Source organism: Gossypium arboreum, chromosome 11 (genome assembly GCF_025698485.1).
Source record: "Gossypium arboreum isolate Shixiya-1 chromosome 11, ASM2569848v2, whole genome shotgun sequence".
Lineage (NCBI taxonomy): Eukaryota > Viridiplantae > Streptophyta > Magnoliopsida > Malvales > Malvaceae > Gossypium > Gossypium arboreum.
This window is the reverse complement of record NC_069080.1, coordinates 13,994,762-14,055,709: the sequence shown is the minus strand read 5'-3', so window position 1 is coordinate 14,055,709 and position 60,948 is coordinate 13,994,762. Positions and strand designations below refer to the sequence as shown.

Below are 60,948 nucleotides of genomic sequence, written 5' to 3'. Positions count from 1 at the left end.
TTCCCAATTGATGATTACTTTATTTTACAAATTAAATATTAAGTAATTGTTGTGTTTATATATGGGTTTATGCATTCCATTTTTTATATATCTCACATCTTACCTTTTTAATCATGTTTGTGAACATATTTTTAAAATAAAAATTCCAAATTGATTATGAGTAGAAAAATAATATTTTTAATGAATATAAGTGAAACACGCACAAAAACAAAATACTATATTTACTTTGACAATAATCGAAATATGAAGATATAAGTAAAGATAAGAAATAAAATCTGAGAAGGAAAAAGTGCTGAAATGATTTTATATAGATGTGATAATCATTAATGTGGTAGTGATGAAATATTTGGGTAATAATAAGGATATACATTTTGTAACATTTGATAGGATTTGACATAGTGATCATAATCTTGGATATAATTTGACAACTTTGATGTAATTTTGTTAATATAACGTAATTTTTCATTCATGCACGTATTCAGATAAATAAACACGTACACAAATCTAGAAACAATTGTATACGTAATTGTTTTAATTTTATGGATTGATTTAGAGTTAAATGTTATTAATTATGGTGAAAAGGATAGTTGGACCCATTCATACATACCCCATCTGCTCATCATTTTTTCCATGACTCCCCTAATTTGAAACCCATTAAGAAATTCGGCCCACGGTTCAAATCAGCCCTCGTAAGCTAGGTCCCACTTCTCATAAAATATTTGATGCATAATTATTTACATTTTAGCATGATTTATTGATGATATGATGATAGGGTTACATTCAAACGGGGCTAATGGACCCAATCAGACAAAAAATTAAACATAATTGGTGGGTCCCTGTTAATTTGTTTGATGCTGAATTGTTGATCGGTAAAACTGCGGGCCTAGGTGTGTTCTTAGGTTAAGGACCAGCCTTTACACTTGCCATTTGTCGTTTCTCAACATTAACCATTGTTGCTTCTTGTTCAAGAGTAAAACCTGTGCTCCTAGGTTACGTCCTTTGGATATTTATTATACAGTATCTTCTTCTAATTCACTTTTTACTCTATAAATCGATTATCCTATTCTTATCCTAGAGTTATTGAAACATTTATTAAGCTATGGTTTTTGATTTCTATATAAATAACTTATCATCATTTGTCTGGATTCCTAGCTTAGGATTAGGAGGATCAATCTTATATGGGGATCGAGAATTAATTGCAATTGAATGGCAATCTTCCCTGCCCCAATTATTGGGGTTTTGATTCAAGGATGGTCTCATTCCTTGCCGCGTGCAGAACCAGGAACCCTACATCTCCGGGCCTATGCTTATTTGCAAACAGGGGTAATCAACATGAAGATTAAATTTAATAACATTATTATAGGCAAGATCGAGTAAACTAAGGTACTTGGATTGGAGTTGGACCCACCAATGAATGCATTAGATTAGAGGACAATGACACATGGACCTTTTGATTACATGGTTAAGCAAAGTGCCGTTTCAAGTCCCATTTCTTGCCCTCCCACACCAACACTGCTCTGCTTTAATTTGCGTCAGAGTTTAGACAAAGTGATCAGTGTAGAGTAAATACGCCAGAGAAAGTCGAGAACGAATGCGACAAAACTACGTATGATATTAAAGGGTTAGAGTCGATAAATACCCTTTCAAGTTTAGACACCAATTGGAACAGTGAATTAACTGCTGCTATCCATAACATTTGAAAAAGTCAAAATTTTATAAATCTAACCTAAATTTGGGTAACTTGAACTGTGAAAGTGGTTTGGGTCTTTTATCAGAACTTCAAAAACCCAAGTGATATTTACAAAATAAAAAAAGGGAGGGGGGGGGGCATTGAAGAGAAAACAGTCTGATTTTGGTGCTAGATAACCAAAACTATAAATCCCATGGTTCATCACGTTTTAATCTATCTAATTAAATAAAAGCTTAACGATTGAAGGTGTGAGCCACATTTTCATCCTTGAAAATTGTCGTTGTTTTTCTTTTACTAGGTTACATCTTCATGCATGAAAATGACCTTTTGGCATGGCAACTGTAGGCTTGAATTTGATGCAAGGTAAAAAAAAGGTACTGTAAATACTGAAAAGCGGTACAAGGTAAAGTTATTTTGTGCTCAGCCGTGAAATAATGATTATTCCTTTGAGAGTGCATACGTTCATTTCTCAATTCGAAAACCTGCTGCAGAGAACTGTGAAAGATTGACAACAGACCAAGAAAGTCAGGACAAATTACCATTGAAATCTGGACCTCGAAATTCTATCCACCAACGGACAAAACTCACTTCAGTTTTTTTGCAACATAAAATTAAAAAAAAAAAGGAGAAATTATTGCTGGACGTTTGTCATACTTTTACTGTAAGAAGTAAGAACCCACTATTTCGCATGCATACGCCTCTCTTCTATCATTCTCTTTAAAACGCACACCCAACAACGAAACTCTTACCTGCTTAAGCTTCACTTTTCTTTAGTTTGCTCGTCTTTTTGGGTTCTACCTTTTCTCTCTTTTGCAAAGTTTTGCAGGGCTGAAAAAAACTGAATGGAAAATAGATTGGCACAGTTAAATCGATCTAAATAACGAGAGCCCACTAACAGAAAAGTATTAAGTCCCAAACATCAGAGTGAGAGAGAGAGAGAGAGAGTAGTGAAAGCTTTATCTTTTTAATATTTGATTTTACTTGAGAGTGATGATGGTTTTGGAAGTAGCAAACATTTATACCATATTTGCCTGAAACTCTCAGACTTTAGATAGGTACTACTTCTTTTGCAGTAAAAGAAGGGGGAAAAAACAAATGGCGGAGCAGTTGTTCGTGCCTGCTCTTGATCATGTGCTTTGCATGCGAGTTATTATGATGGGTATCGAGTCTTGTCCTTGTTGAGGCAGTTGATCGAAGGAAAAAAAACAAGAGAAATAGGGAAACCGGATTTTTATTTATTTGTTTCTTTTTTAATGTTCTGCCATGGAGGCTACAGAGATTTAGAAAGCATTTCAATTTCCCAGAGTATGCGTTTCTGAATCTTGAAATAATAAAAAACTATAATTAAAAAAAAGAAAAAATGCTTTGGTGTTTTTCTTTTTCTTTTTCGTGATTAGCTCAAGCAGGCCAGCAATTCATGGTGGTGTGAGTGATATTAATCATTTCCAGGTGAGTTGCTGCCTTTTTTCTGACTTTCCCCTCTCTTTCCTTTCAATTTCTTGTTCCTTATTCTTAATTAATCTGATTCTTTCCTTGTTTTTGCAGTTATTAGAAATTTGGCGGGGTCTGATCCTGATATCCATCTAATAAAAAGAGGATAGGTAGGTATGCTGAGGAATAGGTCCAGAGCAGTGACCAGCAAGCAAACTTTAATGGCTGATCACAGCTCTCAAGCATCCCCTGCCCAGAATTGCACTAAACCAAACCCATCTTTCTTCGATTCTCCACGATTTAAAGCTTTCACTTCAAAAGCCTTTCCCGACACTGAATCTCTCAAGAGCCCTACTTCGATCCTTGACAACAAACCCTTCTTTCCTTTTGGTAACCCCTTTGCCTTGGACAGAAACCATCCCAAATCCTCAAAACCCTTCTCGCCTAATAACACACACACCTCACCTGCAAACTCAGAACCAAAAGGTATTGCTCTTGCTATAGTTGATACATTCCTTAACAATAACCAAACTGAAGATAAGAGTTGCTGCGAGGCAAGTAATAAGAAAAAGGTCTTGTTTGGGACCGAGCTCAGAGTTCAGATTCCACCAATACTCCCACCTTCCTTAGTCTCTCCAACTACTTCTCCCACTGATTTTGGAATCAAGACCAGGAATTCACATTTGACACCTGCATTTGCCTCTCCCAATTACGGTATCCATATGAAGGATTCTCCTCGGGTCTTCAATGGATGCCTGCCCGTTAGGGAAATGGAGATGTCTGAGGATTATACATGCGTCATATCTCACGGTCCTAATCCCAGAACCACCCATATATTTGACAACTGCGTTGTGGAGAACTACTGCAGTGTATTGGATAAGAAGCCCAAACCAGAACCAGAGAATTTCCTCAGCTTTTGTCACACATGCAAGAAGAATCTTCAACAGAAAATTGACATTTACATTTACAGGTTCAGTTTATTTTTTGCCTGATAAAAATTTTGATTCTATTAGGTTGGAAGTCACTTAAAATGCATAATTTGATTTATATGCAGAGGTGAGAAAGCTTTTTGCAGTCAAGAGTGCCGACAGCAAGAAATGCTCCTGGATGGAGACGAGAATTGAGAATTTCATTACTGGCTGAATAAATTATTTTGGATTTGCAAATCATTGATTCCATAAAACCAAAAATATTCCCAGTTCTTTATTATTATTTTTTTATCGTTTTTCTTTTTTTCCCTCTCCACTGCAGATAAGAGATAAGAGAGGATGAGATAATGTAGAGTTAATTAGATTAATTTTGTTTTTGAGTAAATTATTCATAATGATTGGCAATGGGATTTTTAACCTACATTTTTCCCTTGGCTTCTCAATATGTAATGATGCATGATTGAATAATAACTTGCCTTATCTTTCTTTATTATTAATTATTATTATATTCTTTCAATCACATCAATCATCAATCCTAAGAGGCAATTACTTGACTGATACAACAAGTGTTTTTCTTTGTTCTCTCTCCGATGTTCATAATCCCTACCCTTATTTTGGTTGAGAAATAGAGAAACAAAAAATCTCAGAATTCTCAATTCCAACATTAACTGACTTTTTCAGATTACTATTTATTTCTATAAATTAAGTATTGATATTCAATGAAGTAGATCCAAACTCTAGTCTCTTTCTAGATCAATACGGAGCTAAAGGATTAAATATTAGTAGTAGTCGAGAAATTTGATACTTGATGCACACATAAGTCCAAATATTATATTTTTTTTAAATGTAACAAGGAGAGCTCTTTTTTCAACCCACATCATTGCTTGCTCCTTTTCACGAAATAATGATGATGAGGATGAGCACTTGTATAAAGCAAATTAAGAAACAGCGACCTTCATTATTTATAGCAAAAGACCGGTTCATTCAAACCAAAATTTATTATGGAGGTAAATAGGGATATTCTGAAACATGTGAAATTGTAATCAAGTATGAGTTGAAATCTGGGTTTTGATCCTTTGCTTCTCTTGTAGATTGATTTTGGGGAGTCAAAGTAAACATTAATTCTAGAAAATAACTACCGCATGGCCCAAGTGCTTCCACACATGCTTTTGCTTTCTCACATATTAACATAGGCACCACAATTATTAAATTGACACGTATGGACTGTGGTCCAAAACTCATTCAACCCTTTCCAATTCACGATTGGACCTCACTTTCCTTTTTTCAATTTCTTTCTTTTGAGTTGCGTGTGATTAATGTAACGATTATTTGAAAGGAAATTTAACATTTCAATGGATTCACAAGGTTTGGCACTCCTAGTCTGTTCAAATATGACTTCATTTTCCGAGTGCACCACCGTACTTCGTGACCAGCTGGGACAAAACCAATTACGTTCCTCTCTACTCCGATCGAAACATTGTATTTCAAGCTAATACGATATAAGCAGTTCTTTTTCCATTTTTCTCTCAAATTATAACTTCTGACCCAACATTATGATATCCTGTTTACGAGCATTTGAAGTCCTGATCAAGTTACAGCTCAAAGGCCAAACTACTGTAACAGAAGAGCATATGGTGCCAATCACCAATATGGTTCTTACAAGGACAACATCCTACGCATCTACTTTAGCAAAAGCCTCTTCAAATACTCATCCCACTAACTCCTACAAGAAATATATATATTTTTGTATAGTAAATCATTAGAAATAGTTAACAAAGGTTTCATGGAAAAGAGTATCTTGTAGTAGCTTGGCAACATCCACAAATCTCCAAGCAAGAAACACATGCTCTATGAATACAACAGTGGCGCCGAAGCTGATTAACCTAACAAGCTTCAGAAGCCGATGTGTGTGACACATATAACCACTTACCCTTCCCGCTTTTTCCTTCTAAAAACCAGGAAAAGATGGTGAGATTGCGGGGTGTCGAGGACAGAAATCTTTACTAAAAGAAACAAGAGTATGTTGAGGATATTTGGGAATTAAGCAGCCAATGATGTGCAATTGAAAATAATAATTGCAGGAATAAAGAAAATCATTTAGGTAAGGCTAGTTTAGAAAAATAGAAAGGGCAAAACCAAATTTCAATAGAAACAAAGGGCAGTTAGGGGAAAACAATATAATGTAGATTCTACAGGGTCAAGAGATATATAGGCAGCCATCTATGCAATTTCATGCGAGAGAAGAGAGAAAACAATCAGCATCCAAGCTAACAAAACCAATACATCACATGCCTTGCGCATCTTGTCCATCATAATGTTCATAACCAGCTTTAAAATTCTCACTAGCCATCAATTCATAAATCAAAATAAGGAGACTGTCCACCTAATATTGCTACAACTTTTTACATACCACCTCCCCACATAACCATTCATGCTACCAACTCTCTTTTGAATCTTATATACAATCTACAACTCCAAATCAGCACACTAAACTTATTTACAGGAGGTAGAAAGGTCCTTAATTTCCTCTATTTAGTTCTCAGTGTTGTCAAGATTAAGAATACGGCGTAAAGTCTTGGTGGCAGAGTCATCACAACCAAAGAGTTCGGCTACAGAAGGGTGAAGCTCCCCGGTAGGAGAAGCAGGCGCAGAGTTGCCAGTTGGATGAACATCAACAATAGGGTCAGCAGCAGGCAAATCGAGTGACACCGTCCTCTTCACACGAAGAGAGAATTTGGGTATTGGCAAAGAGCTAGGTGGTGGTGAATTGGAATAAGCGGGCCCAGCCCATAGCTCACAGTAGGGAAAACCTTCCCCAGAGATTTCCTCACTAGAAAACTTAACATTTTTAGTGGTCCTGTTGTTGTTTATTAGAGTAGTAGAGCTTTTCCTGGTAGTTTTTGAGTGCGGACATGGTGTATTTGGGGAAGATGATGATGATGATGAAGGGGGAAGGGAAGAGGGCCATCTGTCTGTAGGAGTAGCACTATACTCGAACGGGGAAGGGAGTAATCCCGCTCCGAAATGGAAAGTCCTACAATTAATCCCTCTGAAATTCCTAGACGGTGATGACCCAAACCGTGCTGGCCCATCTGGGTTCACCTTGCTACAGTAGCGATTCCTATGCTGCGCCATCACAACCAAAGTCTCCATACTTTCGTTAATTTGGATAATCAAAACCCACTGAACCAACTATTCAGATCGTGCTATAATAAATCCCCCAACAAATAAAAAAACGAAATTGTTGTAAATCCATAAATTCTCGTTACAGCCCACTGAAATATGATAAATGAGAGACCTCAGAGGCCAAAATCGTATGCTAAAGAACAACTTGAGCTGCTAGATCTTCATCGTTGCAGATCCAACAAGACGATACTATAATCAATGTTATTTACTCCCCTCTCCCGCTCTTTTGTGCCAAATTTATTGGGTCAGAAACTCCGACTATTCAAAGCAAAATCATGGTAATAAAAAAAAAAGGACAACTCTGTTGCCTGGAATCAGACGAGATCCTCCTATATTACAACGATCAATCATCGAACTGTACAAAGGAAAGGAAAGGAAAAAAGGCAAAAATTAAGGAATGGCAACGGAAAAAGACCCTGAATTCTAAAATAGGAGTAGACAAATTTGACAGACATTTTTTTTGGGGAGAAACTTCTGTGTGAGTGAGAACTTACCGGAAAAAGTTAGCCTTGAGATATGTTAAAGGTGAAGTTGTTGGATATGGCTAGGTGTGAAGAGACAGAGTATGTTCCTCCAGCTCAGCTAGAGAACAATAATTCCATGTAAATTGTTAATGGGAATTTGTTTTCTGCCATAAAAATCCAAACAGATGTCATGAAAATGAGCGACAGGAAGAGAGGATAAGAGGGAGAGGAAATAGAATCACTCACACGGATCTGAAATGTCACTGTCTTCACAGTGATATTTAAATATGGAACATGAGCTGGGTATGGGTGCTCCTCCTTTTACTGTTCTTCTTTCTTTGGTAAAGTGGACCTCATTTTTTTTACCAGATTTACGATTTTGACATACATTTAGGATTTTTAACCAGCAGTTGAAAAGTCATAAGTTGAGTTTCTAATTTAGGTTGAAAATTATTTGAAGAATGCAGTACGTAATAATCTTTTGGAATACTTTCAAGCATTCAGTATTGGTATTGAATGTGTCAGTGTCAATTATAATGATAATAATGGAATTTCAGATTTATAAGTAGCTTATAAAATATTTTAAAAAAAAGATATATATTAGTCTTTTAAAATTACTTGTAAAATAAAAGAAAGTGTCCTAAATATTAACTTTTATATATAAGTATATAGATAAGGTAATTATTTTGTAGACAGGCTATGAAATAATTTTAACACAACAAGTGTGTCTAAGTCTCAACCTCATTTGTAGAGTTAAAATTTTTACTGTACCAAATAATTATCCAAATATAGATTAAATAAAAATATTTAGTACATGATAGTATAATTTTAAAGTCCACGAATAAGATATAAGTGATGATAAATATTTTTAAAACACAGCCTAAATTTTTAAAAATACATTATCAGTAACATAATTAAATTGAGATTGCAACATAAGACTAATATAAGAATGAAAACATATAAAATAAGTCATTTAGGGTTAATTTAGTATTACTTCTCAAAAATAAAAATTTACTTTTGAGATAAAAATATTGTTAAATAAAATATTTTTATCCAAAAATTAAAAGCAAAAAAATTAAATTTTAATTAAAAATATTTTTTAACCTAAAATACTTTTAAAAAGTATTGGTAAACTATAGATAAAAGCAAAATTGATGATTTTTATAGAAAGGAAGCCCAAATCAGACCATAAGATAAAAGCCCAAAGGCATGACTGAAGATGCCCTGAGCCTTGGATTAGACTTAATTTTAGAAGTAAATTGATACACACTTTTTATTGTTTTCTATAAAAGATTTTCTGGATATCTATTAAAAATTTAGCATTTTTCTGACTTCATTACGTAATCAATGCGAATATAGAACAACTTAAAAACGTAATTAATCTATATATAACTTGATAATAAACTGAATAATTAAGCTAATCAAACATATTCTTTCTTTGTATCATTAAACGATAGCCTCAGACACAAAACTACCACCACAGTCCAGCTTGGGGACAGAAATTTATCATCTACTATATGGTTTAATAAATTCCTTGCAGTTTAATTTAGTATTTGGGCGACGATAAACTCATATTGGTGACCCCACAAAACGTTCATGTGCTGTGCTGTCCGTTTCTGACGATTGGATTTGTTTTCTCCATTATCTTTGTCGCTCTTTTTGACTCGGATCCTGACAAGTGTAGCAACAAAGTGCAAACCAAGCTTCAACTTAAACCTAATCCTTATCCTCTGCCATATGTCGCAGATGTTCGTATTTGGAGGCTAGATGTGACGCCCCGTACACTGCCACCTATTTACCTAATGGCCAAATGTCTCCTTGCCTACTCGAAACGTGCAAACTTTAGCTATACATCTGGCTTACGCATTTATATGCTCTGATCCATCTCCTTAACCCTCCACACCTTTTCACACCACTTCCAAGTACCCTTTCTTTGATTTACATCTACAGGGAAAATTATGAACCAGAGACAAGCAATAAGGCCTCAAGCAGCCGACCAGGCTGTCGACTACGGCGATGTTTTCGGTGTCACCGGTGCTACGCCTTCATTTCCAACTCCAACGGGTGCGGTTGATGAAAGTGGCATCACCATTGGAGAAGCTTTGGAGGCAACAGCTATCTCTGTTGGCGACAAACCGGTTGACCAAGGTGATGCAGCTGCAATACGAGCAGCTGAGGCCAGAGCTGCTGGTGGTAACGTCACCCAACGTAGCGGCCTTGGCGCCAAAGCTCAAGCTGCTGTCAATTTCAATGACCGTGTGGCTTATGATTACAATAAAATCACTATATCAGATGTTTTGTCGGTAATAAAGACTTGATAAATTAAGCCCAACACTTGTTAACCCTTCACTTTACCAGTTACATTACACAGCAGACAAGAAGTAAATCCCTCATTCGTCTAATTTTCTTATTTTTTGTTTGGGACCGACAGGATGCTAGTGGGAAGCTGCCTCACGATAAAGCCGTGACAAGCGAAGATGCTGATGGCGTGAGAGGTGCGGAGCTGAGTAACAGTACCGAAGCAATGCCCACACCAGGAGGAGTGGCGGATACCATGGCCACAGCTGCTAGGGTAAATCGGGATGATAAGCCATGAACAACTTCATTTCTGTAGCCAATGTTATGGTTCTAGTAAAGCAGTTTTATGGTAGAAATTAAATCTTCATGCTTTGTTGCATATATAATGGATGATTCGTGGCTGGCCATTTACGAGAAAAAAAATGTAGTAAATAAATTACGGTTACTAACAGCAGTAAATTAGTATGTTGACTATGGGAGCAAAACAATACAATTAGTTTTGTTGTAGTAGCTTGAATTGAAAATCCATGTATAGTTTCCAACTTTCCATACTACATGCCCCACCTTTCTCGGTTGCTAGCACTTTGGCCTGATTAAGTTAGGCAAGACGGTGGATTGCTTGAAATTTATTTTACTCTATATATTCGGATCTCTAAATTAATAAACTGAGATTTACATAGTTGTACAATATGTTATTTCATCCCTAATTAAGGTTTAAAGCCATCTCAGTGACACTGTCCTCTTTTATTTTGCTTCTTAATTTGCACTCATGGCGTCAATTTTTACAAGGATAAGGAGCATCAAGTATATCTAATTAATTTGTCGCCAAAGAAAAATCGTTTACTCTACTACTAGCCAAAGATCCTCCAGATACTGGAGTGAAACAAGTTTTATCATCTTTCGCTTTTTTTAAAACTATTATGCCAGACCTCAGTCACAAGCCATGCTCTGTACTTCCAACCTTTTTTCTTTTTTGGAAAACTGGAAAGAGATTGAAGAGTATTAATTTTCATTACTTATTTTAATTGATTTCGATACGAGTGATTTGCTTAAACTCAAGTGCAGTGGTTGGGTAAGATACAAAATATCAAGCACAAGTCGACAAAAATAAAGTGTTTTTATCTATCATTTTATGAAATGGTAAATTGATGAGAATGTTGAAAAGAAACTTAATACAATAAATTTTGGGCTGAAATTTAAAATGTAATTTTATTGTTTTAATAAATTATATTTATATAATTTTAAATAATTAAATTAAATTTTTATTATTTTAAGACCAAAACAGGCTTTATTATTATTATTAATTTAAAATTTTTATAACTTATTACAAATTTAAATGAAAATTTTTCACATTTTATAAAAAAACAATTACATATTAAAAGGATAAACCCAAAGAAAACCGACAATTACATATTAAAAGGATAAACCCAAAGAAAAAAAAACAGTTTGAAGTGCAATTATTAGTTTGCATGTGGAAAGAGATATGAACCATCAAAGCACCTCCCGCGTTGATCGAAGCCTTCCAAAAATGCAGCCAAAAAGAACCACGAAAAGAGTTTGCAATTTCCAACCGTCTCTTTCGCAGGCTGAAACGTGAAAAATCCACACGACAAACATCAAAGCACAATTGTAACTCCGTCCCGGTGCATATATTTATAGAAACCACTAATTAGGAGATCCCTCGTTTTAACTTTCACCGTCATCTCATTCTCTAAAATTTTCGGTATCAATCAATCAAAATAATAATGAGCCAGGGACAGCCACTCAAGCCTCATATCGACAAATACTTCGACCTGGAACCCATCACTATCGGAGAAGTTCTAGAGACAGCAGCCGTATCGGTCGGCGATAGACCCATTGAATCAAGCGATGCAGATGCAATACCAGCCGCAGAAAAGAGAGCCTCGTGCGGTGACGAAGGGGAAAGCGGTGGGTTAGGAGACACTGCACAAGCTGCGGCCAGTTTCAATGCCACTGCTGCCCAAAACGTCCATAAGATTAACATTTCTGATGTATTAAAGGTAAGTATATTTTTAAGACCCCACGTATCAATTCATTTAAGATTTGCATGTTCAGATGAATTATTTTTCATTGCAATAGAATGCTGCTTCCAAGTTGCCTCATGATAAAGCTGTGACATGTGAAGATGCTGAAGCCGTGAAAGGTGCAGAGCTGAGAGGCAGACTAGAAACCGTTGTCAGGCCCGGTGGAGTAGCGGATACGATGTCAAAAGCCGCTAGGGTGAACCTGCAGGATTAGGATGACACCGCATGAAGCCTGCATATAAGTGTGCTTTTATTGTAGCTTTGTTACAGGTTTTGTCTTGCAACAAGTGAAGGAGTCGGTTATGGAGATGTAGTACCTTAGCGGGGTTCCAAAGTGGTAACTAATTTCCTTGGAACGTTAAGATATTTCAAGTTTCAAGTTCTGTTATTGGTGTGGATTACTTCAATGTTATGGTTTGAGCATTGTTTAATTTCTTTCTATTTTCATGTGTTTGAATAAAATTTTAATAAATCTTGTTAATAGTATTATAAATCAATGTAAAGGCCCAAAGGGCTTTCCTCTTTAAGCCCACTAGCTTTTTTCTTTTTTCTTCATTTTAAGTAAAAGAACCGGTGGATGTGTGCTACATGTCTTAAAAGGAAAAAAAGTTTTTTTGAATTTTTTTAATATATGGTATGGATTTTTATTTATTATGTTTTAATTTTTAAAGTAATTTAGTTTTTACATTTTATAATTTTATTAATTAATTAAAATAGTTAATATTATTAGTTTTTCAATTAAAATATTATGTTATTATATATAATATAAAATTAGAATTTTAAATCCATAATGTTAAGAGATTAAATTTTGAAAATAAAATTTGGAGGACTAAGTTCCAAATCTACGAAATGTAGAGATTTAGAGTTATAGTTATTTGAATCAATCGAACCAGTTAGAGGTACCAATCCGAAGGGAGGCATTAAACTAGTTGACACGTGAACTAGTACGAGTAGTTAAAACTAGGTTAAAAAATTGATTTTTTATTTTTTTAAATATTTTTATTTTTATGAATGATTCATTTAATTGATCTATACGAACCAATTGTCTAATCAATTCTGTAATATTTTTAACCCACATCCGTAGCCAAAATAGAGTTTCGAAGCATTACTGATCAAACAGACATAATTTCAAAACATTTCATATTATGTAATATTCAAGTCAAAACCAATCAGCTACATTCAAAACATGTCAAAACAATCATCCTAGGTGCCTAACCAATGTACCATCATTGGTACTACAATTATATCATCAAAGTCTCTTTCAAGTCCAAATTATAAACATGTCAAATTCAATCTATTTTACCTATTTCATGTTCATTTAAACATTAACTTAAACATGCCATAATATAACCTCAGACATAAACACGTATTTATATTTATATTTATATAACTAACCAATATTAGCTTATAATCTTATTTACAATCAATCCACAAAATGATTAATATTTAGACACCCTAGGTACCTACCGACACAAAACGATAAAACATCACGACGTTTGAGTTCGGGACCGTTGTTGGATGCTGAATCGAATATCAAAATTAGGTACCTAACCTGTGTACGGAAAACAAAACAGTACGCTAAGTAAAACTCAATAGTATTTCTATAATCTGAATATAAAAAAATATTAAATCACAAATATAAAATCTAAATATTTCAATAACCATAGCACATTTCATTTGTTTCACAATATCTCAATTCTCATATTTGCTATATAAATAGCTTTTCACAATATAATATTCATATCATTTAAACAATAATTTTGTTCATTCCATATCCAATTCATGAATACACAATTCATGTGTCTCAATCCATATTTCAATTCATTGTCACATTTTCATTTCACATACAATATCATCTAACATCAATCATAATGCAATTTCAATTAATTACCCTTATTAACACAACTCAGACTCGGACGGATACGCGGATCCAACCAAACACACTAGTTTGGCACCCAATGCTTCATCGAATAATTCGAAGTAATAACTTGACACCCAGTGTCTCATCGGCTAAACCGAAGTAAATTAGCATCTAGTGCCTCATCGAATATATTCGAAGTAATAAATTGACACGTAGTGTCTCATTGACTCGAAGTCAAAGAAATCCCTAAACTCTTCCAATCCTATGGCATGCTATATATATCCGACTCAGCCCGATATGGTTAATAGGGTTTAATTTTACTTTTCAAATACAACCATATTCAATTCAACTAAAATAATCAATATATATTCAATGTATATATACCAATTCAATCAATATAAATTTAATAAATTCATCACATACTAAATCAATCCATTTCAATTGTAAAACACAATAATTCTCACCTCAACACTTACCATATACATTAAATTGAATTATAACAATTAACAACTAAATTCTAATTATAGAAATACAAACCAGAAATTCCAAGCTATTCCTTGTCGACTTTATCTTTTCTCTTTTTAGTCGAGGGTTCCGGTATGACGTTAGCTACAGAACTAAAACAATTAAAATTCATCAATACAACAAAATTCAAACTCATATTTAATATTTAAAATTTTACTCAATATTTATGTAAATTCTAATTTTGTCCCTAAACCTAGACTAACTTTATTTCTTTACAATTAATCCTATATTTTCATACAAATTTCACTTTAAACTAAATTTAACTCCCTAATTTCACTTAAATCCCTAAATTTCAAATTTTCACAATTTAGTCTCTATTACTCAAAATTTATAATTTATTCTACAATTCAGTCCTTTTTCATTTCTAACTTAAAATCTTTCAATTTAATCCTTAATATTAAAATTATTCAACATAGACAACACTTAAAAACTCAATAATTTCTAAAATTTTGATATGATTTAGGTAGTATTTAATACCGAATTCCAAAAACATAAAATTGCAAGAAAAAAGGATTAAATTGACTAACCAATTGAATTTTGAACAATTAAAACCTTAGCTTGACTTTCTCCTTCTTTCTTTCCTTTTCTTTTTTTTTTTCCCTTAATTTGTTTCGTTTTCTTTCTTTCTTTTCTATTTCTTTTCTTTTATTTCTTTGTTTTATATTATAATATAATATATAATATATATACTTAAACATTAAACATTAAGTTTTAATATTATACAATATTATAATATATATTTTTACTTTAAATTTTATAATAATATATTTATGCAGCCGCATTTACGAGGAATGACATAATTATTTCTTTAGTCTCTTTAATTTTTCTCTAATCTATAATTCAACTTTCACCCTTTATGCAATTTAGTCCTTTTATCAAATTACTCTTAATTCATGTAAATTCACCTAACCAAAACCTAATTAACCACACAACTAACTTAGAAATATTTACAAGTCTAATTTATGAAAACGAAGCCTCGAAAATGCATTTTCTGACACCCGTGACTATCGGGTTGTTACAAATTCAACCATCATTTTGCTTAGAGTATATTTAATCTTCAAAATTTTATTCTATAATTTGACACAAATAAATAAACAACCCAACACGAAGCGTGGATGAACCATTTTATGATTATTATAATAATGCAACTTTAATTTGTAAATTCTTTTATTATTTTAATTAATTGGTAAAGAAGTCAAATTTTACTTTCTAAAATTTATAAAATTATTATAGTAACTGAAGCCGTAATTAGGTAAATATCATGAAAATAAGTAAAAAAAAGGATAAAAATATGGAATGAATCTAAGGCTTAGTTTGGATAGGCGGTGTGTTTAACTCCGGTGAGGTTAAAAATAGCGGTGACGGTAAGATTAGTTACTGTAGCGGTGAGATTAGATAATGTAGCAGTGAGATTAGAAACAATGGTGGAGTGTGTGTTTGGATTCAAACGTAGCTGTAGCGGTGATGTGAGAATAAAAAATGACTATTAAGGACATCAAATTATAATTGATATATAATAGAAGTTTTAAAATTATTTAACAATTACAAAATTAATAAATGATTAAAAATTATTTCAATTATATTTATTTTAATAATAATTTTAATAATAAATAATTAAAACTCCAGAAAAATTCAAATATTTATTTTATTTAATATTTCAAAATTAATCATATATTTAATTATAGGGCTTAATTCATTATTGAAAGATTATTCAAATTATTGAGCCTTTAGAAAATAAAACATTATTGATAAAATAATGAAGCAACTCTAGAATAAGAAACAAAAAAAGAAATAATATATTGGTAAAGAGGAAAAGAAAAAACAATTGAAGTTGTTAAATTTTTACTGGACCAAAAGGTTCTAGTCTGGATTTAAGCCTTCAGTGCATTCTCAACGTACTGAAGAATGCTTTCCAAATAGCCTTGCGTTTACTAATATTTCAGTTGTAATTTTTTTTAGCCTAAAAATTCTAACGCACTGAGACCCGATTGGATCCAAAGGAAGCTTAAATAATTAACGAGGTTAAATAAAAGGTCAAAGTATGTACTCAATCTTAAGCATTTTCATTTTCAGATCTAGGATTGTGATATTAATTTCATAATTAATAAATTGTATAATTTTATTTTCAAATACATATATCTGTTTATCAGGTGGTTCAAAAGCTAATTCTAGCAAATGGAAGGTAGAGATGCTTTCGTGCAATTTATGCATTTAATATTGAGAGATTCTAGTAAATTGTAAGAATACGATTACATGTTAGAAATTGTTGTATAGTGTTACCTTTTGTATTTCACACAATAAAAATTAATTTTTTTAGCATAAAAAGTAATGAAAGCAAGATACTAATAAAGGTGAAAATTAAAAAATAAAACATATTGGGAAAATAAAATAGGAAATTTCATTTATAAAATGCATGTCTATGGCTATAAAAGAAATTTTAAGTTGTGGTCCACTTAGTTTTGGATATTATATATAAAATGTGGTTAAATAAATTTAAAATAGAGGGACGAAATCACAACTAATGTAGAACATATTTCAAAAACAATCCATTCAATCGAAATTAATTATTATATTTAAACTTAAGCAATTAAATAACTAATATATTTTTCCCTATAATACCATACCAACTTAACCTAAAAGTATTTATGTAAACCAGTGAAGATGGATTATATTAATTTAATGTGTCGTGTATAATTAGGAAAATGTAGACTTGTAGTCTTATTACACTGCTTTTTACTGCCGATGGCAATCCGAAAAGGACGTAGAGATTATAGCGGGTTGCCAAGTGTAAGTTACCTCTTCTTGCCTGGGATCATATGACCAAGCCAGCTACTACTATGCGATCTGCCATTGCCGCTCCATATGTCTCTTCACGACGCCAACACCTAGAATTTCAAGCCACGTCGCTGCCAAAAGCAGGATTATACGTGGCTGGCTCTACGGCGCACCGAACTGCAGCCTACGTACTTAAAAAACACGCCGCGCACCTTCCTCAACGCCCACAATACATTTCAGTTCATCCAATAGAATTACACAAATTGAACTTCCGATCAACGGAACTATGAGCCAGGAACAACCACAAAGGCCTGGGGCTAGTCAGGAACCCATCAAGTATGGTGATGTCTTTAACGTCACCGGTGAACTGGCTTCAAAACCTATTGGACCAAAAGATGCCGCCGCCATGCAGTCAGCTGAGAACAAGATCCTTGGAGAAACACCAAAAGGTGGTGCAGCAGCTGCCATGCAATCTGCAGCCATCGCCAATGAAAGAGCAGGCGTCGTTAGTCACAACCAAGCTGACGTTGCTGGAGACCAAGGCGTCGCCGTCATTAAGTCTGACGCAGATGGCGATGTTATGATCACAGAAGCCGTTGCTGGACAGGTAAAAAGTATTGGAAAATGGTTGCATTTCAGTATAAAAATCATAAAGTGACATTGTAATAATCTTGGTTTATTTATATGCGTCTAATTAACAAGTTTAAATATTGAGATACAGATTGTGGGGCAATACAGGCAACCAGATGTTTCAGCGGTGACTACTCCAGCAATGTTGGTTGATCCAGGATCAATTACGATTGGAGAGGCTTTAGAGGCGGCGGCCATCTCTGCTGCTGATAAACCGATTGATCAGAGCGATGCGGCTGCAATTCAAGCTGCTGAAATGAGAGCCACTGGCAGCAGCGAGATAACTCCGGGCGGTATTGCATCCGAAGCTCAGTCTGCAGCCACTCGGAATGCTCGAACCCAGCGGTTTGAAGATCAAGCCACTCTCTCGGACGTTTTATCGGTAATACGTTATTATTATTATTATGAACCCCATTTACTAGTGGAATATTTCTAAAGATCTCAATATGTTTTGGGGGCTGCAGGATGCCACTGCGATGCTGCCTAAGGATAAAGCAGTGACTCGTGAAGATGCTGAAAGGGTTGTAGCAGCTGAGGTGAGAAATAATCCTGGCATGAGTACTACGCCTGGGGGAGTGGGTGCTGCCATGGCTGCAGCTGCTAAGCGTAATCAAAATTCAACAATCTAGATCTTATCACTATGCTATTTAATAAATCACCATGTGTTCTGCTTTTTTGGAAAGAAAGTAATCCTTTACAGGCTTAATTTATGTTTCCGCTATAACTATATCAATTGATTAAACTCAACTAAGTTCACGTGAAGATTTTCAACTCTACTCAAAACTAATTTCTCAACTTTGGGCTTGGGTGCTGCGCTTAAGGTGCCTTTTGTTAAATCATAATTAATTTATTAGTTTAACACGTACAATTTTTGCAATATCACTTGTTTATAAATATGCTTTAATTAATGCCACTTTTTAGCTAAATAACACACTTCAAATTGTAATTTGCCTAAACATCTTTGCTAAAGATGCACTTCAATCACATTCCAAGCCTGCAATATCTTAGTTACTCCAAAGTACAATCGTTAGTCACAGTGACCAACACAAACAATTCAAATACCATAAAATAATAATAATAATAATAATAAATGGTTTCGTTGCTCGTGGTTTGTTTTTAATTCCAATTTAATGATATATTTGTATTCACAGAAAATAATTAATTATATATTTTTATAATGTGAAGAATGGAAAGAAAACTAATATATTTATATTTTGGTTGGAACTATAGAATTTAAGGAAAAGAGTGATTTTTTTAGATTTGAAAAATACCTACTTAATATGGTTTGATGAAAATTATATTAATTCTCTAGGGTTTATTTGTTAAATTAATTTTAAATAAATGGATACCTTTGCCCTTGATTAATTACTTATCATTTTATCTATTTTTATCTTCAATCTTTATATGTTCAATAAATTTTAATTTAAAATCTATTTAATTTATTATTAAATATTTTAATTATTATTAAATTTAATTATAAATTTCTTTATATTTTAATATAATCATTTATTGAATATAATGTATTTTTAGTTAATACAAGTATAGTTAATGAATTTAAATCATTACAACCAAAACTAATCATTATAAAATATGATGAATGATAATAAAAATATATCTCAACTTAAACTAGAATAAATTTATACGTAGAATATCAACTTAGAACTCACACATAGATCTGTCCATGGGCTTGGCTATCTGATCCCCGAAAAGTTAAAGGATTTAGGTGAAAATATAGATCCGAAAAATAGATTTGGACAAAAAATAAGGTCCGTTTAGAAAATGGGTCGGGCCTCGAGTAAGGCTTTTTTGGCCCGAGCCTAGCTTGAATATAAAAAAAAAAAAATTATTATTTTTTTGCCATTTATTATTATTATTATTTTATTATTGTTTTTTTTACTATTTTGCTATAATTGTGTTCACAATTATGTTACTACTATTTTGTTGCTATTATTTGAATATTGTATAACTCTTGTTTTATTGTTAATTTTGTTACTATTTTCACATTTGCTTGTTAAGTTACATTTATCTTAGTGTTATTTAAATATACATATATATTTTAAATTTATTGGGAAACATTTATTTTAATGTTTTTAGTATTTTTATATATTATATTTTTAAAAATAATATAAAAATAATATTAAAAATTAATATGTGCGGACGCTGCTAAGTTCAGTTTTAGTATTTTATCTTGGTCGGGCTTGAGCAAAATTTTAGGCCTATTTTTCAGACCATCCAAACTCATATCTAGCAAATATCTAGCAAATGGAAATAATTTTTTGATTGACATTCTAATTTATAGACACCTTTATTCACACATGATATATACAAAATGAGAATAAAACCTGAAATCTTTAAAGTTCTTACCCTTAAACTAAGGCCTCATATACTATTAGTTTATCTTGAGAATAATAATAATAACTATTATATTTTGTTTACTTTTATTTTGTTTTTAAATAAATTTTATGCAAATTTACAATAACTATTATATTTTGTTACTTTTTGTTTTTTTTTAAATTTATATTAACTATTTCAATTTTATTTATGTATATCAACTTTGAGATAATTTTTTATTTTATATTTTAATCAAATTTCTTAACAAATCGGGATTCTAACTCACCATCCTTTTCCATTTTCCCTGAAAGGCTCGCTTCCTTTAAAAAAAAAATACTTCATAGAGGCAGGCTTTATTTATAAATGTAATTGAATTTTCCATTTAATAATTACTAGATGATGATTTTATAATTTTTAAATTAAAAATATAAAATTAGTTAAATTGAAAAATAAAAATAAAATAAAAATAAATAGTTAATATAAATGTCCATTGTCCAACATTAACATAAAGTGCATCCAAGTTTAATAAGAAATTAAAATATGAACTAGGGCATTAAAAATCAATTAATATGTGCCAAGTTAGTAAAAAAAACCCAATTCATATAAAATGTGTTTAATCCGAATTTAAAGATTTAAAAGAACAATTATAAAACTAATTGTTTTTGTTAATCTAATATAATTTAGAAAACTAACCCACTATTTTACTTTCTTCATTAACCGTGAAAGATTTAACTACCCTTCTTTTATTTTTGATTTTTTTATTTATTTAAATAAGTAATATTCACAATTTCACATATCCAAAAAATGTTTTTATTTTATTTTTATCACTTCTGTATTATGATTGTGTGTTAAAATCTGAATTGGGTTGGCCCAAGAAACGACTTCACGAGAAAAATGTAAAGGCATCCATTTGATTTGATTGGGCTTACGGCCTGATGAGTGCTACAACTAGCATTATTTCCCGTAAAAGGAATGCTTCATTTATCACTACAAAGATTAATTAATTGTGCTTGTAGTCGCCTTTCAAACCCAATCGAATTTAACAGTGTTTTAAAGGTGAATGGTTCAATGCCGTTTGTTTTGGCAATTTCAATAAGAGCCCAGCCAAGGTCTTAAGTGATTGGAAAATACCTTTGAAAAGTGTGTAGAAAAGAAGAGTGTGTTTGGATTATGAAAAAAGTGATTCAGAGTTGACATCGTACGTTGCTAGGGCCCCTCCCCTCTCGCTGCCTTGCAAATGAACAAAAGAACTGAAAAACGCCAAATCACTTTGTTTGATGCCCTTCTGCTTTCTTTTAACCTTTTTTTTCCCTCTCGTAGTAAACTAACCATCAAAGCTGCCAAATTTCAACTTTTCCCAACACTTTTATTTGCATGAATTGTCTCTCAACACGGCGCTCAACAGGAGCAGTAGAAAACAATAGCAGAAAAATACCAAAAGAACATTAAGAATCAGAAAAAAAAAATTATCAAAAACTATTGCAAATTGATGAGGGGAAAATAATTATACAAATCTTAAAGACTGGAAAATTGATATTAGTGTTACAAAATACTAGATATATCCCATAATATTGCAGAACCTGCCTGGTGGCAGCACATAACAGGCAGGGAAGTTTCACCGAATAAAACACATTTGGGTGGCTTATGGGCAGAGATTCCAGACCAGGACAATTTCTACAGCTCATCTCTAAGATCTAAAAACCTTGTGAGGAGCTGATTTGGCACTGCCACAAACAATCTTCTTGGGCTTCACTCTGCCTCTTTACCTAATCACCGTATCACACATATGAGAAACAAGGGTTTCTTCTTTTTCCTATAGTTTATATATATAGGTCAATGATTAGTCTTCCTTGCATATTTTATTCGTTTAGAAATGATATTGACCTCAAACTGAGCACCTTATGTTAGGATGAGTTTAAGCAAGCTACCTTTCCATGTTAGCATCATGTGATCAGTGATCACGTGCGTGTGGCTTAAGGGTATGTTGGTTAATAATGCCTTGACTGACTGTGTGATGTTATAAATTATAAGCAAGTGAGATATATCTGTCCTTGCCGGCTGAGTTTATAGTTTGATTGAGTTCACAGCTCTCCACGAAACTAACAACTTAATGATTATTAGAACATGATTGAGGAGAAAAAAAGATTACTTGAAAAGGATGCCCTGCCTGCCCCTTGTGTTGGAGCTTAGAAGGAATAGTAAGAATAGCTGGCTAATACGTACGCTAAAACAGCAGAAAATTTACGTTCCATGGAAATTGAGGCGACTACACATACAAGTCGTATGGTCGTGTGGTTGCAATTGACGTTGATTTCTCATTTCGCAGTTTTTGGGTAATGTTGCAGTGGATAGTGGTCACTCTGTTGCAACGTCCTTCTCTGAGTGAATACAACAGCAACAGTTTCTTATCTTCTTCTACTTCAGATTTCTAATATTTATGTAATGGGTTGGGAAGTGATGCACACCGTTACGTGAACCGATGGTTGCGGGTCCTTTGGCACAATAGAAGCAAGATGTTAGGTTAGTTGGACTACTCTACCTTGGGGCTCCCACCACCATGTGCTACCAGCGGTCGTTTTAATCTTGGGTGGACGATCGCGCCCTGCCAGATCGACCTCTCACTTTCTTTCTACTGCGTTACGTCTCCATTTCATATATATGGGCCTTCTGTCTCCTACATAACCTTTTTTTTTTTTGTAAATTCTAATTAAGATCATATCGCCCATTCTAACCTTAAATTAATTCTCTTTAATAATAATTTAACTGCGGTGTGTCTCCATTTCATACATATGGGCCTTTTGCCCCCTACATAACCTTTTCTTTTTTAAATTCTAATTGTTAAATATCATATGGCGCATATTAATTCTCCTTAATAATAATTTAATCCTTATTAATGTTTTTAATTAAATAAACTTAGCAGTAAGACAAGTTTAGAATTTAGAATTTCTAACCATTATGATTTTAGGGAAAGAGTAGCTTAAAATTTAAGATTTAAATGAGTCTAAGGTCTAAGGTTTAAAATTTTAGGAACTAACATTTAAAGGCTTAAAATTGCACGAAAGAATTGATTAATTTTAGAGTTAAAATAATAATAATTAATTTAATGTCTGTAGATATATTATATTATCTATTCTCTCTAATTATTAAGTGCTTAAAATATGGTTTTTTAGAATCATTAAGTTAAACCTTAATTATAACCACATAAATTATTATCACATAATTTATTCTTGTTTTTTTTTTCAATTGAGTCTTAGCTCGATTAGCATAGGTATTGTTGTCAATATAAGAAGACGTGAGTTCGAGCGCGCTGAAACATATTATCTTCCTATCTATGAGTTTGGGAAGAACTATGAATAGTTCTAGATATTGTTTTAAAAAGAACAAATATGATCGAATCTTCAATTATCATGAAAAGAATATCAATAACCCAAAATTTAACTGATGATATTTTTTAATTAGTAAATTTTAAAAATAAGAAACAAAATTTCATAGTAAAAAATCTGTAAAATTAAATTTGCCCCAATGGGGTTTTCTGTTTGAACATATTTAAAAAGACTTTTGTTGGATATGTGGTAAGTGACAATGAATCATTTGATTTCACTAATATCATAACACTCAAGTGGTAGATAATGACAAAAGTTTATATAAAAATACAAAAAAAAAAAATCAATTTCAAAATCTAACTCACATCAAAAGATTACTTTTAATGACAAAAATAGATATGCGAGTCGCACTACCACTGATAGCACTAAAATAACTAATTTTATTTTTAATGAAATAATATCATTGGAAAATTAAAATGATGCATGCACATGATAAATTAATAGTTTTACTCTATACATAAAATTATTTACAAGGTAAATTACAAAATAACTATTTATATTTTGATGATGGATTCAATTTATTGTAGAATGATGATTAATATTATTAATTTATAATATTTGATATTAAAGGTATGACGTAAATCTCAAATCGAACAATTAGTATTCCACGTCCCTTATTTTGATTGTCTCTCTCTCTTTTTTTTTTTTTTTATCATTTCTATTTTCTTTTCTTTCCTTTTTCTTCATTTTAATTTTCCTCCTCCTCCTTCCACAAACCCTAGCTGCTTCTCACCCCTCACCTCCTTCTCTTCTTTCTTTCTTAGTCTCTTTTTCTTCTCTTCCATCTCTTTTCTCCTTCTTCCTTAGAAAACCCTAGTTGCTAATGCCCTTTATCACTTGTCGTCTTCTCTAGCCAAAAAACGTCGACTAGCTTTCCTTTTTCTCCCCTTACTTTTTCATTGTTTAGATTTTCTGTTGAATAATTAAGAAAATCACGAAATGCAAAATAATTTTTTGAAATCTCTTAACTGATTTTCGTGGTTGGCCGTTAGATCGGTTTACCAATGCAACCATGGCCTCTCCAAGCCTCGCACTAGTTTCCCACCATTGGGATCTCCGAGGAGATGAGTAAAACTTTTAGAACTAGCCCTAGGCCAAGATTTTCTTTTTTTTTGTTCGATGAGTGGGGTTTGTGTTTTGGTATATGGTTATGGTGTGGGTATGTAATGTTGGTGGAGGTGATAGGGGATTGAAAGAGAGGCGAGGTTGAAGGTGATAAACGATGAAGGTACTATGAATTAAGAGGATGAGAATGGGAATAGGGATGGAGCTAGGGATTTTTACACATCGGCATTGACGTAAAATAGACGATGACATTTAATGGAAATATTTGTGATTAAAATGTTATAAATTAATAATATTAATGCTAATTTCGTAATAAATGAAAGTTTAATGATGAAAACAAAGTGACTATTACTACAATTTACCCTAAAAAAAACTCTTTTATGACCGTGTGAGTGAACTATTTTCCTGAATTAAATGATTGACCCATCTCATTATCAAGAACTTGTCCATCAACTCTCTCTCCTCCAACTTTCACAAATAACAAATATATTAATGGAGCCTTCCCCTTCCATTCTCCTTCTACTCTCTCTCTAACATAAAAGTATACAAATAAACAGAGAATTAAAAAAGGTTGGAGCCTTGCACTTCATTTTCCTTCTGTCTTTGAGATCACAACACTGGAGTGGAAATTATGCCAAACACCCTGGCCAAAAATCTCAATCTCTGCTTCAAAAAGATCAGATCCCCATTAACTTCCCAACCTTCCTCTTCCTCGCCGCTAACCCCAGATGATGACAGCCGTCCACTAACCTCATCCACCGCCACCGCTTCATCACCCCTTTTCAAAAACTACAACTCCCTCTATGACAACACCTTCGACTACTCAACCTCCAAATCCTTAACCCACTCCTCTCTCTCCTTTGACCCAGACTCATACCCTGAATCCGACTCCGAACCAGACTTCGCCACCGTTTTTGCTTCGCAGCGCTTCTTTTTCACTTTTCCGGGTAGCTCCAACTCCATCATTGAATCAACAGTGCCGTCATCAATCGCCACCACTCCCGAGTCATCAGGTACCCTATTACCCAGCAGTTCCAGTCCCAACAATGACGCAAATCAATCCTCTAACCTCGGTTGCGGTGATCGACCGAGTCAAGAACATGGCCACCCAAGGACCGTTGAAAACAGCGTAGCTGTCCCAACCTTCTCTCCCAACCCGTACATGGATTTCAGGAGATCCATGCAGGAAATGGTGGAGGCACGTCACTTAATCGACGTCAAGGCTAACTGGGAATACTTGCATGAGCTTCTCTTGTGTTACCTCACATTGAATCCCAAAAGTACGCACAAGTTTATTATAGGAGCATTTGCGGATCTTCTTGTTAGCCTAATGGCAGCGCAGGGTGGCGGCAACAACAACGACGGAAAGATCGGTGACGGTAAGATTCCGGGGAAGTGCATGTAAAATATGTAATGCTACCACCAATTGATTGCCGATCAGAATATTGATTAATTATCTAAATGAGTAATATATACATGTGGGGAACTAAAAAGTTTGTTCCCATTGTTTTTTGTCTCATATACTTGGTTCAATTATATTACCTTATCTTGTAAGCTGTCTTCTTTTGGTTCTTGTCTGAAACATTGCAACTCATGACATACATAAAACACATTAGAAACTGTAAGTAAAAGCTGATGTTTGTTTGCATTGAAACTAATTTGATAAATGGCTGTCTCTTACACACTTTTTTATTGTTCTACTTTCGTATCTTTTTTTCCAGATTTTAATTTAGAATTTTGGGCGGTTTATCCATAACCTACAAAAACAATGCATAAATTGAAGTAGAGAAATATTATGCAATTCAACACCAATTGAATGTTAGAATAGGGCATTATTTTGACATGGAAAATCAAATGAGTAATGTGTGATTGTTAGAATGGTATGGGCATTATTTCATGGTCGCTATCCCAATTTTTGTTGCTTGTTTTCCTGTGCAGTTAGCAACTCAGCATCATTGCCTTTCTTTTTTATTAAATTTTATTACCATGTTCTTCTCTAAAATTTATGTATGCCTTTTGTCTTTTACATGCACGCCTCGTGGTTTCTTTCAAGTTAAGTAAGAGAGAACATTATTATATTAAGAAAATAATTATTTAAAAAAAAAATCTCGAAATCCATGTGAGCTTGGAATCAGCAATGTAGGTGGTTGGTTCTGTAAGCACATAAAGTCATAAATGGATAGCGATGGAGTGTACAAATTTTACTTACTTCAATTTAACACAGAGACAAACAGAGTCATTTTTGTCTTTTTGCAAATGTGACTTGATGAGGTGAAGCCAAACAAATTTTAATAAGTTTCCTGGATCTTCCCCAAGCATCCTTATCAATGCAGACAATTCCCCGGATTAAAATGAAACCCAATTGGTATGAGTAAAAAATTATCCATCAAAACAGACAGGGCCAGGGAATCCTGAATTTTGTCCTTAATTATTATTTAATTTTTCTATATTGGAAACCATTTCAAAACAAACATGGTGCAAGATTCACTGAAATGTGGTGATTATGATTCGTCCTTAGCATATAACTTAAGTGGCTCATAATTGATTAAAATGATGGAACATTGGTCCATTCTGTACCCAAGATTAGAGCTTTGAATTAATGAGTAATCACATGGTTATGTCCTGTAGTTATCATAACCATCAAACGATGCTTTTAAAATGGTGGGTGGTTTTTGTCATTATTTTCTAGAATCTGAAACTATGCTAGATTGGGGTTTTTTACTTCAATATTATAAAAAAAAAATTATACACTAAAATGGGTTGTCAGCCAGATTAATTATGAAAATGATATACTTTTTGGGGTCGTGCCTACCTGACAGGCACAATTTATTATTTTATTATTAATTTTATTTTTGTTTTAAAAAATTATTATTATATTATTTTAATATTTATATTAATATATGGATAAAAATACGGGTTTTATACGGATAAAAATACAAAGCGAATTGAGCTCGGTGTAGCACGACTAGTCGTGCCTAACAGGCACACACTACACATTTCCTTTTCTTTATTTGCATTTTACAAAAATTAGTCTTATATCACTTTTGGTCCCTCTACTAGGCCTAAAATTAAAATTCAATCTTTATACTTGAATTTCTACAATAATATTTGGTCCTATTTTTATAATTTTTTCCAAATAATTAATATTTTTAATTACTCTGTTAAAGTTTTAACGTGTTTTTTAAACAAAATATTAGTTTAACAAAACAATGATATGTTAAGTCGTAATAAGTTTTAAATAATAAAATTTCTAACAAAATGTATTCCAACTTAACATATCATTGTTTTGTTAAACTAATATTTTATTTAAAAAACACGCCAAAATTTTATCGAGTAATTAACAAAATTTTAATACAATTTTGTTAGAAATTTTATTATTTAAAACTTATTCCAACTTAACATATCATTGTTTTGTTAAACTAATCAAAATTTTATAGAGTAATTAACAAAAATTTTAATACAATTTTGTTTGAAATTTTATTATTTAAAACTTATTCTAACTTAACATATCATTGTTTTGTTAAACTAATTTTTGTTTAAAAAACACGCCAAAATTTTATCGAGTAATTAACAATGTTAATTATTTGGAAAAAATTATAAAAATAGAACCAAATATTATTGTAGATATTCAAGTATAAAGATTGAATTTTAATTTTAGGCCTAGTAGAGGGACCAAAAGTGATATAAGACCAATTTTTGTAAAATGTAAAGAAAGAAAAGGAAATGTGCATGGTGTTGTGTTTACCTGTCAGCACGACTAGTCGTGCCTACCGACAGCTTGACCTGCTTTCGGTATTTTTTATCCGTAAAACCCGTATTTTTATCTATATATTAATATAAATATTAAAATAATATAATAATAATTTTTAAAACAAAAAAGAAATTTAATAATAAAATAATGGGTTGTGCCTGTCAGGTAGGCACAACCCCAAAAAATATACCATTTTCGTAATTAATTTGGCTGACAACTCATTTTGGTGTATAAATTTTTTTTTTATAATATTAGGGTAAAAAACCCGCTAGATTGCATCAAATAAAGGCCAAGGTTAAGTTAGGGGACCGTGTTTGTGTTTAGCAGAACCATTGAAATAGTTAAAGGTCAAGAGAGATGGGCCTATGGAAGGCAGACTTCTAGTTCTTGGTTAGGCACTCACCCAACTTCTGTGATAATCTAAAGGAAGTGCTCTGGATTTAAGGTACTTGCAAATGTGTCTTACATGTGTTTGTGTTTAGCAGAACCATTGAAATAGTTAAAGGTCAAGAGAGATGGGCCTATGGAAGGCAGACTTCTAGTTCTTGGTTAGGCACTCACCCAACTTCTGTGATAATCTAAAGGAAGTGCTCTGGATTTAAGGTACTTGCAAATGTGTCTTACATATAACAATAATAAATACTTCAAGTCTTCAACCTTAATTGAATCTCTAATACATAAAAATAGAACCCATGTTTTGTAGGTTAAGGTAGAGTCTCTCATAGTTGCAATGCCTTTATGGTTAAATGGACCCAACTGTATAAATTCGAAGAGAGGGACACTTGTTGAAGAGAATAAAAGCATGGAAAATGATAGAAACTAGTTTTACTGTTTTAGGGAAGATACACAATGCTACTTGATGCCCCATAATTATGGTTCAGAAAAAAAAGAGACCAAACAGCAGAGGGGCTTTAGTTTTCATAATCGTCATTAGTTAGGCGCAAACATCACCTTCTGTCCTACAACATGCATGGTTTTTGCAAGTGTAAGCGGATGATGTGAGAGATGAGCACAGAAATGGGTCAGGCATCATAGATGATTTGGAGCTTTCAGCACATGGTAACGAGGTTGATTGCATAAACAGTCAAAAGCAAAAAAAAAGGGTGTAAAAGTTGTACCTCTCTTCTTTTTCAATCTGATTGTAAGTTGGTCAACATGAATGATATAATTACAGTAGTTAAGTGAAATGAAAAGTTGTACTAGTTTCTGATTGAAAATGGGAGGCAAACAAACAAGAGAAAAAAGGCGTAATGGATTAAAGAAATATGGTCTTTGATTGCGCTGATTAATAACTATTTTTAACCAATGCTATAAGAACTGATTGATGTTATTGAATGAGAATACTTTACATTGTTGATTAACAGGGTTTTGATTTAATAAAGTAAAGAAGTTGCTAGTAAGAATTTATTAAAATAAATCTACAATATAACTTAATAAACTAGGATCTGTTATGTCAAATCATTAAGAATAAATGAAGAACAAAACTAGATGCGGAAGCGTACCTGAATCCATAGATTCCTTAAAACTTTCTGGGACTTGGGGATTTGATCTTCCAAATTAGCACACAAGAAATTCAGAGAATATCTGCTCTCTCTTTCCTAATGATGGGATATTAAAAAAGATATCTTGTGTATAATTTGGGGACCATAACCCTAATATTTATAACCTTAGCATATTAGTTCTAATCAAATTCTAATTAGCCCATCATTAATTAGAATTTGATTAGAAGAGTATCTACACATGTTTGACCCATACTTTATTTAATAATTAAAAGCCCAATAAAATTTTAACCAAATTAGATCATTTTTAATTTGGGCTAACCTATCATGATAGTAAAAAATAACATGTAATTATCCTTATTATATATGTGATGTCCAAATTTTCCAACAATCTCCCACTTGGACCATATATATATACTAATTACTTTATAATTACATGTCATTATATAACCTTATGAGCTCAAAATTTTACTATCATATCCAAAAGGCATTCCGCATAATCTCGTCCATTAATTATGTTAACATAGAACCAAGGCGACTTTCGTTACAAATATCATAACTAAATCCATCCATGATCACGTATATTAACACAACCAAATGACATAGATCAAGTATGGATGTGTAGCATGGAAATTACATGCAATATGATCTAAACATGTCTATTTCCAACTGGTCCTCCTTAGTGAGATCAAATCTTACCAAAATCAGAGTGTGAATAAACCAAATAAACTTTATTTCTGCAGAAAATAAACTTATTATCTTTAAACCAAATAATCGAAAATGTGTCTATAACATAAAAGCATTTAAAAATACAAACTCCCACTAAAACCAAATATCCTTTAAATGACATTACACCCATATGAGCAATGTGCTCTTATAAAACCTTAGGTGTAGTTCCTTAGTAAGCGGATTCGCAATTTTGGAGTTTGTCCTAATATGCTTTATAAGCACTTAACCACTTTGAACTTTTACTTTAACAACCAGGAACTTAAAGTCTATGTGTTTTGACTTTAATGTGCTCCTGTTGCTATTGGAATAAAAGACTGCAATTTGTTTTCTCAATTTGCACCTTAGTGAAAAAATCTTGTATCCATATTCCATCAAAATCGGAGTCTATATACCTGATGATCTCTAACTGATTAGACCTCCAATATGTGAGCATGTAATCTTTTGTTCTCTGAAAATACCTCATAACCCTCTTGGATGTTATCTAATGGTCCAAACTAGGGTTGCTTAAAATATCTGCCTAACATTCCAATAGTGTATACAAGATTCCAATGTATACAAACCTGAACATACATTAAACTTTCCACTTCTAAAATGTAAAAATCTAATGCATTCTTGTAATCTTAATATCATTCTTGGGCATTGATTGAGGCTATACTTATTATTGACAAGCAGTATGTCATTAACATATGAAACCAAATATAAAACTTTAACATATAAAACCAAATATAAAACTTTACTCCCACTAAACTTATGGTATAAACGATTATCAACAAAATTCATCTTTAAACCGAATGAGATAATTATTAGGTAAATTTTGTAATATTATTGACGAGAAGTCTACTTAAGCCCATAGATGAAGTTCTTTAATTTGTAAATCATTACTTTTGTATCATCAGACACAAAGTTTTCTAATTGCACCATATAAATGTATGATCAATGTTACCATTGAGAAACCATTAACTTAATATTCATCTGATGTAGCTTAAAGTCAAAATACTCCACTAAAGCCATTTTAACCCTTTCTCTAGTGGACCTTTCTAATGACATTCATTCTTGAGGTTGTTGAGTTCGTTCTTCTGGAACAATTACCTCATCTTGAATAGGGAGTTGTTTAACATTGTCTTATTGAGGTTCTAGATTTACTTCTTAATCAATGATAGGTATGAGAGTCTAAACATCATCAAAAGTGATAGTAGGAACTGAGTTAGAATCCAATTCCTCCTCAAAAGCAATGTTTCTAACCTTATTTCTCCCCCCAAACTCAACATCGTAAAAGAATGTTACAATTCTCGTCTCAAAAATATTCCTAATTGTGGAATCATAAAATTCATAGCCCTTAGATTGCTCAGAATTTCCTTAACCCTTAACTTTACAGACATCAAAGAAGTCATAAGTGATGTCATTTCAACCTTATCGTTTTTTTTAGCAAAACATTTCTCAATTTCATCAAGGAAACCTTGGCCTGAATAATCTTTTCAGATTCTATGCCCTTAAAGGCTTCTAAAATGCTGTGCTTCATGATCATTAGACTCATTGAACGATTCCACCTCTCAAAATCCCTTTTAACATAGGGGGTACTTTCCGCAGTGAGAGGTGTGAGTAGTTCTTCCTTTAGTGCAAGGTCTATGTTTATATAGCCAAGCACTATAAGTAAGTGCCTTTTCCATTCATTGAAATTAGCCCCATTAAGTATGGGTATAGAATTTATATTAGCAGATATTGTGGTAGTAGAATATGAATTAGCTGAATATAGAACAAAAAATAAATAAAAATAAGCTCACATCAATATTCATAGTAAAAAATAAATTCAGGATAATGGCTAATCCCATCTCAAGATACCAAACACAACATTAATATCAAGTCTTTGGACAGTAATATTAACAGTAAGCGGTACTCTTGTTGTAGCAATCAAACATTGACAATAAACTATGTCAAACAATGAATTAATCTTTGGACTAACTTATTGTTCACATAAAATACCTTATAATTGTCACACATTTATCACCACAGATGTCGTTGTAATTCTGCCAAATATTAACTTACCTTTGGGTAAATTAATAAACGCATGAATCACAAAAACATATAATCATCTTAATATTTCAAATAAACTAATCTACACAAAAGAGGTCACTTTAGTGCATTTTGTTTCAACTAATTTATTTAGAATATTACACATCCTTAATTAAAAGCCAAAATCAATTTATTTGTTTCAAAATATTTACCTTAATTTCATCTTTCAATCAAATTAAAAGATAATATATATCCCAAAACAACATACAATGATGTTGGCAAATATAATAATAGTTGAATAAATCATAAACCATAAACAACTTCACATAAGACTTCAAATTTAAACCAAAATAATTTGAATAAAGGTAAACCTCATTTTAAGATATCGGACACTCCATTAATATTTCATCTTTGGACAAAATATTAATTTGTAAGTGATATCTTGGTGTAGTAATCAAACATTGATAATAAGAGCATGTCGAATAATAAATCTTCCTTTGGGCCAATTTATTACTCACATGTATAACCGAATAATCGTCACATGTTTATCACTATAGTTGCACATGTAATATTATTAACCTTCACTTGGGCCAATCAATTTTAACATAACTTAAGTTACATGCACACAAACTTTTATATTTTAAAACAAAATAAATTATACAAAAAATATCACTTTGGTGACTTTTTGCTTCAATTAAGTTATTTTAAAATATATATAAACATACCAATATTCAAATTTAAATTTCCTAATAGTCAAATGTCAAAACTAAAATTTTTTATTGCTTTATAGACTCTGAAATAACCCAAAATAAGTTTGTCTTAATAATGCAATAAAAAAAAACCGAAAACCTTAATTTTTTGACTATTTCCTTCTTTTCTTTTCTTTTCTTTTTTTTTTTCTTTTGTTCCAAAATCATATATCAAAACCAAACAGAAATAATGTAGTGGTTCAAAGCCAAATAATTAACAAGCATATGTATTCATAATTTTGGCATGGGTAAAAACACCAAAACAATTCATGCATATACATGTATTCATAATCAAATAGAAAAACTTACCATGAATTTACCATGTAAATCCAAAATTGTATTTATGATTAAACATATATTCACATAAATACTTGAAAAATGTTTTCAAGCCAATAAATCTCAAAAAAACAAAATCATAATAGTTGGCATATCCCACAATTCATACAATAAACCATATCATCATAATTTAACCAAATATTTGAAACCATAAGATGCCAAAACCTGAAATTATATAACCAAATTTAAAACCAAAATATTTAAAATAATTGTGTGAAAAGAAGAGAAAGAAATCTCACAAATCATTTTTATCAATTGATTATACAAAATAAATAAATAAACCTTCATCTTTCGAATAGCATATGCAAATATTAAACTAGATTATATTTATAAAACCTTAAAACTTTATTTAAAGAATCAAAACCCAAAATTTATCAAGAATCTCAAAGATTCAACATAATATATAATTAAAATATCAAATCCATAAAATTAAAAAAGAAAAACGAATCAATCCAAAATTAATAAATAATCAATTCATTCTCAATGATTCAACATGATAAAGCTCGGATGCCAATTGTAAGAATTTATTAAAATAAATCTACAATATAACTTAATAAACCAGGATCTGTCATGTCAAATCATTAAGAATAAATGAAGAACAAAACTAGATGCGGAAGCGTACCTGAATCCATGGATTCCTTGAAACTTTCTGGGACTTGGGGATTTGATTTTCCAAATTAGCACACAAGAAATTCAGAGAATATCTGCTCTCTCTTTCCTAATGATGCGATATTAGAAAAGATATCTTGTGTATAATTTGGGGACCATAACCCTAATATTTATAACCTTAGCATATTAGTTCTAATCAAATTCTAATTAGCCCATCATTAATTAGAATTTGATCAGAAGAGTATCTGCACATGTTTGACCCATACTTTATTAATAATTAAAAGCCCAATAAAATTTTAATCAAATTAGATCACTTTTAATTTAGGCTAACCTATCATGATAGTAAATAATAACATGTAATTATCCTTATTATATATGTGATGTTCAAATTTTCCAACAATTGCAAGTGGAAATATAGAGTGATATAATCAATGGTGAAGTTGATCACCCACACATGTTTTTGTCCACCTTGAAAGCTACGTTCAATCAAGAAGCCGACCTAATTAGATTCACAATCCCACGTTAACACTCAAAATAAATAAAGAGTAGGAAATTAGAAATGAGTGTCATCAAATCCAAGCTTTTAACTTCAACTACTTCATTTACTAAATCTAAGTAATCCTTACTATTTAACTCTTTATTATTGATGTTTGATGTTTTGACATGTCATTTTGTCGTTTTTGAATGATTTAGTTTTTTAGTTTAATTTTGTATTTCATAAATAACAATCATAAGATATGGTTGTAATAACCCAATTTTACCCGAGCTTTCAATAAAACAAAACAGTCCAAAATACAAGCTCAAATTACTTAAAACTCACTATCTAAATTCTACAGACTCAAATAGCCCAAATCCATTTAACCCATTTTACAATCCAAAACTCAAAGCCCAACAATCAGACCCAAACTAAACAAGGCCCGATGGCCTAGAGTGTTAAACACTTTCAGAAAAAAACCTAACCCTAATGCCCTAAGACGCCGTAGCCTCCATGTGCGCCCTTGGCGCGCACATCGCCTGAGGGTCGGTTCCTCTGTTGACCTTACACCAAAATGACAAAATTTGCCCTCGTTGACTTCCCCCTAACCTGCAAACAAGTCAAAAGAAGAATGAAAGCAACAACACGCACAGGCAAAAGCAGGAGAACAATAACAAGAGATGAAAGCACAAACAATAGAAAACATCAAATCAAATGTACTATTCGGCTATAAAAGCCATGAACTTGCAATATATTTTTAGTGAAAAAATCAAATAAAAAAAACAGAGATTCAAAACAATAAAAAAGCAACTAGCAGATTGAAGAAGAAAAACCATAGTTTGAGACGTGCTAAGGGTACCTCTTCATTTTATTTTTATTTTCTTTTCGATCTTTGGTCATCGTGCACGGCGGTCGACGGCGGTGGTCGAGACGGCAGTTCGCCAGAGCTCTGACCGGCCTAAGGTTCTGCAAAGAAAAAGAAAAAGAGGGAGATTTTTTTTTCTGAAACAGGTTAAAAGTGTTTTTTTTTTTAAAATTTGGCATTAAATAGGCCTCCAAAACGATGCCGTTTTTGGCATGCCTTTCAGGCACCAAAACGACGTCGTTTTGCCCCAGATTTGACCCGATCCGATTGTACCTGACCTAGGATCTGCGTGTTTTTAAACGGATGGGTTATTTACACATTTAGCCCTTTTGCTTTTTAATCATTTTACAATTAAGTTTTTTTCTTATTTTTGATTTTACCCTATGATTTATTTCGATTGCATTTTGGTCCATATTTAAGCGACGCCGTTTTGGAGGGCGGGAATTATTGCCCTTTTGGTCCCTCCTTGTCATTCGCGCGTCCAAATTGGTCCATTTCCTTTTTATTTATTTTTGATTTGCCTTAAAATATTGTTTCAAGGTTCAATTTAGTTCCTTTTTGTTAATTTTGCTATTTTATGATTAAATTAATTAATTCAATAATATTACTATCATTATTACTATATCTCCTTTGTATTCATTTACATAATATTTCCTTAAATATATTTATTTTATTTTATCATTTTATTCTCTTATAATTTCCAACTTTAAAATCACTTCTTAATTTTGTTTAGTACTAATATCATTATTATTATTTTTTATTCATACCCTTTTTAACTCCAAACTTTATTACTACTATTATTATTAATATTGTTCGCATCATTTTTAAGCCATTCTATATATACCATTTATTTATGTGTTTATTTACTATTGTTTTAATTTTGTAGTTTTCCTTATTATTGATAATCGGTTTGTTTATTTTATTTATTCATTTATTATATTCTCGTATTCCTTATTGTCATTTGTGTTAGCGTATTCATCGTTTTGCTACGCGTATTATCATCGTGATTTCTTTTTATATTTTTACAACGAATTCGTGTTACCTTAATTTTACCTGATACATTAAAATTTTATTTTCAAAATAAGCGATACTCAGTGTTTCGAGATTCAAAAAAGTCGTTTCTTAACTTACGGGGTTTCGATTTTTTCAATAAATCAGAATACACGAACTTTTTGAAATATAAGTTTTTTTAAATAATTTCGGGAGTCAAGAAAAGATAGTATTTTAACTTACGGAATATTATTTCTTTCTAAAATCGAGATAATCGAATATCTTTTAAAATAAATAATTTTTTCGGTGCTTACTCGCGTATCGAGAATTTAAGACATTGTGTCCTAACTTACGTGACGAAGTTCTTTTTTGCGATCAACGTGAAATATGTCCATTTTTTGAAGAATTTTCAATTAAATAATATTTTAACCAAGGATTGTATTTTTTAAAATCTTTTCAAATTCTCAATTCTCGACACTAATACATTAATTAATCAACTAGGTACCAATTTTGGGTGTAATGAGGGTGCTAATCCTTCCTCGCACGTAACCGACTTTCGAACTTGTTTTTCTGAATATCGTAGACCAAAATCATCGTTTTAATAAATCTAACTTCTTATTAAAATGATCAAATTGCGAGGTGATCCGATCACACCTCATATAAAAAATGATTGGTGGCGACACTCACGTTCGTTTTCGTTTTCAAAATCAAAGTCGACCCTTTTTCAAAAAAAATGGTTTCGACAATGGTAATTTTATTTTTTATTTTACATGGTAAATTCTCTATTAATTTTATAATTGTAAGAAAGAATAATCTATTTACATGATTTTAGATATTTGATTCATAAATTTAGACTGAAATCTTAGGTTTTCACACATGCGATAAATCATAAAATCTAATAGCACAAACATTAAGTAAGCATAACAAAATAAAAATTCACCATTATTACTTGCAACTTGTTTGATTTCCGGAATGTACGTTTACTTTAATAATTTTTAGTTTTAAAATTTTCATAAATTATAATAACTTAATAAATTCATTTTATTAACATAATTACGATAGTTTATTCATATGGTTTATAATTGTTTATTTTAAAATTTTAGTTTGCTTTTAATATGAAAAGAAAAATGCAACTAAAAATCATAATATAAACTTCCAAGTTTTCTGTTCTATCTAATACGATGCGGAGGTTTTCAACAAGTTTGTTAATGCTCATGGCAATATCAATTTTCTTCGGTAATGTCAGTTATTATACACTTATTTTGTAATTTTTATGGAGGATTTTATTTCCGAAAGTAATACTATAAAGAAATTAGTAACTAATATTAATCAAATAAATTCAATATTTATAATAAAAATCATTTTTCTAGAAGTAAGGATAAATGATCTAATTCGAGATTTCCTAATAATCATTTTGATGAAATCTCATATTTTTTATATCAGAAAAAGAAATAATCTGTCAATTTCATAATTGATTTCTGATAATAGGTCAGATCGTACCAATAAAAATTCGTTTTATTTCATTTATTCCAATGCAATGATTCAACAATCATTTAGCCAAAATCACGGAACTATTCATACGCTCTTTGTAGCGACATAATTTTTTTTTTTAGCTTGGTCGCTAATTAGGGTGTTTGATTGAAAATTTAATGACCGAGGTTTGATTTTGAAATAAAAGGGGAGTCGCCACCGATCCTTTTTATAGGTACAATCAGACACCAAATAAATTTATTTTTAAAACAAAAAGAAGGCCGAGTTTAGGTCTACGTTAAAAGTCAGAGAAAAATTAGGGTTCGGGAGTCGGTTACGTGCGAGGAAGGTATTAGCACCCTCGCGATGCCCAAAATTGGTATCTCATAAACATGTGTTGTCTGGATTTTCAAAAATACGAGTTCAATGTAATATTTAGTCATGATTCAATTGAAAAGACAAGAAATTTTAGTTTCTTTGGCTTTTTAAAAGGGTGTCCCATCTTTAACACGAGCCGATAAATTCCATCCAACATAGCGATGAAATTCGATGACTTAATGTTAAATCGGTACATTGCCTTGATTATTGAAATTAAATTAGAAAAAGATTTTCGCTTTGTATGTAAAGCTAATTGATATGAAATAAAAATAATATAAGATGTAAATACATTGAAGCAAATAACTAATATGACAATAATATGAAAAAGTAATAGCAATGCATGCGATATGTTGAACATAATAATGATATCCAAACACGAAATGAAATAATGAATATATATATAAACGATATTAAGAATATGTACGTTAAAACACACATATATATAAATAGTGATAATGTTAGAGATATACTATATATAGTATTTGAAATGGTACTTAAGATAGTAAAAACATAATTTGTAATGTTAAAATATATAATAATAAATATTGAAAGATGTATGTACATAGCGTATAAAAAAACATATATACATAATAATATGAAAATATAATATAGCATTCAAATACATGCATGATAAATAATAATGCGATATTTTAAAAAGTATATACACGTAGAAAATGCATATATAATATAATACTTAAATATTTACATAATATATATACATTGGGAATAATAAAAACCTATTACAATACTACATGGATATTTACCTATATATATACTAGAGATATATACATACATATATAAGACATATACTAAGATTAATATCAATAGTAATAAAGATAAAAATATATACATAAATAGTATTAATACATAACTATGATATTAAAGTATATACTTAATATATGTGAAAATATAACATAATATTAGAAATATACATACATAATATAGGATTTAAAATATATACATAAGATGACATGTAATTTAAACAACAATATTAAAAATACGTAATATAGCAAATATATATACGTGTAGTACATATTAAAAGAATACGATAATAATAAATAATACGAAAATAATACTAAAAAGTATATATACATATGCGTATAACAAAATAAGTACCATGATTGATACTAAATAAAATAATAATATGCACATAATAGTAATACTAAATAATGATGCAATATGAAAGATAAATATAATATAATAATATTAAAATAGAGTAATCAAAATAATATCATATACATATACTTACATATATAATAAAACCTATACTAATATTACATATAATAATAATACTACAAATAGTAATAACTAATAATAGTAGTACATTAAAATAATTATATGTGCATAATCAGGATGCCAATAATAACAATAATATTAGGAAAATAATAACAATATATAAAAAACGAAAATAAAATAAATAAATAAATAAAATGAAAAGGGACGAAAATTAAATTAAAATCAAAGTTTTGGGGCAGATTTAAAAAGAAAATAAAAGAAAGGACCAGATTGCAATATGCGTGCAACATGGGAGGACCAAAATAGCAATATCCCCAGTTATTAAAACGCAGCACTTAGCACGAGGGGGTAAATTGAGAATCGTACAAAATTTCAGGGCCAAATTAAAACTAACGCAAAACTTGATTATGAAATTCCAGAAAAGCGGAAGGGTCATTCGCGCAATTAGACCCTTCCCCAAAAACACGCGGATCCTGAACGGTTTACGGGTCGGGTCGACCCGACCCTGGGCCAAAACGGCGCCGTTTTGTTTAAAATGGAGGGGGGACCAAAACGGTGCATTTTGGTCCCCTATATAAGTCAAATTTTTTTGAAAAATTTCATTTGCACCGCGGGAAAGGAAAAAAAAAAAAGAAAAGAGCGAAGGAGAGAAGAGGGAGAGGAGGAGAGGAACGTGGCCACGGGCCGGTCACCGGCGCCGGCGCTAGCCATCGTACACGGTGGCCGGAAAAAGTAATTTTCTTTTCTTTTTTTTTATATTATATTTTTTTTATATTTGCAATATTCTTTTGATATTTATGCGGAAAAAAAAACGATCCCAAAATAGTATCTAAAATGAAGAAAATCACCTTGGTCTTTTGCCCTTTTGATTCCTCAATTTCTGGTATCTTTTCTTTGATTTGATGATGTATTGTATTTAAATGTTGATGAAAGTAATATTTGCTAAAAGATCGAATGGTTTTCTTTGTATTTTGATTAAACTTCCGAAGAGAAAAAAAACAAAAAAAGAAGAACCACTACAATGGTCTATTCTTTTGGCTTTTATAACCCTTTTTTTTACACTGTTTGTTTCTTTTCTGATTGCTATTGCGTGCTTCCTTTCACTTTACAGGGTATGGCCGGTGCTGGTGGAGCAGGTGGCCGGCAGTCAGGGGCATAGGGGCTCAGAGGGTAGGTGGGTAAGTTCGGCGCAAGTGGGTTTAAGGGTATGGGTGGCTAGGGTTTGGTGGGATTTGGGCTTCTGGGTTTGGGTTTGCCATGTTGGGTCTTGGGTAGTGTTTAATTGGTAAGTGGGTATGGTGGGTTAGGTGTTAGGTAAGGGTTTAATGGGCTGATAGGTATTGGGTTAGTTGATTAAGTTTTAGTTATTGGGTTGTCTGTAATGGGTTGAATGGGTTAAGGTTGGGTTAATGTTTTGTTGTATTGGTTCTGATGGAATGTAAGTGGGTTAGGGGTATTTGGGTTAAAAATTGGCTTGTAACAGCTACCCCTCTTTGCTCATTGTCGTGTAACGAGAATAGAGCAAAAACATAAACAAAAGCCAATTTTGCCTGGTTTTGCCGGGTCTTGACTTCTTTGGTGCCCTTCTTTTCTTCAGGTAACCTCATTTTAGTCCACCGCATCTTGTAGCTTTGGATTCAATCCACTGCATCTTCTAATATACGCCTTGTAGCTTCGATATTTTCCAATGTAACTTCAAGGATATGAGATTTTGTGGCTTCGAGCTGCTTCCATGCAGCTTCATAAAGATCAAGTCTAAAACTTCAATCTGATTCTCTATCGCTTCAGTGGGATAAGGTTTGTGGTCTCTTCTTCTGTGACTTCAGAAAGGCAAGATCTGATATCCTTGATCAGCTCTACTGCAACTTCAAGGAGACAAGACTTGCAACTTTTGACCTGCTCCACTGCAACTTCAGGGAGGCCAAAATCTGGCGTCTTCCATCAGCTTCAATCTTTACACAGCATGTGATCTTGAGCTCAACTCATTTCTCGCAATATGAATTGACTCTTTAAATAACATAAACTAAAAAATAGAAATTGAAAATAGCTCAGCGCGTGAGCCAAGGCTCAACTCACCTCTCGCAATATGAGTTGGTCTTTTTGAAACTTAATTTGAAAAGTAGGTTTTGAAAGTACCTCGTCATGTGACCCGAGGCTCAACTCATCTCTCGCAATATGAGTTGATTTTTAAAAAGTAAAAATTAAAAACAGAATTTGAAAATACCTCAGCGTGTCCTGAGGCTCAACTCACCTCTCGCAATATGAATTGATTTTTTTGAAAAATAGAAATTGAAATTACCTCAGCGTGCCCCGAGGCCCAACTCACCTGTCGCAATATGAGTTGATTTTTTTGCAAAGTAGAATTTGAAAAACAGAAATTGAAATTACCTCAGCGTGTCCTGAGGCTCAACTCACCTCTCGCAATATAAGTTGATTTTTGAAAAGTAGAAATTGAAAAACATAAATTGAAATTACCTCAGCGTGTGAGCCAAGGCTCAACTCACCTCTCGCAATATGAGTTGATTTTTGAAAAATATAGATTGAAAAAAATAGAAATTGAAAATACCTCAGCGTGTCTTGAGGCTCAACTCACCTCTCACAATATGAGTTGATTCAAAAACAGACATTAAGAACAGAAATTGAAAATACCTCAGCGTGTCCTGAGGCTCAACTCACCTCTCGCAATATGAGTTGATTTTTGAAAAATATAGATTGGAAAAACAGAAATTGAAAATACCTTATCGTGTCCTGAGGCTCAACTCACCTCTCGCAATATGAGTTCGTTTAAAAACAGAAATTTGAAAAACAGATTTTGAAAATACCTCAGCGTGTCCTGAGGCTCAACTTACCTCTCGCAATATGAGTTGATTTTTGAAAACATGAATTAAAAAAATAGAAATTGAAAATACCTCGGCATGCGAGCCAAGGCTCAACTCACCTCTCGCAATATGAGTTGATTTCTGAAAGCAGAAATAAACAACATCAAAATACCAAAACCTGTCATTTGGGAGAATTCAGGTGTCTTTTCCTTTAATTCAGTACAGCTATTATCATATCTTCTTGCTCTGCTGGAGTACCTGTATATGTCATGCATGATGTTATCATGATATGCACATGTTTATCTTAAATTCCTTTATGCCTACATGATTATGCAATGCGCCTTAGGCATGTTTGTCGTATGCCCCTTTTTCGTCATGATTTTTGATGATCTGCGTTCATCACTTTGACTCTTGACTCTCTCTTCAGGCTTTGTACCCGTCTTCTAGCTTCGACGTTTCTCAAATATCATTCTTTTGTCCCTGGTTGAACTTTGTCCTTGCTTTGAGGCTCTTGTATTTATCAAATTTTTATCCAGGTAATGCTTAACATTTCTTTTGTTTAGAATATGTCATTTCACTATTTAACATGTAAATAAACACATAATGAGATGCATGAAAATGGTTAGGTAGGGGCAAAAAGGCTACCTCACATTTATTTATTTCAAATGAAGCAAACAAAGAAAGTTAATCAATGATAGTAAAAAGTGTCATAAAGAGAAAAGGGGTCGCATTCAACGAATACAAATGCTCTAGATATTCAACGCATGAACTCTTCCCCATTCCTCAATCAAGAATCTTTTCGAGCATGGCTTCTTGCATAGAAGATTTCAAGCTTTCAGAAATGCTTCAAATACTGTAGCCTCGCTGTTTGACCCACCATTCAAAATGCCTTGCTTTTTAAGCCCGGGTTTCCTTTATTAGAATGCCCTTTCGGGTTTTCATCCTAATCTTTTGTGTTAAATCAATACGCCCTTTTCAGGTTTTCACCTTGATCCCTTTTTTTTTTTAAGATGCCCTTTCGGGTTTTCATCTTGATCTTCTTTTTCTTCAAGCATAATATTTCTTTACAGCATCTGAGTTTACTGGATTCGGTAACTCCTTCCCATCCATCTCGGTGAGAATCAAAGCTCCACCTGAGAATGCCTTCTTTACGACGTATGGTCCTTCCCAATTTGGTGCCCATTTTCCTCGGAAGTCTTTTTGTATTGGGAGAATCTTTCTCAGTACGAGTTCTCCTTCGTGAAATTCTCTTGGCCGTACTTTCTTGTCATGGGCCGCGATCATTCTCTTCTGGTACATCTGTCCGTGACAAATTACCTTTAGACTTTTTTCTTCGATGAGGTTTAACTGATCATATTGAGCTCGAACCCATTCTGCTTCCTCTAATTTCGACTCCATTAAGACTCGTGAGAGGGGATCTCAACTTCGATGGGTAGTACAGCTTCCATTCCATAGACCAGAGAGAAAGGAGTTGCTCCCGTAGATGTCCGCACAGATGTGCGATATGCATACAAAGCAAATGGTAGCTTCTCGTGCCAATCTTTATATGTCTCAGTCATTTTCCCAATAATCTTCTTAATATTCTTGTTGGCTGCTTCAACCGCTCCATTCATTTTTGGGCGATAGGGTGATGAGTTATGATGTTTTATTTGCAATTTCTCACACACTTCCTTCATCATCTTATTGTTCAGATTCATGGCGTTATCTGAAATGATTCTTTCAGGCAAACCATATCGACAAATGATTTTTTTTTCAAAAATCTGTAAACTGCAGTCTTCTTCACATTGGCAAACGAAGTGGCTTCTATCCATTTTGTGAAGTAATCAATAACCACAAAGATAAACCGGTGTCCATTAGAAGTTTTTGGGGAAATTGGCCCTATAACATCCATGCCCCACATAGAAAAAGGCCATGGAGAAGTCATGACATGAAGGGACGAAGGGGCTATATGGATTTTATCGCCGTAAATTTGGCATTTGTGGCATTTTCTTGCAAAACTAATGCAGTCGCTTTCCATCGTCAGCCAGTAATAACCGAGTCTCATAATCTTCCTGGCCATAGTGAAACCATTGGCATGTGTCCCGCAGATTCCCTCATGGACATCTTCAAGTATTTTTCTGGCTTCAACAGTATCCACGCATCTCAAGAGCACTTGATCTTTTCCTCTTTATACAGATATCCCCATCAAGAACAAATTCGCTGCCATTCTTCTGATTGTTCTTTTGTCGTTCTCATTTGCTTGCTCGGGATACCTTTGATTCTTGATGTATTCTAAGATATCATGAAACCATGGCCGTCCATCTGGCTCTTTTTCAATGCTGAAACAATGTGCAGGGACTTCATATATTCTTATTTGAAGAGACATTATTTCTGTTTCTCTGTTTGCTTTAAACATTGAAGCCAAAGTGGCCAGGGCATCAACTAACTGGTTTTCTTCTCGTGGAAAGTAATTAAAAGTTATTTCTTTGAATTCTTTAATCAACCTTACCACAAGATCACTGTATTTGACTAATTTTGAATCCCTCACTTCCCAATCTCCACGGATTTGGTATATTACCAATGCTGAGTCTCCGTATACCTCTAAAGTTTTGATGTTTCGTTCAATTGCTGCACGAAGTCCCATGATGCAAGCCTCATATTCCGCTATGTTATTGGTGCAGAAAAAGTTTAGCCTAGCAGTGAACGGATAATGGTTCCCTTCTAGTGATACTAAGACTGTTCCAATCCCATACCCCAATGCATTCAATGCACTATCAAAGCTCATCTTCCATTACTTCTTTTTTGGTGACTCGCATTCTTTTTCCGTGATGCACATCAAGTCTTCATCCGGGAAATCAAATTTCAATGGCTTGTATTCTTCCATTGTTTGAGCTGCTAAGAAATCTGCTATTGCACTTCCTTTTATCGACTTTTAACTCACGTAGATAATGTCGTACTCCGATAGTAAGATCTGCCATCGTGCCATTCTTCCTGAGAGTGCGGGTGATTCCATCATGTACTTTATTGGATCTAGCTTTGAAATGAACCATGTTGTATGGTACAACGTATATTGTCTAAGTCTCCAAGCTACCCAAACCAGAGTGCAACAGAATTTTTCAATGGACGAATACTTTGCCTCATATTCAGTGAACTTTTTGCTGAGGTAGTAGATCGCCTTTTCTTTCTTTCCTGACTCGTCATGTTGCCCCAGTACGCAACCCATTGAATTTTCGAACACTGTCAGATACAAAATTAATGGTCTACCTGGAATTGGCGGTACTAGTACCGGGGGATTAGACAAATACTACTTTATCTTGTCAAAAGCCTCTTGGCATTCCCCGTTCCATTCTCCGGGATTATGTTTTTGGAGGAGTCGAAAAAGTGGGTCGCACTGGTTAGTGAGTTGAGCAATGAACCGAGCGATGTAGTTCAACCTTCCTAAAAATCCTCTGACTTCATTTTGTATGCGCGGAGGTGGTAACTCTTGAATGACTTTTATTTTATCTAGATCAACTTCAATGTCTCTTTTGCTGACGATAAAGCCCAGCAATTTTCCCGAGGTAACCCCAAACGTACATTTGGCCGGATTGAGCTTTAGCTGGAACTTTCTCAGTCTGTCGAACAACTTTTTCAAGTTCATTACATGCTCTTCTTCCCCTCGGGATTTAGCAATCATATCTTCGATGTAGACCTCTATTTCTTTATGCATCATGTCATGAAATAATGTCACCATAGCCCTCTGATATATTGCCCCAGCATTCTTTAATCCGAACGGCATTACCTTGTAGCAGAATGTTCCCCACATTATTATGAAAGTAGTTTTCTCCATATCCTCAGGGGCCATTTTGATCTGATTATAACCCGAGAATCCATCCATGAACGAAAACAATGAATGCTTGGCTGTGTTATCCACCAATGTGCCAATGTGTGGTAAGGGAAAATTATCTTTAGGACTTGCTCGGTTCAGGTCACGATAATCCACACATATTCGTACTTTGCCGTCTTTCTTTGGTACCGGGACTATGTTAGCCACCCACTCTGGATATTTGGAGGCTTGTAGGAAGCCAGCATCAAATTGCTTCTTGACTTCCTCTTTTATTTTCAACAACATCTCAAGTCTCATTCGTCTTAGCCTTTGTTGAATGGGTTTGCATTCTGGCTTTAATGGGAGCTTATGGACCACTACATCTTCATCCAATCCTGGCATGTCCTGATATGACCATGCGAATACATCTTTGTACTCGAGGAGCAAAGCAATCAAATTATGCCTGGTGTCCCCTGAAATGGAGGTCCCAATCTTCACCTCTTGCTTCCTTTCTTCAGTTCCCAGATTTATTGTTTCAACAGGTTCTTGATGAGGCAAAATCTGTTTATCCTCTTGTTCCACCATTTTTAGCAGGTCAGGAGACGAGATATAGTCTTTAGCATTTTCTTCTACTTCAAATTCTCCTAAATAAATAGCCTTCTCAAAATCGATTTCAGGACTCGTAACGGGTTTGTTCATGCTGTTGATATCTAAGCACCTGAAAGTTGAATGGAAAAGGAAACTATAGAGGGGCATCCAAGTATTGGAACCAACAAATGAAATATTATGGCATGGTGTGAGGCAAATGTACAAATAGGCTATGAAATGAAAAGATGATTATGAAATTAGTGATAATGCAAAAGATCGTGACAAAATGCATCTTCATTGATATTCATTTAAATGATAAAGAGCGAATGCAAGCTCTTACAAAAGAATTCTATTATATCTAAGGACACAATAAAGGGTTAATGTTTGAACATTACTCTGAAGACTTATAAACTACAAAAAGGTCCTCAGCAGTCCAACTGTTCAACATGAAACCAGGAGGACAAGGGCGTATCGTTGAAACATCTTTAATTGCCTCACTTCCTTTGTCAATGACATTTATACTGACATTCTGACGACCCCTTTCAATTAATAACAGCGTGCTTTGTATATTATCCTATCCAGGGTATACCATCCCTGCATATGTAAATGTTTTTGACAAAGGAGGGTACGTTATGGGCTCCCATTCTACTTCTCAGCCTAAAGTTCTCGCAATCCTTCTCTCCTGGTCCTTCTTCCATTATTTTCTTCTTTGACGCACATCTGGTTGGATCCCTAAACCGTATCGAGCTTTGTGATGTACTAGCTTTAAAGCCCTGACTATCCCTTGCAGGTACCTTCCCAAACCTTTCCTTACTCAGGCTCCTCTTCCTACAGTCAATTTGACACCCATTCTGGTATTTCTCGACAGTTTTAGTGCCTGAATTCTGTTTCCCTCAGCGACAAAAGTGGCATTGACAAATTCAAGGGATCGGAAAGAACATTCTATAGCATCTTTACTCACTTCAATGTATGGTGCGTCGGTAGAAATAGATGCTACAATATCTTCTTCTCCTTCGACAGTAACCAAACAACCATCCATGATAAATTTCATCTTTTGATGGAGGGATGATGGGACTGCTCCAGCAGAATGGATCCAAGGTCTTCCCAAGAGACAATTGTATGATTGTGTAATATCCATGACTTAAAATTCAACATCGTATATGTAGGGACCCACTTCTAAAGGGATCTCGATTTTTCTCATGACTTCTCGTCTTGTTCCATCGAATGCACTTACTGTAGAATGGCAGGGCCTTAGATAGGACAAATCCATCGGAATCCTAGAAAGTGTGGCCAAAGGCATGACATTGAGTGCCGATCCATTGTCGATGAGCACGTTCGGTATTATATGACCCTTGCAGCGGGTTGTGATATGCAATGCTTTCACGGAGCCCCTATCATTGGGTGGTATTTCATCATCACTAAAAGAAATAAAATTATCCGCATTTAGGTTATTCACCCATCTGTCAAGCTTCTCAACGGGAATATTTTTTGCCATGTAAGCTTGATTCAACACCTTTAACAAGACGTTCCAGTGCAGTTCTGAATTCAACAGTAGAGATAATACCGAGATTCACGCTGGCTGCTTACTCAATTGTTCTACCATGTTGTACTCACTGTGCTTGATAAATTTTAAGAATTCTTGTGCTTTCTCCTCGTCCACAGGCTTTTTAGCTTCTTGTTCAGGCACAGTTTCATACTCATCTTCGGTCACGTGCATCGGTGCTTTTCTTTTCTATTTCAAGTTACTGTTCTTCTTCACTGGTTCGACCTCTTTCGAATAACATCTTCCACTACGAGTGAAATGACCTACTTCCCCAACGCTTTCAGTCATGGCTTTGGGTTTTTCATCTTCAGGTGTGACGATATTGACGTCATATTTCCATGGTACTGCTTTATTGTCCTTGTAGGGGAAAGGGGATGGTACCTCGATTATCACTTTTGGTTTCACCGGCTCCTTCTTCACGTCATAATAAATTATTAACGGTCGGTCGGCATTATACGGGAAACCTAACGATTGATGGTCAGAGGCGCATATTTCTCCTCTATCGGCCTCTTCGCCTTTATAAAAAATCTCAATCTCCTTATTATCCATCATATTTTGCTGTAATCTCCTGAACTCTTCGCAGGATTGAATGCCGTGCCCCTCAATACTATGGAATTCTCAAAAACTTTGATCTTTTGTATTTCTTCCCTCGAATACTCTGTTAAGATGACAGAGCAACCCATTTTCAACTAGCACCTTCCAGATTTTCTGCAGAGGTGTTCTTATTTCAAAAACTCATTTTCTACTTTGTCATTTGTTCTCCTCTCCCACTGCGCTCACATTTCCTTCGGTGTGGTTTGGGAATGGGTTCCCAGACGTACTGCCAGTACCATCAAATCGCAGAATGCCCGCATCGATGAGTCTTTGAACTCTCCTTTTGAAGGCAAGGCAGTTTTCCGTAGAGTGCCCCTGGTTCTTGGCATGGTATCCACAACTAGCATTTGGATCGTACCATTTAGGGTATGGAGGTTTAAGGGGTGCCATGTAATGGGAAGATATTAATTACTTCTCCAAGAGTTTTGGGTACAATTCCCCATACGACACAGGAATAGGGGTGAATTGCGGTCTCTCGGGATTGGGCATTGTTGGTCTTGGTTCATTTCTGGGTTGGCTTTGAGCGGGTAGAGTGTTTTGTGGGAATGTAGTGACGGGCCTTTAGTTGTTCATGGTGTATACGGGATAGGAAGGATGTGGTGCTTGGTAGTAAGAGGTCTGAGGAGGATAATAAAAATTCGGAGGTGGATAATTTCGAGGTCGGGGTTGGTTTGGATATGGATTAGGGGTATAACGGCTTCCCATTCCCACCATATGGGCTTCTAGTTCTTTCTTCTTCATGGGCACTGCCCTTTTTGAACTTTCTGAACCTTTCATCCTCCCACTTTTGATGGCATTCTCTATAAGCTCACCGGATATTACAATATCCGCAAAGTCCTTCGTGGCATTTCCCACTAATTTGTCATAAAATAGCGCTTTCAAAGTGTTGATGAAGAGAACGGTTATCTCCGTTTTTGTTAGTGGGGGTTCCACTTGGGCCGAGACGTCCCTCCATCTCTACGCATACTATCTAAAAGTTTCTGACGGCTTTTTCTCCATCATTTGCATAGTCATCCGGTCTGGTACCATATCCGATACATGCTTGTATTGCTCATAGAATGCTGATGCCAAGTCCTTCCAGGATCGGATCTTTTCCCTACTAAGCTGGTTATACCACCGAAGAGTCGATCCTATTAGACTATCTTGAAAGCAATGTATGAGTAGCTTTTCTTCGTTCACATAACCCGTCATTTTCCGGTAAAACATTACAAGATGCGCTTTTGGACATCTTGTCCCATCGTACTTTTCAAAATCAGGCACCTTGAACTTCGGAGGCAGAACCAGATCAGGCACCAAACTGAGCTCTCTGGCACTCAATGCAGAGAAGGCTTCAGTACCTTCTATCGCTTTGAGTCTTTCTTCCAAACTCCTATACTTATCCTGAACATCATGATCATCCATTTTCAACCTGGCTATTTCTGCTGAATCGTCCAAATCTAGAATGAATGGATCAGCAGGACTAGCTCCCGGGTTTGATACGAACGCTCCCTGCCCTAGATTAGCAGGTGGTACAGGTCATTGCTCCAAGCCTGTAGGTTCTCCTTGAGGGCGTTCTCTTTGCATTACATGTGCGTAAGGTGGAGTGAATCCTGGGGGATAGAGCGGATCTTGATCGAGGTTAACCCTTGACTGCAGTTCCACGACGTCAGGGTTCGTAGGTCCTTTTCCTTTTACTAGAGCTGACATCATTTCCATCATCTTGGCCATTTGGTCTCTTTGTTCAAGCGATTCTTCTCGAGACCTCACCATTAAGTCTCTTGTCTCTTGCTGCGACTTGGCCAACTGTTCTTGTAATTCCCTCTGAACTCTTTCCATCTTTTCAATTCTTTCATTGAATTCAGCCTCCATTGCCTTAGCTTGTCGACGCGTTCTAAACAAATGGCGTGATTCCAGATTTGAAGTGTTATGACTGCGAATTATATGATTCTAACCTTAGCGAATGATTATGGGATAGATATATGCAATGAATGAATGAGTGCATAAATGAATGTCAATCATGAAAGATATGCAAGAAATGGGTGTTGATTTCAAGATAGCCCCTATTTAGGCATTTTATTCATCAAAATAGTTTATTACAAACCATTTTTCCATTTTCGATTCAACCATTACACAAACTTCCTAGCTATATCGCCGTATTTCTTTACTCGTGCTAAGAACTCTGATATGTTTGATCTTCGACTTGGAGGGAATTGGCAAATGAGAATTTCAGCCTCTTCCGATAATTGTACCACGTGCATGGCTACCCCACAAACTTCATTGATCAAATAGCTAAGTTGTATTTCTTTTTCTTGGAGGCCCTCTTCGTAAGCACGAACGTCTCTATCATACTGACTATCTTTCTCTTCCAAAGCCTTCAAGAGAGTATCTAGCTATTGTTGACGATCATTACCTCGGCAGACATAGCTTCATATTCGGTGTTCTTCTTCCTTAGCTCCATCATAGCCCGCACAGCCTTTTCCTCCTTTTTCTTCGCTTTTCTTTTCCAAAATTCCATCCCACCTTTAATGTTGCTTATTTCTTCCTTCCATTCTGCCGATGACTTGCCCAGCCCACTATTTTTTATTGTGCCTCTTAACTTTTTATTTTTCAGATGGAGGTCCCTTAAGTCATTTCTCACGACTTCAACTTCTTTTTGCACTTTCTAGGTTCTAGATCTTTCAATCTGAATGTCGATATTCAATTGGTAGTTTTCCTCTTGAAGAGCACTAAGGTCTCGAGACATCTTGGCCTTTTCTCGTTCAAATCTTGTCTTGCCATTTCTAGCTCAGACGACATTTCCTCCGAGAAAGGGTTCTGGACGGTGTAGTTCGTTGATGAGATTTGCTGACTGTTCACCTGTTGCTTTCTCCATATGTCGTAATCTTGGGTAAGGGTATCAGCATAGAAGGCTAATTTCATGAGATGAATTTTCTTCCAAGACTTTGTAGTGTCTCGGATCTTCTTTATATACCCTTCACCCGCGAAAGCGAACTCGGACTGTGCTAATCCTCCAGTTGCGGGTATGAATTGTCGCGAAGAAAATTGCCTTTGGACTAATACCGAAGCATGTCCAACTCCTCCCCATAACCCCAGTAGTGGTACCCAATCTTGATTTCCAACCTTGTATAATAGAACCGAAGGGCAGATCTATGGTGCTCTCCAGGTTACATCTTCAGCTCGAAGGTTCTGAAAAACTGAAACCCAATGCTCTTTGGTGACATCCTTTGGCCATTCTCTCTCAAGATAGGCTTCTAACGGGGCGAAATTTTTTGAAAACATGTAGTAAGGTGTGCGCTCTACTTTCCAGAAATGGCTCAAAATCCAGACATTGAATAACTGCGCGTATCTGATAAAACGTCTCTTCCCCACCTTCCTACAATTGTTTAAGGATCTAAAGGTCTCAGCTATGATAGTCGGGACAGGGTTGATTCTTTGCTTTAATCTTTCGAAGAAATCCACCACCGCAACTTCTATGTGTCCAAAGACTTTCGGGAAGATGATCAAACCATAAATGGCCAAAGCAAATAGATTCACTCTTTTCAACATGTCGGGATGGTTCAGAACCAATTCTCGTAGGGAAGACCATGGAATGCAAATGGTTTCATTCTTCTTCTTTATCTGCTTTTTACCCATGCGTCACCATGTTCATCAATCTCACTGACTTTTTCTTGAAAGTCATCGGCTTAGGCTCTTTCACGTATACTTTATAGAATTGCGCATTTTCAACACGAAGCAAAGCAACGTACTCCTCAATAGTCGGAGTCATATTTTCTAGATTGAAGGTAAAACATTGGTAAGCCGGGTCCCAAAATTTGACCATGGCTTGGATCAATCGTTTGTCTACGTTGACAGCAATCAAATTGGCTATGTCTCAATATCTCTCGGTGAAGATACCCCTAGTGTCCGAGTCCCACTGATTCCAAACCCGGACCAAATCTTTAAGGTTATTCTGGCGAACATTCACAGTTATGTGCTCGGGCAGATTAGCAATACATCCCTCCAGTAGACTATCCCCTTTTTCTTTCTGAGTTTTTAGAGACCAGTCCCGAACCACGGCATTCTTCTCGGTTGTTTGTATAATTGACTCTTCCATTAGAAACCCATTTTTTGGCAACCAATCTCTAGTCAACACCTTCCTAATATGATGCCTATAATGCATGATGCAAAATAAGAATAAAAACAAACAAACTTGGTTAGTAACCACAATAATTATAAATTGAAAAACAAATTAAGCTACCCGATTCAGTTTTTTTACATAACAGTGTAAATATAAAGAAAATGAAAGACAAGAGGCGTTTCTCCGGTGTACTTATTTTGGTAACCATTAACGGACGAAGGTTCGGCATGGCTCTAGTTAGGTGACTCGTACGGTTCACTATATGGGGTTTCGGTTCTAGATAGGTACTCGAATTGTCCGTACTGTCATCTACTAAGATTAGTACGAAGCCTCGGTCGTAGCCCATCACAGGCTCACGAGTTCAATTCGAGGGATTACATTTACTTATGCCTATATGGAGGGACAAGTTAACTTACGAAAGCATAAGTCATATATAACCCGAAAGTATTCACTAGCTTGTGCGGAGGGACGAGTTAACTCACGAAGGCGTAACGTTTACTTTCACTTAAACGGATGGAGCCTGGGTATAGAGCCCATGTTATGCAAGAATGCACGTGCACGGTGTGTGGGGAGAAACTCACGAACCTTTACGTTTTATTTAAAAACTAAACCAAAACTAAAACCATAAGAATTTAAAGCCTTAAAACAACCAGACAAAACACGATGCAAATGCATGATTTCTCAAAAACAAGATTTTAGGTCACGATTAAATATTAATTTGAACAAGGAATTTTGAAAATTTTGACAACACGCCTTTAATTCGACTCGACTCTCAAAAATATGTCCCTAGCGGAGTCGCCAGCTGTAGCGACGTAAATTTTTTTTTTTAGCTTGGTCGCTAATTAAGGTGTTTGATTGAAAATTTAATGACCAAGGTTTGATTTTGAAATAAAAGGGGAGTCACCACCGATCCTTTTTATAGGTACAATCGGACACCTAATAAATTTATTTTTAAAACAAAAAGAAGGCCGAGTTTAAGTCTACGTTAAAAGTCAGAGAAAAATTAGGGTTCGGGAGTCGGTTACGCGCGAGGAAGGTATTAGCACCCTCGTGACGCCCAAAATTGGTATCTTATAAACATGTGTTGCCTGGATTTTCAAAAATACGAGTTCAATGTAATATTTAGTCATGATTCAATTGAAAAGACAAGAAATTTTAGTTTCTTTGGCTTTTTAGAAGGGTGTCCTATCTTTAACACGAGCCGATAAATTCCATCCAACATAGCGATGAAATTCGATGACTTAATGTTAAATCGGTACATTGCCTTGATTATTGAAATTAAATTAGAAAAAGATTTTCATTTGTATGTAAAGCGAATTGATATGAAATAAAAATAATATAAGACAAAAATACATTGAAGCAAATAACGAATATGACAATAATATGAAAAAGCAATAGCAATGCATGCGATATGTTGAACATAATAATGATATCGAAACACGAAATGAAATAATGAATATATATATAAAACGATATTAAGAATATGTACGTTAAAACACACACATATATATATATATAAATAGTGATAATGTTAGAGATATACTATATATAGTATTTGAAATGGTACTTAAGATAGTAAAAACATAATTTGTAATGTTAAAATATATAATAATAAATATTGAAAGATGTATGTACATAGCGTATAAAAAAACATATATACATAATAATATGAAAAATATAAAATAGCATTCAAATACATGCATGATACATAATAATGCGATATTTTAAAAAGTATATACGTAGAAAATGCATATATAATATAATACTTAAATATTTACATAATATATATACATTGGGAATAATAAAAACCTATTACAATACTACATGGATATTTACCTATATATATACTAGAGATATATACATACATATATAAGACATATACTAAGATTAATATCAATAGTAATAAAGATAAAAATATATACATAAAATAGTATTAATACATAACTATGATACTAAAGTATATACTTAATATATGTGAAAATATAACATAATATTAGAAATATACATACATAATATGGGATTTAAAATATATACATAAGATGACATGTAATTTAAACAACAATATTGAAAATACGTAACATAGCAAATATATATACGTGTAGTACATATTAAAAGAATACGATAATAATAAATAATACGAAAATAATACTAAAAAGTATATATACATATCGTATAACAAAATAAGTACCATGATTGATACTAAATAAAATAATAATATGCACATAATAGTAATACTAAATAATGATGCAATATGAAAGATAAATATAATATAATAATATTAAAATAGAGTAATCAAAATAATATCATATACATATACTTACATATATAATAAAACCTATACTAATATTACATATAATAATACTACAAATAGTAATAACTAATAATAGTAGTACATTAAAAATAATTATATGTGCATAATCGGATGTCAATAATAACAATAATAATAGAAATAATAATATTAATAATATTAGGAAAATAATAACAATATATAAAACGAAAATAAAATAAATAAATAAATAAAATGAAAAGGACGAAAATTAAATTAAAATCAAAGTTTTGGGGCGATTTAAAAGAAAATAAAAGAAAGGACCAGATTGCAATATGCGCAACATGGGAGGACCGAAATAGCAATATCCCGATCATTAAAACGCAGCGCTTAGCACGAGGGGTAAATTGAAAACCGTACAAAATTTCAGGGCCAAATTAAAACTAACGCAAAACTTGATTATGAAATTCCAGAAAGCAGAAGGGTCATTCGCGCAATTAGACCCTTCCACAAAAACACGCGGATCCTGAATGGTACCCGACCCTGGGCCAAAAACGGCACTGTTTTGTTTAAAATGGGGGGGACCAAAACGGTGCGTTTTGGTCCCCTATATAAGTCAAATTTTTTTGAAAAAAATTCATTTGCACCGCGGGAAAGAAAAAACAAGAAAAGAGGGAAGGAGAGAAGAGGGAGAGGGGGAGAGGAACCCAGCCATGGGCCGGTCACCGGACGGTCATCGGAGGTTTCATGGCCGGCCGTGGCCAAGGCCACCACAAGACACGGTGGCCGAAAAAGGTAACTTTCTTTCCTTTTTTTTATTTTTTTATATTATATTTTTTTATATTTGCAATATTCTTTTGATATTTGTGCGAAAAAAAAAACGATCCCAAAACAGTATCTAAAATGAAGAAAATCACCTTAGTCTTTTGCCCTTTTGATTCCTCAATTTCTGGTATCTTTTCTTTGATTTGATGATGTATTGTATTTAAATGTTGATGAAAGTAATATTTGCTAAAAGATCGAATGGTTTTCTTTGTATTTTGATTAAACTTTCGAAGAGAAAAAAAAAAAAAAATGAAGAACCACTACAATGATCTATTCCTTTGGTTTTTATAGCCCGTTTTTTTTTACACTGTTTGTTTCTCTTCTGATTGCTATTGCGTGCTTCCTTTCACTTTACAAGGTATGGCCGGTGCTGGTGGAGCAGGTGGCCGGCAGTCAGGGGCATAGGGGCGCAGAGGGTAGGTGGGTAGGTTCGGCGCAAGTGGGTTTAGGGATATGGGTGGCTAGGGTTTGTTGGGATTTGGGCTTCTGGGTTTGGGTTTGCCATGTTGGGTCTTGGGTAGCGTTTAATTGGTAAGTGGGTATGGTGGGTTAGGTGTTGGGTAAGGGTTTAATGGGCTGATAGGTATTGGGTTAGTTGATTAGGTTTTAGTTATTGGGTTGTCTATAATGGGTTGAATGGGTTAAGGTTGGGTTAATGTTTTGTTGTATTGGGTCTGATGGAATGTAAGTGGGTTAGGGGTACTTGGGTTAAAAATTGGCTTGTAACACTCTTGAACAGAAATAAGGAATCCCAATCTTTGATACTTTTGTTATCATCTAATTGTTTTTTTATGGGCCCATTCAACGATATAAAGTATCACAATGTGATAAAATAATCAATTAAAAAAGATCATTTAATTCCAATTAAGAATTTATTGGGTCCTTTAGGAACAACATTCAATAAACAATTTTTTTTTAAAAGTAATAACAAATAGTTAACAATTGCAATAAACTACAAAGTATTATGAAGACAAAGTAAATTTGTCTAAAATTTCAAATTTTGCTAGGAATCTCCAAAAAGTCTGTTTAAAAATATGAGATTTCGAAATGACTGAGATGCTAAGAATCCAAATATCCTAATCCTTCAAATTTTAAAATGTGAATAAAAATATCGTTCTCACAAAGACTAAAATAATTAAAAACTAAAATTAACTAAAATAATTAACTAACGAGCATGACAAAGAACAAAGAACAAATCAAGAAAATAACCGATTAACAACCAATAAGCAAAACAATACCCAGGAAATAATTTTCCTAAACTTCATCTGTCACTATCAATCTAAATTACGCAATTTATTTACTTAGTATCTTGATCCGTAGAAATCCTTAAATTATGCTAATATCTCTCTTCAAGAATAAGAACAACGAACTCTAGGTTGATTAATTAAAAAAAAATTCTAATTAAAACCCCTATTATCGCATTAACTCAATTTATAGATTCTCCTAATTTAAGCACATCAAATATGGATCGATAATCTAAAAATATCAAACCAAGTATTTAGCACACATACAATATCTAAGTATTTATTGCGTAAAATAAAAATTAAACGATAAAATCCATCATAGGATTCATTTCACTAGGTATTTAGAAAATTAGTTCATGCTTACAAATAAAAACATCCCGAAAACAATATAACCACAAGAAACAAAGAAACTCATAATAATCTCTAAAGAAATCAAAAGGGAATCTTCAATCTTGATGGAAATCTACTTCAGAATCAGCTTCAATGGTGTTTTTCGAGTTATTCTCTTGAATATTCTGTGACGGCTCTCTCATATCTTCTTATTTTTATCATATATAGGTCTCAAAATGTCCGAAAACCCAAAAATCACATTTTTCCGCTGTTTGGAGTGTAATTCGCAAAATCGACATGGCCTACCATATGGTCATATGGCAGCTTGTGTGGAATGATCCAAGCCTGTGTGGCTCGTGTAATTCACTTTGATTTTTCGATTTTCGCTTGTTTTTCACTCATTTCGCTCTCAAATGCTCTCCTAAGTATAAAAACATGAACTTGAAGGATTAGGAGTATAAAATTCACTATTAACATCGAATGATCACCCACAAACGCATTAAGAATGTGGCTAAAAATATTATCTTTAACACCTATCAGTTTGGTATTTGGTTTATTTGAATTATTTGAGTTATTCACATTCAAAAATTCAACTCGATTTGAACTCAAAATTCGATTAACTCGAATTGAATAATTTGAAATTTGAACTTTTTTTTTCGAGTTGAATCGAATTTTGCTCACCTCTAGTCTAACTATGCAATTGTTCCCATATTGAGACATAAACTTGATAATTGTTCCCATAGTGGAGATTAAACTTTAAGGTTTATAAGGAAATATCAAGAATTAACTTGGACAAAAAAAAAGCTCAAGCCATAATATTAGAACAACTGGCAAGTCCAAGAACTAAAAAGGTTCAGGCCCAATTTATGAATAATTATCACGAGTCAACCGAATACCAACTCAATTATGAAATTATTAAACTACCCTTACATATTTATAATATATTTATTTCACTAATAACAATTTTTTTAAAAATTGTTACTAAAAAATTTGTCAGAAAATATTTTATATAAATTATCCGAACACTAAAAATCATTTTTCAAAAAATATATTTAATGAAATAAACCCAACCTAAAATATAACATGCAACAGCGGGGCATTTGCATTTGGGATTTGAAATGAGTAGCATTATATCTCATATTCATACGAAGTTGTTGGAATGTTAGCTATCTAGCAAGGATCTGATTCTAAAGAAGTTGTTTTCGAACATTTAATCTTTGGCGTTCTTCTTGGTATCAGATAAGGGTCGGAAAGCTTGGAAAAAAGAGGGGCAGGAAGACCAAAGTCCTGGGACCATATGAAATGATAAACCTTAGACATTTTTATGTACAGGAACAGGATTCACAGACACTAAACAGCTTTCACATGTAAATCTAGCCCCAAAGCTTACAGAGTTTCCTTATTTTTGTTGGGAATTCTTGGTTTTTGTTGCCAAAACTAATATCCTTGGGTTGGTCTACATCGATTCAAAGAAAGACTTAAATAATTGTAGGTAAAAAATCTAAATTTTAATTAAACAGATTATGGGTTGTAAATACTTAATTGATGGACACCTAAAATGCAATACCAAATTGTCAGGGCACCTAATTCCAACATTACTTAATTACACTTGAAGCTAGTGGACCAAAAATTAAAAAACTATGGGATAGGGGCAGGGGATTTGAGTAAGTTGAAAGAAATAGTCGTTTAGTGGGTGCAAGCAAATATTAAAAAGGAAAAGAAGTAAATCTCAAGTGTCGGTAATTATAGAATATTTTCTCCTTGTTTATGGCTTTAAAAGACGACAAGGAAAAGGTATCATATATTTGGTTAAAAAGAAGCCAAAAACTGGTCCACTCTAGCAGGGCATTGCCAGCCAGGCATCATAAACCATTGCTTGTCTCTACCTTTATATGGTAATATTTGATCCATGTTGAGCAAACTACTTTCAATGTTCACTTTCCTCTTATAGAAAACACATTTAAGTAACTTTCTTGCAGATTCTATATATATAAAAAAAAAATCACTTTTTTTTCTCATCCTCAAAAACTCCATTTGCATGCTCCCAGTCAACAGTTACTGCTAATACAAAGTATTAATAAGTTTAGTCACTAAATAAATTGAAACATTCTCTCAAACATATGGGATCAGACAAATTCAAAGCCGCCGCCGTGAGTAATGGGGAGGAGGCTTTTCAGGCAACTTGGATTACACTCTACCACTACCAAACCATTGCTTTGCTTTGATTTGTCGGTCAAACGCCTATGGCAGCTAATAACCAAAACAAAAAAAAAAGAAAAAGAAGAAGAAGCAAGCACCACCACCTCTATCTCAATTCAATGCTTGAAAGACTTAAATTCTATATATTAAATGCATTTGGTTAAGTGTTGAAGAACCAACATTACTTTTACTCTTCTTTTGCTTTGCTTGTGTCACCATGCAATGCATTGACCAAAATTTCTCCCCCTATGAGTATTGTAGAGTGGCATGATTTCTTTGGTAACACGCCAACCATCATATATGCTAATGAGGATAATGAAAAAGGAAAAAAGGAAAGCAATGGTGAAAATACTCATCAATTCAACATTACACGTCATGACCATATTTTGGTTTTGGCTAAAATGTTGAAACACTTTGTAGAAATAATTTTTGATAATCAATAAGTAAAAATGAACAACTAAAAAAATTCATAATCAATAAATCTCTAAAATTACCAACAAATTGAAAATGGTTAAGAATAACTAAATTATTTGACTGCAAGAGGCATATCTTGGATTCTTTCACTTTTGTTAAATAAATCATTATACTTTTATTATATTCAACTAAGGAATGTTCATTTGATTTTGTTTTAATTAAATCATTTATTTCAAGTAAATTGTTAATTTTTGTTAATAAACTTAAAATTAAAGGAAAATGTATGATTACCAAGTAGTTGGAATAAATAGAAGTGGATTTTCCACCTGACATTTAGGTCAAATTCAAATTCTAAAGTCAATATTATTGAAAGGGTTTTGCTTTAATACTGTTCTCGACAAATAGATAATAACATATGTATTTATACCAAAAATGCAACTTCCAAAACTAGGTATAAGCACAAACAATCTGTTCTTCACCATTCCTATCATTGCAAACACTTGCCTATCCTTACTGCTACACAAAACTCGAGACAT

General features: G+C 33.4%; 6 protein-coding genes across 6 annotated transcripts; 5 read left to right on the top strand and 1 right to left on the bottom strand.

Annotated features, from left to right (window-relative positions):
• Nucleotides 1-2,320: 2,320 nt before the first annotated feature.
• On the top strand, nucleotides 2,321-4,547 carry LOC108473929 (FCS-Like Zinc finger 8-like). The gene is made up of 3 exons (XM_017775753.2): nucleotides 2,321-3,139; nucleotides 3,236-4,091; nucleotides 4,176-4,547. The coding sequence occupies exons 2-3, from the start codon at nucleotides 3,298-3,300 to the stop codon at nucleotides 4,243-4,245; spliced, it is 864 nt and encodes a 287-aa protein (XP_017631242.1). The 5' UTR covers nucleotides 2,321-3,139; nucleotides 3,236-3,297; the 3' UTR covers nucleotides 4,246-4,547.
• Nucleotides 4,548-6,379: 1,832 nt separating this feature from the next.
• Nucleotides 6,380-7,959, bottom strand: LOC108473930 (uncharacterized). The gene is made up of 2 exons (XM_017775754.2): nucleotides 7,731-7,959; nucleotides 6,380-7,591 (listed from the first exon to the last, which is right to left on the bottom strand). The coding sequence occupies exon 2, from the start codon at nucleotides 7,201-7,203 to the stop codon at nucleotides 6,583-6,585; it is 621 nt and encodes a 206-aa protein (XP_017631243.1). The 5' UTR covers nucleotides 7,204-7,591; nucleotides 7,731-7,959; the 3' UTR covers nucleotides 6,380-6,582.
• Nucleotides 7,960-9,508: 1,549 nt separating this feature from the next.
• LOC108471066 (late embryogenesis abundant protein 3-like) lies at nucleotides 9,509-10,686 on the top strand. The gene is made up of 2 exons (XM_017772637.2): nucleotides 9,509-10,003; nucleotides 10,132-10,686. Exons 1-2 carry the CDS (start codon nucleotides 9,659-9,661, stop codon nucleotides 10,294-10,296), a joined length of 510 nt encoding a protein of 169 aa, XP_017628126.1. The 5' UTR covers nucleotides 9,509-9,658; the 3' UTR covers nucleotides 10,297-10,686.
• A 731-nt stretch (nucleotides 10,687-11,417) lies between these two features.
• LOC108472845 (late embryogenesis abundant protein 3-like) lies at nucleotides 11,418-12,570 on the top strand. The gene is made up of 2 exons (XM_017774401.2): nucleotides 11,418-12,019; nucleotides 12,099-12,570. Exons 1-2 carry the CDS (start codon nucleotides 11,744-11,746, stop codon nucleotides 12,255-12,257), a joined length of 435 nt encoding a protein of 144 aa, XP_017629890.1. The 5' UTR covers nucleotides 11,418-11,743; the 3' UTR covers nucleotides 12,258-12,570.
• Nucleotides 12,571-17,406: 4,836 nt separating this feature from the next.
• On the top strand, nucleotides 17,407-18,540 carry LOC108472536 (late embryogenesis abundant protein D-34-like). The gene is made up of 3 exons (XM_017774074.2): nucleotides 17,407-17,811; nucleotides 17,926-18,216; nucleotides 18,299-18,540. Exons 1-3 carry the CDS (start codon nucleotides 17,491-17,493, stop codon nucleotides 18,461-18,463), a joined length of 777 nt encoding a protein of 258 aa, XP_017629563.1. The 5' UTR covers nucleotides 17,407-17,490; the 3' UTR covers nucleotides 18,464-18,540.
• Nucleotides 18,541-25,012: 6,472 nt separating this feature from the next.
• On the top strand, nucleotides 25,013-26,271 carry LOC108472937 (transcription repressor OFP12-like). Its single transcript, XM_017774504.2, has one exon. It carries the CDS (start codon nucleotides 25,245-25,247, stop codon nucleotides 26,016-26,018), a length of 774 nt encoding a protein of 257 aa, XP_017629993.1. The 5' UTR covers nucleotides 25,013-25,244; the 3' UTR covers nucleotides 26,019-26,271.
• The last annotated feature ends 34,677 nt before the right edge of the window (nucleotides 26,272-60,948 follow it).

Excerpts from the sequence above, each read along its gene's own strand:
- LOC108472845 (XM_017774401.2), top strand. The coding sequence starts at position 11,744 with ATGAGCCAGGGACAGCCACTCAAGCCTCATATCGACAAATACTTCGAC. Across the intron at positions 12,020-12,098 it reads ACATTTCTGATGTATTAAAG|AATGCTGCTTCCAAGTTGCC; the intron begins GTAAGTATATTT and ends TCATTGCAATAG.
- LOC108473930 (XM_017775754.2), bottom strand. The coding sequence starts at position 7,203 with ATGGAGACTTTGGTTGTGATGGCGCAGCATAGGAATCGCTACTGTAGC.
- LOC108471066 (XM_017772637.2), top strand. The coding sequence starts at position 9,659 with ATGAACCAGAGACAAGCAATAAGGCCTCAAGCAGCCGACCAGGCTGTC. Across the intron at positions 10,004-10,131 it reads CTATATCAGATGTTTTGTCG|GATGCTAGTGGGAAGCTGCC; the intron begins GTAATAAAGACT and ends TGGGACCGACAG.
- LOC108473929 (XM_017775753.2), top strand. The coding sequence starts at position 3,298 with ATGCTGAGGAATAGGTCCAGAGCAGTGACCAGCAAGCAAACTTTAATG. Across the intron at positions 4,092-4,175 it reads ATTGACATTTACATTTACAG|AGGTGAGAAAGCTTTTTGCA; the intron begins GTTCAGTTTATT and ends ATTTATATGCAG.
- LOC108472937 (XM_017774504.2), top strand. The coding sequence starts at position 25,245 with ATGCCAAACACCCTGGCCAAAAATCTCAATCTCTGCTTCAAAAAGATC.
- LOC108472536 (XM_017774074.2), top strand. The coding sequence starts at position 17,491 with ATGAGCCAGGAACAACCACAAAGGCCTGGGGCTAGTCAGGAACCCATC. Across the intron at positions 17,812-17,925 it reads CAGAAGCCGTTGCTGGACAG|ATTGTGGGGCAATACAGGCA; the intron begins GTAAAAAGTATT and ends ATTGAGATACAG. Across the intron at positions 18,217-18,298 it reads CTCTCTCGGACGTTTTATCG|GATGCCACTGCGATGCTGCC; the intron begins GTAATACGTTAT and ends TGGGGGCTGCAG.